The sequence below is a fragment of the Onychostoma macrolepis genome, chromosome 04, assembly GCF_012432095.1.
Source record: "Onychostoma macrolepis isolate SWU-2019 chromosome 04, ASM1243209v1, whole genome shotgun sequence".
Classification (NCBI taxonomy): Eukaryota; Metazoa; Chordata; class Actinopteri; order Cypriniformes; family Cyprinidae; genus Onychostoma; species Onychostoma macrolepis.
The window spans coordinates 4801763-4873851 of NC_081158.1; the positions used below are offsets into that span (position 1 = coordinate 4801763).

Consider the following 72089-nt stretch of genomic DNA (forward strand, 5'->3'; position numbering starts at 1 on the left):
AGAAATGCACAACTACATTGATTTGTTCCACAATATTTTTCAGATATGACTAAAACAGGCAAATCCTCTGCCTATTGGAATGACATCTGCCAGAGGAATGCCCAGGGCACCTTCCAGTTCAGTACAGGCAAAAGGCCTGGAAGCAGAAAATGGAAGGAGGTCCTGGAGCGGATTGATGCCTGTCCCTTGCAAAGGGGGAATAAGGTGGACCTGTCTGGCAGCCACATAGTGTGCACTTGTGGGATCCATAAGGTAGGTATATGATATTATATATCAAAAGCATGATAAGTCCCTGTATCATGTAATAGACTATTTTATGGACCATCCCCTGATCTATTCTCAGAGTGCACAGTTCTGCAGAATAATTGGTGAAATTATTTATCATGAATAGTATGACCTTCTTTTGTTCCTAAACTTAATTTTCTACCAGTCAAAAGATAAGGCCTTGATTGAGGCGGGGCCTAAGGTAGAGGCAGGCGGCAGCTCAGAGGATGCAGGGACATCACAGGGAGAACAGGGGGTGAAGTGTTCTCTGTGTAGTGTGGTTGTGGAAGCAGAGAAGTTCTCCAAGCACCTCTCTGATCACCACGCTGAAGAGAGGTGTGACAGCTGTGGGGCCAGGGTCCAGGGTGCTGTTGGACTCCTCCAACACAGTCCAGCCATTATGGGACCCTATTGGCTCCAAATGTCAGCCCATCAAAAAATCCCATTCCATCTCCATGGCTGGCGCCACCTCCGCAGCACTTGCCGTCTCCACTGCCAGCACCAGTGTCTCCATCCCTGTGGCCATCTCTGAATCTACTAAGCCCAGGCAGTGCACGTGGAGAAGGCAGAAAGCTGCCCAAGAGGATGAGGAGCGAGTGGCTAGGGGTGAACCACCATGGAAATGACTAGCATAGGATATATATCACTATATCTGCAAGCAGTGTGGGCTGGCAAAAAGGAAGACAACTGGCCACACTCAGCTGAAGGGCTGGTGGTATTGTCCAGCCTCAGGCGTCTCTGCTGCACAGTAGAGGGACAGTGTACAGGGAGGTCTTTGATTTTTTTAAATTGGTGTATATAGTAGTTATGTATATACTTAGGTTTTTATGCAGTTGTTTTTTTTTAATGGTTGTAAATAGGTCAGTTTTAAATTGTGTTTGCTGTGCTGTGTGTGTGTTGTGCAGTGAACATTTAGTTTTTAGTTGCTGTTTGCAATGCTTAATTTGCAGTGTTTGTAAAAAAAGAAAGACACAACTCTTGTGGTGTAATAGTAACATATCCATCCTTTGGGTGGAAGATTCCAGGTGTCCTGGCAAGAGTGTGTGGTGTGTTTGTCAGATCAGTATTTTATTTTTATTTTAAAGGGGTGGTTTACTGCGATTTCACTTTTTTTTATTTTAAATAGTGTGTAATGTTGCTGTTGGTGCATGAACAGTATCTGCAAAGTTGCTGCGCTGAAAGTTCAACGTAAGCGGAGATATCGCCTTTTAAAAATCAGGAAGTTTAATGCCTACAAAACGACTCATATGGGACTACAACGAGATACTTCCCGGGTTGCATACGAAATAAACCCATCAAACCCCTCCTCCGGAACATGCAGCTAGCTATTTTGTATACACATACGTTGCTAGCTAGCTATTTTGTATACACATACGTTGCTAGCTAGCTATTTTGTATACACATACGTTGCTAGCTAGCTATTTTGTATACACATACGTTGCTAGCTAGCTATTTTGTATACACATACGTTGCTAGCTAGCTATTTTGTATACACATACGTTGCTAGCTAGCTATTTTGTATACACATACGTTGCTAGCTAGCTATTTTGTATACACATACGTTGCTAGCTAGCTATTTTGTATACACATACGTTGCTAGCTAGCTATTTTGTATACACATACGTTGCTAGCTAGCTATTTTGTATACACATACGTTGCTAGCTAGCTATTTTGTATACACATACGTTGCTAGCTAGCTATTTTGTATACACATACGTTGCTAGCTAGCTATTTTGTATACACATACGTTGCTAGCTAGCTATTTTGTATACACATACGTTGCTAGCTAGCTATTTTGTATACACATACGTTGCTAGCTAGCTATTTTGTATACACATACGTTGCTAGCTAGCTATTTTGTATACACATACGTTGCTAGCTAGCTATTTTGTATACACATACGTTGCTAGCTAGCTATTTTGTATACACATACGTTGCTAGCTAGCTATTTTGTATACACATACGTTGCTAGCTAGCTATTTTGTATACACATACGTTGCTAGCTAGCTATTTTGTATACACATACGTTGCTAGCTAGCTATTTTGTATACACATACGTTGCTAGCTAGCTATTTTATGAGTTTAAAAACTGCATGTTGTCAAAATAGATGTTCAATCCCAAAAAAACTCCATTCTACTGATGCTTATATTAACACAGCCGAAAGCTACTGCCAAGAAATGCACAACTACATTGATTTGTTTCACAATATTTTTCAGATATGACTAAAACAGGCAAATCCTCTGCCTATTGGAATGACATCTGCCAGAGGAATGCCCAGGGCACCTTCCAGTTCAGTACAGGCAAAAGGCCTGGAAGCAGAAAATGGAAGGAGGTCCTGGAGCGGATTGATGCCTGTCCCTTGCAAAGAGGGAATAAGGTGGACCTGTTTGGCAGCCACATAGTGTGCACTTGTGGGATTCATAAGGTAGGTATATGATATTATATATCAAAAGCATGATAAGTCCCTATATCATATAATAGACTATTTTATGGACCATCCCCTGATCTATTCTCAGAGTGCACAGTTCTGCAGAATAATTGGTGAAATTATTTATCATGAATAGTATGACCTTCTTTTGTTCCTAAACTTAATTTTCTACCAGTCAAAAGATAAGGCCTTGATTGAGGCGGGGCCTAAGGTAGAGGCAGGCGGCAGCTCAGAGGATGCAGGGACATCACAGGGAGAACAGGGGGTGAAGTGTTCTCTGTGTAGTGTGGTTGTGGAAGCAGAGAAGTTCTCTGAGCACCTCTCTGAGCACCACGCTGAAGAGAGGTAAGAGAGGTGTGACAGCTGTGGGGCCAGGGTCCAGGGTGCTGTTGGACTCCTCCAACACAGTCCAGCCATTATGGGACCCTATTGGCTCCAAATGTCAGCCCATCAAAAAATCCCGTACCATCTCCATGGCTGGCGCCACATCCCCAGCACTTACCGTCTCCACTGCCAGCACCAGTGTCTCCATCCCTGTGGCCATCTCTGACTCTACTCAGCCCAGGCAGTGCACATGGAGAAGGCAGAAAGCTGCCCAAGAGGATGAGGAGCGAGTGGCTAGGGGTGAACCACCACGGAAATAACTAGCATAGGATATATATCACTATATCTGCAAGCAGTGTGGGCTGGCAAAAAGAAAGACAACTGGCCACACTCAGCTGAAGGGCCGGTGGTATTGTCCAGCCTCAGGCGTCTCTGCTGCACAGTAGAGGGAGAGTGTACAGGCAGCTCTTTGATTTTTTTTAAATTGGTGTATATAGCAGTTATGTATATACTTAGGTTTTTATGCAGTTGTTTTTTTAATGGTTGTAAATAGGTCAGTTTTAAATTGTGTTTGCTGTGCTGTGTGTGTGTTGTGCAGTGAACATTTAGTTTTTAGTTGCTGTTTGCAATGCTTAATTTGCAGTGTTTGTAAAAAGAAAGACACAACTCTTGTGGTGTAATAGTAACATATCCATCCTTTGGGTGGAAGATTCCAGGTGTCCTGGCAAGAGTGTGTGTGTGTTGTGCAGTTAAAATTTATGTTTGATTATGTTCCTGACAATTACAATCCTAATTTAGCTCTCTGTGCTGCGCATTTTACGGAAGACAGCTTCCAGAATCTACATGAGTTCAATGCAGAAACTATTACAAAACATGGAGCAGTTCCAGCTTTAAAACCAGAGGCAGCAGTTGTTGGGCCACAACCTGTGAGTAAGATTTAATCATTTTAAATGTATTTGCATGTATAATTTCAGACGTAATGTTTTAGTTTTATCAAGGACGTAAACACAAGCCAACGCTGTTTGGTTTTAGTAGCCGGTTAGTTCGATGCTATTTGTGTGTAACGTATAAGACAAACGTGTACAAACTTCAAAAAATGATATGTAATCACAACAGCAAACCTCCGTTCAGAAACATTTGAAAGAGCTGTGCTTGCGGCAGCTCTGCTTGACTCTGTTCATTACCGCTTTCTGGGTCTGATTCTGGCTCAAACTGATACGACAATATTGACACCATTATTTACATTTGACCGCAGAACATGTGACTGTCGGTCGTGAAGGTAATGGGCGTGAACGTTTCCGGACAACGAGCAGTACGCGGTTTAGCCAATCACAACACACCGATCACAAATAACCAATCTGAGCCCATCGCATGTTTCTGAGGGCGTGGTTTCACAGAATCAGGAAGTCAACCGGTCGTTCAAATGACAGGAGAAAGCGGCTTGCAATAAAGGTGAAATAAATGAAAAATAAGGCGTTTTTTAACAAACGAAACACGAAGACATGTTATATTGCACCCCATGAACACAATCAAGCAAAGAAAAAAAGCAGTAAACCACCCCTTTAAGTTTTTATTATAAATTGTATAGTCAAAAATCAATCAAACGCTTTACTTACAACCCGAATTCTGGAAATGTTGGGATGTTTTTTAAGTTTGTATAAAATGAAAACTAAAAGACTTTCAAATCACATGAGCCAATATTTTATTCACAATAGAACATGGATAACATAACAAATGCTTAAACTGAGAAATTTTACACTTTTATCCACTAAATGAGCTAATTTCAAATTTGATTTCTGCTACAGGTCTCAAAAAAGTTGGCAAGGGGGCAACAAAGGGAAAAATTTTGAAAAAGATTGAGGAATACTGTAAAAACAACATTCCTCAACGTCAAATTGCAAAGGCTTTGCAAATCTCATCATCTACAGTGCATAACATCATCAAAATATTCAGAGAAACTGGAGAAATCTCTGTGCGTAAGGGACAAGACCGAAGACCGTTGCTCTATCATGCAAAAAGGAAGCCATATGTGAACATGGTCCAGAAGCACCATCGTGTCCTGTGGGCCAAGGCTCATTTAAAATGGACTGTTTCAAAGTGGAAAAGTGTTCTACGGTCAGACGAGTTCAAATGTGACATTCTTGTTGGAAATCACAGACGCCGCTTTCCTCCGGGCTAAAGAGGAGGGAGCGTGTTATCAGCGTTCAGTTTAAAAGCCAGCATCTCTGATGATATGGGGTGCATAAGTGCATACGGTATGTTAGACGGTAGACGGCTGAAGCACAGCGGCGCTACATGATGTCTAACAACACCCCTCTGTGTTCTTGTTTTTAACCTCATTCACACTTTAATGGTCTTGTATAATTAATAATTACGTACTGTTATGCTCATTAAGACAGAATTTCAATTTTGTTGAGCAGACCCCAAATGTAATCCAATCTCAGCACAATTTGGTTTGTTTCCATTCTCATGAAGGGTAGTTAACTGAGAGCAGATTTCAAAAGTCCACAAATCAGGGCCACCCGAGTGTGTATGTATTTCTGTATCCCTGTGATGGATCTCTCTCCAGAGTTACAGTGTTTCTAGTAAACTGGTCACTGCATCTTGTGTTTAGACACTGAACACATTCACTAATAAGAGTAGATGAGGAGTAACAGTTGGATATTTTTGTCAATTAAAGAAAATCAATAAAGAATTTAATCAGATAACTATTTTCCTTTCGGCGGCGCAAAAAGTGAATTAAAATCACAATTGCTCATATAAAAGTGCATTACCACTGAAATCAATAAGATCAAAGATAGACCACACGTTCATTATAGAAGACAGGTTTGTTTGTTTTCTCGATGTGTCTGTAATTTTACTCCTGAGGGATATTATGAGGAGCAAAATTATGTGTGTAAATAATTTGATAATAAATTAAAACTTGTTTGTGAATCTGAGAGCTTAAAAGATATTTAGTCACATTTCAGTATAAATTCCATGCCATTTTTTATTAAAGATTATTTAATTAAGGGAAATGTAAACCAGATTTCATTACTATTTATGAGAATTTATGACCATTTTAATTTAAGTTTTCCACTTAGAGTCAAAATCAGTTGTTTTAAACCCACCATCAACGTAATCCTTTACAGTCCTTTAATAAAATGCACTTTAACAAAACAAAGTTTAAACTTTGTAATATGAAGAGAAAGATACCTGACTTTGTTCATGATTGAGAATCTCACAAATGCTCTGTAGTTGTTGTCGTAATTGCGATCACTTCACACTTGATTACATTTAGATATGAGCCTGATATTGATAACTTTCTGAATCTGTGGTTTATCCTTTGATTCAATCCTTTATCTTATTGTTTTAATGTGTTTTCTGTATGTGAATTTCTGTTTTGTGTGACCAGGACTTTTATTTTGGTGGGGCGGTGTGACGTCATAAGTCTGCGCCAAGCTCCTGCATCTTTGTTTCTGCTGAAGAAAGGTTTGTTTTTAATCTTTTAAAGTGTTTACATCAATTCAACTTTTTTTTTAATGTAATGCTACAATCTATCTAATAACAGTAATGCACACAGTTTTTTATAGTAAAGCACATCCACACATGAGTACCAGAACAGATGCATCTCATTTAGCTCCCTGTATAGTGTAGCAGGGCATCATAAACACACTGTTTGATCTCTGAGAAATAAATCAGTGTTTATATTGTGACATATCTCTCTATATAGTGAAGCAGTTCATCATAAACACACTGTAAGTAAGAGATTCATCCCATAATTGTTTGTCAAGAAAGTAGTCTGTGTATTATATGATCAGCTGTTTGCATCTGATTTAGAAGAAAATTAGATTTTTGACTGGAATATTTTATTTTGACCTGGAACTTTGAGCTTTGTGCAAGTTGGTGCATAGTTTTGAAATTGTGTTTATAGAAAATGATGAATTGTTTAATGAATTGTATGTTATCAATCAAGAAAAACTGTAATAACCAGAAAAGTTTAAAGAAAAATATATGCTGGCTTGTCTTGTTAAAAAAGATAAATAGTTTTGTCGGATAGGTCAGAATAGAGAGATGTTCGGAGTATCACACACCTCTGTTAACAGAAACACAAACATTGTTTGCAAAACTGATCCAGTCTCACTGCTTTGATATATTTCTTTCTAATGTTAAGAAATTCAAAAGCTTTGTTGCTCATAAACATGCACTAAAACATTATTTAAACCAACCAAGTAGCAATTTAATAGTAATAAAACTGCTCATCTTCTTTAGTGATACAAGCTCAGACATTTAGCATCTGTTGATGTCTTTCATGTTTTTTTTTTTTTTTTTTTTTTGTTTAAGTGTCTTGACTTGGTGCCATGGATATTGAAATGTTATTTATTTTTAATTTTAAACAGTATAGATTATTTTATGGTAATGCAATAGCCTATTTGTGAACACAACTGTGTATATCAGGCCATAAATTCCCCAAAACTATGCATGGGCTCTTGCTTTGGTGTTGCCACCCCTCGTAGACCTCATGCCACCCTATCAATAATGTTCTAGATCCGCCCCTGTGTGTAATGGCAGCCTCTACAAATAAACTGACTGTTTTCATGAAAGTGTAATCCAGGGGTGGCAAACTCCGGTCCCAGAGAGCAGAGTCCTGCAGAGTTCAGCTCCTAGCCTGATAAAATCTCACCTGCCTGCAGCTTCCTATTAACCATTCAGACATTAGGCTTGTTTGAGATCCGCCTCACCTGAAATGTAGGCAAGAGCAGGCGGCTGCAGTGAAGGGAGGATTGAAATAAGCGCAGTCAAGACGGACAGTTCTGACCTCTTGAAGTAGAACAGATACTACGAGATCAAAGGCGGATGTCGCGTTAATCTCACTCTCATGTGTTGTGCTGGTGATAAACATGATATAATTTCAGTTCCTTTGCTTTTATATGAATATAAATATGATGAACAAGACACTTACAGTGCTTGCTATTTAATTCCACACAAAATGCGTTATTTATCATCCGTTTCTACTTTAATACATACATGTATTTTAGATTTTTATATAAGTATGACAACAATCACATATCTCACACAGAGATCACACTGTCAAATTGTTTGAAAATATTCATGCATAATTTAAATACATAATCACATGAAATCAGATTAAAAAAAATAAAACATTTTAGAAGAGAATGCAACGGTTGTTTGAACCAATGAGCATTAAGCTGTGTCGTCAGCCAGTCATTTCCCATCATGCTTTTGATCAGCGCAGTCGGTAGGGCTGTGCAATTAATTGCATGCGACTGTCATGCGCATCTCGTCAGTAAAGCCGGTTCGGTGATTAGTAGTAAATCTTCATCACCTGCTTTCAGATGGAGACGATTCATCTGCGATAATGAACGCGATATTGCCTAGCTTGTCAGTGAACTACGGCTCAGTGTAGTAAATGCCGCTCCATGTGAAAGCACATTATGGAGATTTACTACTAATCACCAAACTGGCTTTACTGATGAGATGCGCATGACAATCGCATGCGATTAATTGCACAGCCCTAGCAGTTGGTGGAGAGCAACTGTGCCCCGACTGCTCAATCTGACACAGCCGCCTCGCCGTCGCGAGAGTTTTTTGGCACACGTCAGCATGACATCAGAGCAAGTCGGATGTAACTCGAACACTTTTCTAACCGGCATGCATCTCGCGGTGATCGGTTCTGCGCAGATATTGCTCATCTCAAACAAGCCTCTTGATTAGCCTGTTCAGGTGTGTATGATTAGAGTTAAACCATAACTCTGCAGGACTGTGGCTCTCCAGGACCGATGTTTGCCACCCCTGGTGTAATCTATTAATCATCATTTACAAATTTTAAATGCCTATATATATGAAGTGTCTGTACAATCTGTGTTCTTTTATTAAAGGGTTAGTTCACCCAAAAATGAAAATTAGCCTGTGTTTTACTCACCCTCAATGCATCCTAGGTGTATAATGGTGCTTTTCCACTGCGTGGTACGACTTGGTTCAGAACGGCACGGCTCGGTTCGGCTCAGTTTGCATTTCCACTGCAGTTTAGTACCTCTTTAGAGTGGGCGGGATTATTCACATGTCGTTATAGTTGCGCCGCCTCTACTGCCGTGACTCCTGAAAAACTTTCCTCTCCTCGGCTATCAACGAGAGGAATGTCTGTACTTCCTCAACATACAATGAAACAGTCATTTTTTGGTTGTTTAAAAAAAGGTGTGCTCATTCAAAACGATTGCGTTCGATCCTTCGCTGGCTGTGCTGATTTAAATCAGACACGAGTCTGTCGTGTCTCGTGTCATAAGTTCAAGAGTTTACACGTCAAGTTTTGGTAATGGTACGGTTCGCTTGGAACCTTAAAGGAACACTCCACTTTTTTTGGAAATAGGCTCATTCTCCAACTCCCCCAGAGTTAATAAGTTGAGTTTTACCGTTTTGGAATCCATTCAGCCGATCTCCGGGTCTGGCGATAGCACTTTTAGCATAGCTTAGCATAGATCATTGAATCCGATTAGACCAGTAGCATCGCGTTCAAAAATGACCAAAGAGTTTCGATAGTTTTCCTATTTAAAACTTGACTCTTCTGTAGTTATATCGTGTACTAGCCGATTTGGCTAGGAACTATACTCTCATTCCGGCGTAATAATCAAGGAACTTTGCTGCCGTACCATGGCGCAGCAGGCGCAGTGATATTACGCGGCGCTATATTATAACTAGTTTACCTAGCTGGGGACTACTTTCAGGCGCTGCGTAACATCACTGCGCCTGCTGCGGCCATGGTACGGCAGCAAAGTTCCTTGATTATTACGCCGGACTGGGAGTATAGTTCCTAATCATATCAGCCCAGAAAATCGAAACTTTTCATTTTCCGTCGGTCTTAGTACACGATATAACTACAGAAGAGTCAAGTTTTAAATAGGACAAATATTGAAACTATTTGGTCATTTTTGAACGCGATGCTACTGGTCTAATCAGATTCAATGATCTATGCTAAGCTATGCTAAAAGTGCTATCGCCAGACCCGGCTGAATGGATTCCAAAACGGTAAAACTCAACTTATTAACTCTGGGGGAGTTGGAGAATGAGCCTATTTCCAAAAAAAGTGGAGTGTTCCTTTAACCGAGGTGGTACTGAAAAAAGTACCAGGTACTGTACCCAATAGAAAACCCCCCAAACGTGAACTGTACCGAACCTACCGTGCCGTACCATGCAGTGGAAAAGCGCCATGCTTTCTTCTTTCAGATGAATCCAATCAGAGTTATATTAAAAATTGTCCTGGCTCTTCCAAGCCTTACAATGGCGTGAGTGGGCGTTTGTTGTCAACAGTCCACAAGACGTCAAATAAAGTGCGCGCATCCATAATAAAACATGCCTCACACGGGAGGTGAATAAAGGCCTCCTGTAGCGAATCCATGCGTTTTTGTAACATATACAGAATATTTCAAACGTAATAAACATTTTTCTCTCACTTCTGCTGACTGTCGTACGTGGAAGCCGTTCCGGCAGATGACGTAGGACGTTGGCGTTGCGTGATTAGTGACAAAACGCCGGTCACAAATTAGAAGCACAAAATGAGGATTTGTGAAGAGAAATGTTGTAGGATTTCGATATAAGCCAAGAGGAGACTGGTTTTCCTTCGCTAAAGTAAGGAAAATTTGCTTCATTTGCTCCTGTAAACAAACTCCGAGACTAGCATATCTCAGAGGTACGTGCTGCACATACATCCTACGTCATCCGTCTGGAACGCCTTCCACATATGACAGATACTGGAAGTACGAGAAAAGTATTATTACGTTTGAAATATGGATATTTTTCTCACAAAAACACATGGATTCGCTACAAGAGGCCTTTATTCACCCCCCGGAGCCGTGTGAGGCACGTTTTATTCCGGTGCTTTATTTGTCTTGTTTTGGACTGTTAAAGAGAAACACCCACCCACTGCAATGATAACGCTTGGAAGAGCCAGGACAATTATGAATAGGATTTGTCTGAAAGACAATGTCTAATCAGGTCATTTAAGTCTATTAACTCTCACTCTGACTGACTCCCTTATTGGTGCGCTGACTACTGAACTAGGGAGCTGATTGAGACGCACCCTGAGATTTAGTTTGAATTTATTTTTCAGTCTGTTAATTATTCTCATCTTAAACACACAGGAAAAACTTCTGCTGAAGCGACTGAGATCCACGTGACACTGTTATAAAGATGGCGCTTATTAAAGAGGAGAGTGAAGACATTCAGATTGTAGAAACATTCAGAGTCAAACATGAAGATACTGAGCAACAAGCAGAGATGGCGTTTATTATAGAGGAGAGTGACGACTTGAGGATTGAAGAAGCATTCAGAGTCAAACATGAAGATACTGAGCAAAAAACAGGTTGGTTTTCATTCTCAAAGTCTTTCTTCGGTCATTCTGCATCATGCATGTCTTTATCTCTGTTATTTGCCTCATGACAAAATGAAAGACATGTCCATTATAGGTAGTTGTATGTGCTCCAGTGTATCATAAACAATGGCGTCAATATTGCCTTACAAATTTGAGGCCGAATCAGACCTAGAGAATATTATTGAAGAGGATCGAGCAGAACCTATGCAAGCACAACTTTAACAGGACGTTTCAGAATGGGATGTTTTTTTGTTTGTTTGTTGCTGTCTCATACTTTTTAGATACGCTGTTATTTGTAAATGCTGCTGCTGTTTATGCTAACTTTTGATATACGGTTTTATCCTTATGAAAGCTTTAGTTGCCAGAATTATGAGCCCATTGCGAAGACAAACCATGGCTTTACTACAGTGGCCAAATCAAACACAGAACTATATTTAGCATGCTTGTAGCTAAATGAGCATGTGGGTAAACGCTACATAAAAGATCTAATCAAATAATATTTCACACTGATCACATAAATGCCAACAAACACCGATATTTGAAGTTCGCTGGTGAGATTAAACAGTCCTCCGTAAAATGTGCAGCACAGCGAGTTATATTGGGATTATAATTTTCAGGAACCAAGTTAAACATAAATTTTAATAGGGATGTAATGATTAACTGCGAGCCGGTTGAAAATCGATTCAAATATTTGACGATTCAAATCGGTTGAGATGCCAAACAAATCGCGATTCAATTAGGGGTAGGAGTTTATATGAATTTATGTCTGAGGGGAACTTACTGTCTTTGAAAAGTTTAGATGGTATTTATTCTTTTCATCTTGCCTCTGTATAATGCATATTAAAGTTCATAAGTGCAGCGCTGCTTTGTTTACAGCGGAAACTAAGGAAACGCTTTAAGCGCCACCTGCTGGCAGAGAGTGAATCTGCGTCTCATTCAGCTCGTCTGCTGTTTCGGTTTCATGCAGATATTTTTTATGTATAGCTTCACAAAACTGAAGTCAGACCATTCTGTTTTTGCTTCAAATTTTGAAATTATACTGTCTAATTTAGATTAAAAACTGCTCATGTTGCGTGTATGCAGCATCTTTGTTTGGATCATGATTAAAATGCAGTGGTTGCCTCTAATGTAAAATGGAAAGAGCACAGACAAAGCCTTATTTTGTTTATATAAAGAGTTTAGTTTATTCATTTATAAATCACATTTAAAAAACAACAGTTGCAACCAAAATGCTGTACAACAAATATAGAACAAAGTAAAAACATACCCAATCAAGACAAACAAGGGGAAAAATACAATTTTACACCCTCAAACAGAATTAAAATATACAGAATAAAAATGGGGTTTCAAAGAGGATTTAAACAAAGAAATGGAAGGGGACGATCTCATGTGGAGGGGAAGACTGTTCCAGAGCCTAGGAGCTGCCACAGCAAAAGCCTGGAAGAGATTTATTTTATTTGTGTTACTTATTTATTTGATTTGGGGTTTGTTTTAAAATTTAAATTTAGTTTAGTTATTTACGTTTACATTTATATTTACATTTTGATTTTTAGCAAACGCTTTTATCCAAAGTGACTGCCAAATGAGAACAATAGGAGCAGTCAAAACCAACAGAAGAGCAATAATATGCAAGTGCTATATTAGTATATTATTATAGTGTTATATTTCAGTTTCACAAAGAAACAAGCAGCATTTTGTCCAAGCAATAATAAAAGGACACATTTAATTTATAATTTGTCTTAAATCTCATTTTGTTAAATCGTGAATCCAATTGAATCGTGAGTTGAGTGAATCGTTACATCCCTACATTTTAACCATTGTTCCCTACGTCAAGCGTCCCTAGAAAAGCCGAACAATGAGGCCCTACAGTTGTGGTGAAAATAACAGAGTTCTGACAGCATGGCAACAACACTCTACTACAACAACTCTTACTATTCTAGAAAGCAGCCCAACATGGTCCCACCCCCTGTGTTGCATGCTCCCGGGGGCGGGGTTTAAGTAAATTTTAGGGTTAGTGATGTCACAAATATAGGAAGTACCTTGTTGTAGTCCCTACCAGCCGCATGTTGTAGGCCTTAAAAAGCAAATTCTGTAAAAGACAATATCTCCCTTTGCGTTGAACTTTATGCCGTGTAACTTTGTGCTCAAACAGCAACATTACACACTAAAGTTAAAAAAAAAAGTGAAATAATAATCAAGGACCCCTTTAGAAAGGAAAGTGAAGACATGAAGATTGAAGAAGCATTCAGCCAAAAATGAAGATACTGAGGAACAAACAGGTTGGTTTCATACTCAAAGTCTTTCTTCAGGCATTCTGCTTAATGAATCTCTTTATTTACTACACACAACGCGTGACAAAATGAATGACGCCACAAATTAAATTATGAAAAATGATAAATACATTGTCAAAACAAAATAATTACTGTGTAGTGTAATTCAATTCACATTTATTTGTATAGCGGTTTTCACGATACAAATCGTTGCAAAGCAGCTTCACGGAAAATTTTAGTTCCTACATTATATTTAGGAGTAGCTTATCAGTGGTGATTATGTCAAGGTGATGTTTTTATGGCAGAAATGTACAGTAAAAATCACATAATTAGTTAATGACGTGTTCAAACAGATGGTGAACACTATTATCAGCAATGATTATATGTTGCTAACAAACTAATAGCAACATTTGGTAGTTTTGTATGTTGGTCCGGGGTTGGCATCATCTCTTCTCAGGTGTTCGGTCATCTCAGGTCTTTGTAAGGGCTGGATCCAGGCTGAAGCTTGTGTAATTCCTAGTTACTTCTGGATGCCCATCCCATGGCAGAAACAGAGAAACAAACAGAGAAAAATTAGCGTAGCTGCTGTTACAACCAAGCAAAAAATGATAGTGTGCAATTGATCAGATATAACTGAATTACAAGGTTATAAAGAGATACATTATGTGAATGCTTGGCTAATGAGATGTCTTTAATTTAGATTTAAACAGATGAGAGTGTGTCTGAACCCCGAACGTTATCAGGAAGTAGGGCTGGGTGATATGGCCAAAAAATTATCACAATAATGTTTTTCATATCAGTCGATATCGATAATTATCACAATGAATGCCAAATCTTTATTTCTTTTACATTTAAAGCCAGATTTTTGCTCCAAAGTAAAAGTTGTAGAAATCAGACCATTAATTTTCCTTAACAAAACAAATATCTTAATAGAAACATTTATTTCTTAGTTTCTGCATGTGATATTGTTTAAAATCAAGAAACAGAATTGTGTTGCCTGATAATATTAATAATAATATTACTTTTTTGTCTCTTAGAAATGGACATTTGATAGTAGTAGTAGCTTGAGTTAGGATGAAGATGTAAATTTTTATTCATTATCAAAATCAGTAGGCTAACATCTGTAAAAATTGTAGCAACCTCATTTTTATATGGTGAAATGTAATTATTTAAAAGTTTTTTAAAATTATTTTTATTATTATTATTAGGCTAATCAGTGGTCTTCTATAGCTGCATACATTTAAATCATGATAACCACATTTAAACCCACACATATAGCACACCTCAATACCATATTAAAAATATAACGATATGGTTTTTAGGTATTTATATGAAAAAAAGTAGTCTAAAATTATAGTATAGACTAAATGCACACTTGCTATAGCTTAATCACAAAATACTGTAATTGTATTTCATTACTCCTTTAATACTTTTAATTAATTTCTACAATAATAATATAATTCGATACAAATACCCACATTTCTGACACAATACTACGATGCAGTTAGTGTTACTACAGTATATCCATGGTAAATGATGGCGATTTGTAGATTGAAATGCCTTCTGACTAAACCTTTTGGGGCCTTATAAGTAGTAATATTTTGTAACTGATGCGGAACTTAATAGGTAGCATTGCAGAGACTGTAAAATTTGGGTAATATGATCATATTTTCTTGACCTGGTAAGGACTCTAGCTGCTGCATTTTGGACTATCTGTAGCTTGTTTATTGAAGATGCAGGACAACCAGCTAGCAGTGCATTACAATAGTCCAGTCTAGAGGTCATGAATGCATGAACTAGCTTTTCAGCATCAGAAACAGGTAGCATGTTTCAAGCTTGGCAATGTTTCTAAGATGGAAGAATGCTCTTTTTGTAACATGTGAAATATGATTTTTAAAAGACAAGTTGCTGTCTAATATAACACCCAGATTTTTGACTGTAGAGGAAATAACAGTACATCCATCAAGATGAAAAGTGTAATGATTTTGTGTACTGTTTTCGGTCCAATAAGTAATATCTCTCTCATCTGAATTAAATAGGAGAAAATTATTGGTCATCCAATCTTTTACATTTTTAACACACTCTGTTAGCTTAGATAATTTAGGGTGCTTTCACACTTCGATCGATTGCCTGGTCTGAACCTGAGTTCGATTGCTCCCCCCCCCAGCAGCTGTTTACCCCGTTGCCCCGTTGCTTGTGTGTTCTACAAACAGTACCCCATAATGACAATGTGAAATAATGGCACGTGCAAGCCATTATTTAGTCGTTTGAAATGCACTTTGCAAAGGGAGCGATCTAATTTCCTCATAATCTTCAGCTGTGATGTTCGTCAGTAGATGTCGCTGTTTTAATGTCATATGTCTTTTTATTGTTGTTAGCACAATTGTTGCAAATGAATATACATTTTATATTTTAAAAAGTTTTTTAAATGAAGAGTAAATAATATTGAGAAGCGGTTCTTCTGCTTCAGTAAGTTAATGGGTACAGGATCTAATAAGCATGTTGTTGGTTTAGAGCAGGGTTCCTCAAATCTTTCCCTGGAGGGCCGATCTGCTGCAGAGTTTAGCTCCAACCCTGATCAAACTCACCTTCCTGTGATTTTCTAATGATCTTGACGACTCTGATTAGCATGCTCAGGTGTGTTTGATTAGGGTTACAGCTAAACTCTGCAGGAAAGTGGATCTTGTGGGCCAGATTTGAGGATCCCTGGTTTAGATCATGGGTGGTGAACATCAGTCCTGGAGAGTCACAGCCCTGCAGAGTTTTGGTTTAACCCTAATCAAACACACCTGAACAAGCTAATCAAGGTCTGAAGGGTTACTAGGAAGCTGCAGGCAGGTGAGTTTTTATTAGGCTTGGAGCTGAACTCTGCAGGATTGCGGCTCTCCAGGACCAGAGTTCGCCACCCCTGGTTTAGATGCAGTGACACGTTTATTTAGTTCTTCCTGTCCTACAGAAAGCACTGCAGTTTTTCTTTGGGTGCGGTGAATAAAGCTGAATTACAAGACGCTGTAGATTCTACATTTGTTATTGTATTTCTGATGTTATCTATTTTATCAGTGAAGAAATTCATGAAGTCATTACTACTAAACTGTGAGGGAATCTTTAGTTCGGGTGACGTTTGATTAATTGTTAATCTAGCCACTGTGCTAAATAGAAACCTTGGATTGTTTTGGTTATTTTCTGAGTTTGTGGATATGCTCGGTCCTGGGAGCTTTAAGAGCCTGTCTATAGCTGGACATACTGTTTTTCCATGCAATTCAAAACATTTCCATGTTAGTTTTTCTCCATTTGCACTCAAGATTACGAGTTTCTTTCTTGAGAGAATGGGTATTATTGTTGTACCATGGCACAGTACGTTTTTCTCTAAATGTTTTTCATTTGAGTGGGGCAACAACTTCTAATGTATTAGAGAGGATCGTGCCCATATTGCTATTCATTTAGTCTAGTTGATGTGCATTTATGGGTACACAGAGCAGTTGAGACCAATCAGGCAGGTTATTTGTGAATCTATCTTTAGTGGTTGGAACAATAGTTCTACCCGGGCGATAACGTGGAGCCATATAATTAATGTGTTCACATAGTTCACTGACAAGCTAGGCAAGCTAGCGATAATGAACGTGATATTGCCTAGCTTGTCAGTGAACTACGGCTCTGTGTAGTAAATGCTGGTCCATGTGAAAGCAGGTGATGGAAATTTACTACTAATCACCAAACCGGCTTTACTGACGAGAAGCGCATGACAATTGCATGTGATTAATTGCACAGCCCTACTGCAAACTACCCTGGTGGTCTATACACGGTAGCCAAGAGCAAGAGATAGGGGAGATTTTTTTTCTGCATATCTGACAGGATACAGGTTTAACTCATTCGAAATACTTCTACTTAATGTTACACTGTTTCCTAAGTAACATTAAGAATATTCCTGTATAATGTTGCAACACCACCGCCACGACCAGTCTGACGGGGCTCATGCTTATAACAGTAGCTTGGTGGAGTAGACTCATTTAGACCAATGTAGTCATTTGGTTTGAGCCAGGTTTCAGTCAAGCAGAGTATATCAAAACTATTATCTGTGATCATTTCATTTACAATAACTGCTTTGGGTGTGAGTGATGTAATATTTGGAAGACCAAGCTTTAAAATTAGGTCCCCCCCCATTTATTTTACATTTTTCTGGTTTAATCAGTTTTGTTCTAGATTCTGCATTGTTTGTATTTTGACCTCACTATTTGGGGAACAGACACTGTCTTTATAGATTGGATAGCACAAATACTTCTTTCATTTAAGTGGGTAGAACAAAAGCTGTCAAAACAGTTATTTGAGAATTGGCTTACTAGTCATATGGAGCGTAGCATCCTGGAGATGTTGTCGGACAGGAGTTTCGCTCCAACTCTGCTGGGATGAAGGCCATCAGCACGAAAAAGCCTGGATGATCCCAGAAAAGATTCCAGTTATTAACAAAGAACAGTTTCTGTTCTTTACACCATGACAATAACCATTCGTTTAAAGCAAAAAGTCTACTGAACCTTTTGTGTCCTTGTCAAGATGTGGGAAGCGGTCCTGACGTGATAATCCTCGTTGCGGGTGATGTGCTGCGTACCGTCTCGATCATGCTCCTGAAGTCCCTCTTCAGTGTCTCTGTCTGCCACAGCTTGATGTCATTAACCCTCGCATGGAGCACGACAGCTCTGGTGCTCTTGTCACCCTTTAGGGTTGCGGGTATCTGTACAGAAACATCGAGAACACGAGCACCAGGAAAACAGTGAGTGTGCACTTTATCTTCAGCTAATGAAGCACGGATGTACCAGACGATGGAGTCTCCGGCGATCACAGCATCGTGTTCCGTCTCACGGAGGAGAGTGAAGCGGTTCTGGGTGGAGATCTCAAAGACCAGAGGTCAGCGGTGGGGGAGAGGTCCTCGCCTGGGTCCTGGCTTGTGTCTTCTGCTGCTGGTGCACCCAGGGTCTGTGGTGTCACAGCACCGGAGTGAAGGAGATCTGGGAAGATCGTGTCCTGGGTGCACAGGGCCTGTGCAGAGAAACACACTGAGTAGAGGTGGTGGGAGTGTGAAACATCACGCTGTAAACTTACCGCAGACTTGTGAGCGTCAGTCCGGGATGTTTCCAGCGCAGCTCTCCGCTCTCACAGCTGGGCCTGCTTCTCCAACAGGTCTTGGATTTGCTTCTGCACCTAGTGCAGCTCGAACGTGTCCTCCCCTGCACTCAAAGGTAGACACATCTGCCATTAAAGCAAATGACACTGAGTAAAACAATGGTAATGTGTGTGAATGGAGTGTGAGCAAGATTAGCTGCAACCGTGTTGGCGATGCTAAGGGATATAAGCTAGGAATCAAAATAACACTAGTGATAACAAGGTGCTTTGATTTTGTTTTTGTTTTTAGAAAGCGACGGAGCACCAAACTCAAAACACTCAGCAGCAATTAGAAGCATTCATTTCTATCACTTGGTTTTGCAAAAGTATCTAACAATCATGTTTATTTAGCAAAATGCAAACCATGAAATGTGATCAACTTTACATTTTTGTCAATAATTAAATTTTGTCACCCTAAAATTACCCAAAATTTAAATGATTAAAACAAATTTACTTCCCAAACTAATAACTAAATAAACAAGACTTAAAAACACTTTCTCCTTTTGAGAAAGAAAAGTAACAAATGCTGTTTCTTGTTTTTGTCACCTTTTTCTTTGATGCACATTGAAGTTTAACAATATTCAGATTAAAACATTTTCATAAACTGTTCTGCAAAACTAAACATAGTTGAGAGGACAGTATTTGTCTAATATGTTATAGGTGAATGGCAGCTTTGAGATCAGTCTGTAATTAATCAGTTCTCCTGGGTCAGACTATGGGTTATAGTCCTGCCCGGGACTGTTTTCTTAATCCCGCTCGTACTGAATTTCTCACTATTGCAGCAAATACCAGGAATGACTCATGTGTGATTGCACTTTTGCCTGCTCTGGTAACATTGCTACAGCTTGTAGAGATAGTGAAGAATTTACACACATGTTAGGGCTAAAGCAGGAGAGCCCAATCCTGATCCTGGAGATCTCCCTTCCTGCAGAGCTCAGTGTCAGTCCTGCTCAACACAACTGCCTGTAATAGTGCTGTCACAGTACCAAAATTTCAGTATTCGGTACCGATACCAGTGAAAATCCACGGTTCTCGGTACCAATTTCGGTACCACATGCTAATTAAAAAACACACTATTTTTAATAATAAAGTCAAACAAAAATAAAATGTACAAAAATCAATGCCATTCTTTATACTTATTTAAATTGTGTTTCAAGTTTTTCCGCAAGTAATAAAAGTATGAAAAACAGTAAACAAGTTTCACCCAAATTTAATTTGTCTTTTAATTAATGAAATTTAAACACATTTTATTTTTTTGGTAAATAAAGGGGATTTACTAAAATATGGAAGAAATATTGTGCGATTATTTCTTTAAAAATAAATATTTATAATTTTTTTTCAACAGTAATAGTATCACATACATTCTACAAAATAATAGTAATATATTTCTGGCACAATGTCTTTAAGATAAACTTTTATTTTGAAGGGTTGCCGTGAATACCTTTAAATTTCTGTGTGTAGCTATATGATATGACGCTGGTTTTACTCAAATGAAATGGTAAAATGCTCGTGAAGTGACTCTCAGAGCAGTTCTGGAGACGTTGTTTATGTATTTATGTCCTCATTGAGACGGCAGATGCTGAAATCACCGCGAGCGTCAGGCGCGCTTCAGTGTATGTAGTAAAAAAAATGCGTGTCTCTGCCATTCATTCATTCATTCACACAGAGACTCGCAGAACACGCGGGATTCATATCTGAATCGACTTTTGCGGATTAATATTAATACTTAATATTTAACTTAAGAACCGGGTTGACCTAGTGCTCGGTACCACCGGTACTTAAAAAAAACCTGGTACCGTGACGTTTTAATTTTTTTTTGTACCGACTTGGTACCGAAGTACCGGGTCTTTTGACAACACTAGCCTGTAATTATCAAGTGTTCTTGAACCAGTGCTGCCTTAATGCTGTTGGATTTGAGTGCTCCCTTTGATAGCCGAGATCATGTCAACTTAATAAAACATCTCAGAGATCGGTTCTCTACCAACAGTTCGGTTCAGTCAGTGCTGGCTTTATGCATGCTCGTATCTCCAGCTCATCACTTCTCAATATTGAATGTGTCCGAAAGAAACAGTTCTCCATTTAGTGTTCTGGTGATTCGAAAACTACTGCAACCAGTTCTTGAATCGAGATCCGCTGTAGCAGTATGTGCAAGCCTGCTGAGCTGAGAACTGCTGCAACTTGAATATAGAGTCAACAAAACTAAAAAGTTGATGTATCTCTCCAGTATGTTTTATACGTTTCTACTGATTAACACAAACATTTACCTTGCACCCATAAAACCTTGGCAATCGTTTACGTCAAGATTTATATCAAATTTAGAAATAAAATAAACTGTTTCTGAAAATATCATGCATTATTGATGAAAAAAATAAATGTTTAGTTTGACAGTTTTGCAATCTTTTCCTTGGGCCTCATTCATGAAACATTAGTAAATATAGGAGTAAATTCTGAGTAATTTGCACGTAAAACTGACCTTCCCGAAGACTCTCCTTCAGATTCACAAACGCTTCGTAAACATCCAATTTGATAGTTAAACATGCGTATGTTAATGAATTCCAATCATTCGCAAATAGGGTGCTCACTGCTCATGCACGCTCCTACACAATTAGCATAATCCCCGCCTATGAATTACAGCTACGCAAACTGTGTGTCCAGGAACGCGGTGGAATATTCTGGTCTCTTTTTTCAGGTTTGGCTCCATTATATTGCATAAATGCAAAAAAAGACTAATAGGCCATATGGCTAACAATAAATATTCAATAACATGTCTCCACCAAAGCGTTTTTAGCCACCTGAAAAATGTCAGGAACTCTTCTGAAAACAACCAGCTGGTGGCGCTTGAAAACACTTTGTTTGGTGGTACAGCGTTTTTTTCCAGCTGAGACGCTTTGATTGCTATGATTAGGAATATTCACGGCAGTAACGTATTACTAGTATCTCATTTTGAAGAATATTACTGAATATAAAAATGCAGTAACCAGTAATATTAACTTCTCTGTTGTTCAGTTGTTGTACAAGTAGGATGATTTGTCCCGCCCCTCCTCCATTGATTGGACGGCTGAGTAAAAAGTGACAGTGACAAGCACTTCGTTCTACCCAAATCTAAACAGTTTATCAACTCTCAGCTCCAAAAAAAAAACAGGCCAACAAACTTGTAAAATATTGTAATGGCAGTGCATCCAAAGTCATCAGTTTGCCAAAAAGAACACAGCGTTTTATGCACCATTTACACGTGGTAGGGAGCAGGTGTAAATTTATTTCGTACCAACTAACGTTTTAAAAATACGAACATTTTCATGAATTCAAAAGTTTGTCAGAACGGCTTTATGAATGATTTAGACAAAAATTTGGGTCCCACTTTATATTAGGTGGCCTTAACTACTATGTACTTACATTTGAATTAATCATTTGATACAATGCACTTATTGTGTACATACATGTTTTTATATTGTACTTATATTTTTAAAAATACATATATGTAATTACATCTGTAAAATTTCTGCAATTAAATTTATAATTACACTGTTGACCCATCCCTTACACATAAACCCACTCTTAAACCTACCCATACCACCAAACCTGTCCCTAACCTTACCCATATCCCACCTCAATAGCAGAAAAAGTGTTTTGCAATACAATATGACCACAATAAGTACATTGTACTTATTTTTTGATGTCAGTGCATAGTAGTTAAGGCCACCTAATATAAAGTGACCAAAATTTGTTCTGCTCGTGTTTCATGAATGAGGCCCATTGTTTCCTATCTTTAAAAAAAGCTGTTAAAATGTTTCCAACATGTTTTATTTTGTTACACTTTCTGATGTTCAAAAAACACTTAAGAAAAATGCTTTTCATCCCTCTGAGAAAATTACAGGCATGCTCAGTATCATCAGCTCATCGGTTCTCAGTATGGAACGTGTCCGAAAGAAACCGTTCTCGCTTCAGTTTACTGGTGATTTGAGTAAATAACTTTAGAAAACTGTGCTGACTTAAAACGTGAACTGTTTTGAACGATTCGGTTCGACCGGTTCACTAAAAACAACAGGTTCAAAAACTAATTTGACCACAAAACACACTCACTATTGTTGACTGCATTCTTCTTCCTAAATCCCGGTAACTGCTGTGTATTTTTGATCCCCCACTCCCATCTGGAGCAAATGTAAAACCGCCTGATCCTGATTTGTGTTGGGACCCGCGGGATCCCAATCCAGTGCTCTACTGTGGGTTTTTATATGGGCTTTGATAACTGCCAGCTTGAAAGTATTTGGGACATGTCCTAAAGAAAGCAAATAATTAACAATATTGACAAGAGTTTCTGAGATTACATTTTAGTGGTTTAGTGGGTATAGAATCTAGTGGTTAAATTTGATATTTTACTGTCTAAAAGCTTTCATGTCTTGGTGCTGTTAAACTGGTGTTCACTTGTTTTTGTTTCTTTTCACCCTAGACCTGATGCTGCTGAAAGAGGAGAGTCAAGACTTTAATGAAATGGAAGAGAAAAATCAGTTTGAGAAATGTCATGATTTCATGGCCGGGGAAAAAATCTTTTACATAATTGCCGACTCAAAAAGCAGAAGCTAGATACCTTGAATTCCAAATTAGAGTTCACACTGGAGAGAAGCCTTATGCCTGCCAAAAGTGTGGAAAGACATTCATTCGAAAAGACAACCTTAAACCTTTCACTTGCAAAAAGTGTGGGAAGAGTTTCTCACTAAAAGGAAATCTTAACATTCACATGAGAATCCATGCTGGAGAGAAGCTATTCATATACTCACAGTGTGGAACATTTTTTTTAAAAAGAAAATGTACATTAATGCCCACATGACAATTCAAACTGGAGAGAAGCCGTTTGTTTGTGATCAGTGTGGAAAGAGTTTCAGGTGTAAAGGACACCTTGATCTTCATATGAGGAGTCACTCAGAAGAGAACTGTTTTATAGGTCATCATTGTTGAATGAGTTTCTCAGACAGAGGAGACTTTGAGAATCACATGAGAGTTCACACTGGAGAGAAGCCTTACAAGTGTCTCCAGTGTGACGTGAGTTTCACATATCACACAGACCTGAAACGGCACTGTCATTCTGGAAAGAAAATTTCAAACCTTGTCACACTGAGGAAAATGGCAATTTCAACAATCATCTGCGCATTCACTCTGAAGAAAGACAATTAAATTGATCAGTCTAATTAAAACATCACATTAACACATTCATATGACAAATCATTGTTGGATTCAGTTTATCATGGAGCACTAAGGTTCATCACAAATTCAAAAGACCTTACTCATCATTGTTTACTGTACTCTCGGGTTGGAAGGCCCACGTTGTCATCCTGTAGACTTAAGCATTGGTACTTATTTATATATAAAATCATTTTAGATTTACTTCCATCATATTTACAACAGAATATCATTTAAAAAGGTGTAAAGAATTATGGGCTTCGCTCACAAGACTATTATCTTCTAAGCATCCCTAAAGTTCGTACTAATATGGGCCAATGGGCATTTAATTATGCTGCTCCATTTGATTGGAATCAATTACAAGATAAGTTATGCTTAAAAGAGTTGGTAACACTAAATGATTTTAAATGTATTTTAAAGGATCTAGTTGTAGAGTCACCTGATTGTAAATGTTTTGATTGATTTGTGTTTGTTTCTGCGTATGTAAACTAATGTATTTTGTTTTATGTGTACATAAATGTGCTGCCTTTCTTGGCCAGGACCCTGTAAATGAGATTTTAGATCTCAAGAGTTTTTTAATTCCTGGTTAAATAAAGGTTTAATAATAATCATCATAATAGTCACTGAGGTTTTGGTAATTCAGACAGTATCTGTGAGGGTTTTCAGTCAGGATTTAGACTGTATCATAGTACTGAGACTGCTTTCATCAGAGCTACAAATGACCTGCTCTTATCATCCGATCATGGTTGAATTTCTCTATTAGTGCTACTGGATCTTAGCGCTGCATTTGACACTATCGACCACAACATTCTTTTTAGTAGACTACATAATTATGTTGGCATTAGTGGAATTGCATTGACATGGTTCAAATCTTATGTATCTGGCTGTCATCACTTTCTAGCAGTGAATGACATGGTATCATATTGATTACAAGTATGTGAAAACATCCATTAGCAAATGGTTGTACCAAACACAGATTGGCAGTTAATCTATCATAGCTCTGCACAATCCTTCCACCTAACTTTTTCTACTTTTAAACTGCCAACTACTGATGAAAATGTCTCTATTGTACGAAAATCCAAATCTGCAACTTGTCAATTAGATCATATTCTGCCTTACTTGGTTTAAAGGTTGTTCACCATTTTTTTTCTTCTTTAATCACTGATATTATGCGTGCCTCACTTCTTTCTGGTACTGCTCCTTCTGCTTTCAAAACTGCTGTAATAACACCTATTCTTAAGAAACCAGGGGCAGACTCAAATAATCTAGAATTTCCGTCCTATTTGTAATTTACCCTTTTTGTCAAAAATGTTTTGAAAGCATTGTTGCATCCCAGCTCCAGGTTCATCTCTCGTTTAATAGTTTACATGAGCAGTTTCAATCAGTTTTTCATCCGTGAAGATTTGACTTTCACTTGTGAAGATTCTTTAGTTGCTGTAGACTCGGGTCTTTTATCAATACTTGTTCTTCTAGACTTAACTGCAGCATTCGATACCATCTCACACCCCATACTGTTAAATAGATTGGAGTCCATTGGAATCGTAGGTACAGCTCTTTGTTGGTTTTGTTCCTATTTTACGGGCCGTACTCAATTTGTACAACTTAAACAGTTTAAATCAAATCCTTCACCTGTTACTACTGGTGTCCCACAGGGCTCTGTTCTGGGACCTCTTTTGTTTATTATTTATCTTTCACCAATTGGTTTTATTTTTAGGAAATATGGGGTTCAGTTTCATTGTTATGCTGATGACACCCAACTTTATCTGTCTTCCAAACCTACTACTATTTTTCCTCCATGTTCTCTTGTTCAGTGCTTAGATAAAATAAAAACTTGGTTTTCCTGTAATTTTCTCAAACTTAACATTGATAAAACAGAAAAACTTCTTTTTTTTTAAATTTTATTTCCTTTACCAGCATTTTAGCCTACATTATTTCTGAATGTAATAATAAAATGCGACGTGAGCATATACGCGACTTATGGTTTTTTTTAAACAATGCAGCAAACATTTTTAATGTCTTTAAAGCATTAATAGATTTTTTCTTTTGTTTAGTAGACTACATTTGGCCAAAATCTAGAAAATATTATGCTGTAGGTATTGGCTGTGACTAAGCACAGTGGGTAAAGATACCAGATCTCTTCCAGTTTTTTTTTGTTTGTTTTTTTTGTTTTTGATTATTAGCTATTAGCTATTATTATTATTATTATTATTATTATTATTATTGGCAAAGAAGTTTTTTTTTTTTAAATAACATTATTAACCGGTATTTTTTCTACTCTAACCGGTTTCGGAACACAGGAACAGAAACATTAAAATATCGATTCTGCTCGAAGGGAACGGATTAATTTTTTTTTTTTTTCAAGCCCTGCCAGGAAGTATGAACATATTAGCCCGATTCTGTCAACTCTGCACTAGCTCCCTATTGAACATTGAATACATTTTAAAGGGGTCATGAACTGCCTTTGTTTTTTATTTTGTACTGTTCTCTGAGGTCTACTATAATATTATCAAGATTTTTACATCAAAAAACATCAATTTAGAAGTAACAGGCTAATTTCTGTCCTGTTTTTAACCCCCCTCATCAGAACGCTCTGTTTGAAGAGGTGTGGTGGATTGTAGACTCGGATATAAATGCCCACTGCTATGATTGGCCAATAGTTGTGTATGTTTGTGTATACACGTTGCTTACGTGTAGATGGATGCTGCCGTGATATAGGTCAAAAATTTATAAATAACTCAATGCATATCAAATGATCTGTAATAAGAGACAAAGCAATAGTGACCACAAAATGAAAACAGTTACTCACACTTACTGTCGGATCCAATATAGTCACACAGCATTGTCTTTTATTTTCAATATTTCTGGAAATTCTGCATCGAATTGTGCCTTGTTTGTAAACGAATCCACTGTAAAATGAAGTGAACATAAGACCAAGTTCTCAAGTCTGAATCTTCATTAAAATATAAAGTTCATCCACTCTTTCTTAATGTTGGGATCAGAAGGAAGCCCATGCAAAGACTGTTTCCACAGCTTTGCACTACACAGCGTCATCTTGTTTTCAGAGCATCTTTATCGTTTGGTTTCTGCATAGACCTGCGTTCGCCCCTCTCGTTATTTACACTACATGCGTGAATCGGTAGGCAGGGCTAAACAGGCAGCATTGAAGAAGCAGGGGTTGATCTTCTTTTGTGGAGGAGGGGTTTACCCGCTATTTTACATCATAGAGTAGTACATTCCAAAACCTGACATTTGGCAGACTGGCTTCAATATAAGCTGTTTTTAGACTAACAAGAAAATGTTGAGTTCTGAAACTTGACAGGATGTTTTTATAGTACAATGATCTATTGTGTCAAAAGATCAAGGTAGTTTTGGTTTCTCATTTCATGACCCCTTTAAAATCTAGCTAATTACTTATAAAGCCCTGAATGGTTTATAATGGTTATAATGGGACCGCTGCCTATCCGACTAAAACATCCAACAAAGCATCTGAATAATCAAAAACTGGAAAAATGTTGTCATTTGTATGTTGCTTTATGTCCAGTAGCTTGTCTCTGCTAAAACTGATCGTAAAAGAATGACTAAACACAGAACAAACAAAAACAGCAAAAGAATGGGAGAGCTCCACACCATGGCAGCCATATGTGACGCCATCTTGATTGAGCTGTCATAACTGACAATAACTTAATTTGACATTTCTTAAAATATGTCAGTGTCATTCTTTTGTTTACACGGTTTACACATCTGTTAGGCTACATTTACACTAGTGCGTGTTCGTTTTAAAACGCATAGCTCAGACAGAATCATAATTTCTATTCATTTATTCTAGGTTGTTAAAGACATCAAGAAATTTAAAATCTTTATCCACTTTCACAAGTGGGTGTTTTATTTTCTTTCACCATATGTTTTATTGTTATTAAATTCTGCTGTAGTATGTCTAATTATTTTAATGCATAAAAACTTATTTTATTCAAATTTATTCTTAAAATAGCCTTATGAAATGTTTTATTTTTCCTCAGAAATTTTGTGTTCTTGTTTTCAAATGAAGGCATAAAACATTAATTTCATTTATCTGTAAATTATTGAAAATCAAAGTTTATTTATTTATTTTGGCAAACAAAGGGGGTTTACTATTACAATTAACACATGGAAGAAATGTTGTGTGATCATTACTTAAAAAAATAAAGTTTTAATAATTTTAATAGTAGCCTAGTAGTAACAGTTTGTACATCAGGCATCCTCAAATCTGGCCCACTCCTGCAGAGTTTAGCTGTAACCCTTATCTAACACACCTGAGCATGCTAATCAGAGTCTTCAAGATCATTAGAAAATCACAGGTAGTGAGTTTGATCAGGGTTGGAGCTAAACTCTGCAGCAGATTGGCCCTCCAGGGAAAGATTTGAGGAACCAGGTTGTACATTCTGCTGAACAATAGTAATGTATTTCTGCCGCAGTGTGTTCCAAGTTAAACCAAACTTTTATTTTGACGGGTTGCCGTGAATACCTTTACAGTTCAGTCAGTGTGTATATGATATGACGCTAGTTTTACTCAAATCAAATGGTAAAATGCTCATGAAGTGACTCTCAGAGCAGTTCTGGAGATGTTGTTCATGTGTTTATGTCCTCATTTAGTGAGACGGCGAGCGTCACGCACACTTCAGTCTGTGTGTAGCGGGTGTGTCTCACCCGTCCTTAAAAGTGAAGCTGCGGGCTCTTTGATCGCCCCCTGGGGGCTGGCTGCAGTACAGGTCATAAACCCCGCCTTCTCCATGTAAACGAATGGGACTTCAGTCAAAATAAAAAAATTAATTAAACTTCCAATACAAATTTCCAAAATATGGTTTTGGTCATTTAAGGTAGTTGTTATCATGCTAATATATGTTCAATTGTTCATTTTTGTGATACGTTTGATTTTAGCTAGTAATTTGATGCTAATAAATAAACAGTGCACATAAATATATTATGTATATAAAAACTTATTTTGGATGTGATTAATTGCAATTAATTGAAAAGCATAGAGCTAAATGGAAATGTAATGAAGTATGTGAGGTTACCATTTTAAGGCTGATTTGTTGCAGTGCCTTTACTGCATATGGAGTGATGTAACTGAGAATAATACAGCACTGCTGCACAAAGTGGTGGAGTTTTTAAAAAACCAAAGGAGTAGAATTGGTACCGAGTGTTTGGATACAGAATGGAGTATGCTGTTGGCCATATCTTAAGCTCGAGAGACACACTGCACGATTTTAGCAGTCCTATAAGATCATTGCACGTCACACTGTGCGACACTTGTGTACGACATGTGTGTAGACTGTACGATGATGACACCTATTGACGTTACAACGCACTTTACTATAAAAGAATAAAACGTCATCAGTATGCGCTAGTGGTAAACAAAAAGAGCATGATAAATCACACTTTAGCAGCTGTGGTTTTAACGTGTACTTAAAAAAGTGGAAGCGGCGGAAGAGGAAGGGAAAAGAGGTTGAGGCAAGCAGTTTTATGTTTTAGCACCATGTCGCATTGATTTCATGTGGCATTTTTATTGGTTGGTCAGTAAGTGTGGATTGTACCAGCAAACACACTGTGCGATGATCATGATGGCTATCTTTGATCGCAAGACTGTGACACGGCCATCTTTGAACCTCTCTCACTGTACGACACAGAACCACCGATTAGGAGTCACGATCACAGAAATCACCACGATTATTTCACGATGCCAATCTTCCTTCTGGGACAGCCTAAAATCCTGCAGTGTGTCTCGGGCTTTAAGGGAATCTCACTACACTAAGCAATCAAACAGCAGGTGACACCAAGTCAGGACTGGGTGTCCTGGGAAATTAGAGAGCTGGTATAATGGATATCTCTTATTCATGTAGTCTTAGGAATGTTTATAGCAACTTAAGATTTAATTATTTTTTATTTTATTTTTAATTAACAGACAACTATGGGGAAGGAAGGAGGAAGGTTCGAGAAGTTGAGGTTCGATCTGACCTTCAGTCAGATGCAGAGGAACCAAGCCGAAAAAAAGTCAGACGTAAAAAGTAGGTGTAATGTTTTTGGTAACATTTGTTTTGTGTTGTTGCATAGTCAAGTTTAACTTTTTTTAAAAAACCTTTTAAAGGCCACGCACTCGACTTTTGACCTCTTTTTTGGTGGACTCTGAGGAAGATGATGCTTTACAGCAGGATAGCACGGGTCTTCCTGCTGCTTCACCGGTCCAACAGTTCAATCGACCCACAAAGGAGGTAACTTCGCAGACTATATCCTTTACAGAAATGCTGACCAGCAACCACGCCATCTGGCAACCTGAGGATTTTGCATATGAATGTGAGTGTTTACAGTACAGGTTTCTATATGTGTGTTTTGTTTTGTTCAGATCTCTGGTGTATGCCACAAATTAAATAAATAAATAAAAATAAATCTGTAACTGTTTTTTAAATTATTATTATTATTTAATCTCACCAGCTCCACAAGAGCCTACAAGATCTTTGTTTCCAGAGAATGGTGTTTCTTGGAACAGAGCTCAGCAGCCACCTGAAGTCAGCGCTAGTAAGTTGGTGTAGGCCAAAATTGTATTATATATTTATGAATGAATGGTTAACTTTTAACCCCTTGATTTTGTAGAAAATAATAAATATAACTAACAGTTATAATACTTTATTTTCCTTAAGGTCTAAACCCGGCACAGTCTCAACAGTCTCAGTTGCCCAAACACCAGAGGACTCAACAGTCTCCTACTCCTGAACTTATTGTCTGTAAGTACAGCATGTTATTAGTGTCGTTCATGAACGAACAAATCTTTAATATGAGATATAATGTCTCAGCAAGGGTTTTGTTCATTTTGTGTTGATCACGCATGTGCACCAACCTATTGGTTCTTTACGGGATGAACAGAAATGATTAGTTCACCTCGAGCCTTTGGGTCCGAGTTATTCGTCTTCTGACAGCAGTATTGGATACAGAAGTTAGTTAATAATAATTCCCAACCTTCCTTACAAACACGCTTACAGTTTTTTTTAATCTCTACAGTTACATGATGCATTTCTGGTCTCAAATTGTAGCTTTTTATTTCTTACGGTTTATACATTTGTGTCATATGGTTCTTTTCCATAAATGGGGAAAAATCACTTTGATAAAGCAAAGATCCCTACAACATAAAGTTAACAATATGCAATTCTGTTTTTGACTGAGCCGGGAAGCGGCATGTGACAAAAGAACGAACTCAAACCCAAAGACTCGAGAGGTGAACTAATCAATTCTGTTTTCAGGACACACTGCATAGCTTCAGCTTATGGGGATGTGATGTGACAAAAGAACAAACGACTTTGTTTCTCATAATCTGGCCTTGTGTTGGGGAATTTGGCTATTACATTTGAACTGTATTCTGAAGAGAATTAAATGAACGACTTGGAAAAAAGATGTTCATTTTGGTTAACGAGATTCAAAGAGTCTGTAAAATGATCCGATCTTCCCATCACTAGTATGTTTTTATTTATCAGCAGGATAAATTGAGCATTAAAAGGCTAGTTCAGTATTAAAGACAATAGTAAATAAGATATAGACAAGGTAGCTGAAAATTTTACATTTATTGTACACTGATGAGCCAAAACATTATGTCCAGTCAAAGGTAAAACAAATATCTTTGATCATCTTCAAACAAGTCCACATGTTAAGGTCTGGGTAGATTGGACGATAAGCAAACAATCAGTTCTCATGACGTGATGGATGCATGGGCAGGAAAAAAGATCTGAGTGACTTTGACAAGGGTCAAATTGTTATGGCAAGGCGACTGGGTCAGAGTATCTCTGAAACCGTAGTCCGAGGAGGGACAAACTGGCGCCAGGGCGTTGGGCACCCAAGACTCACGTGAGCGATGCCTCCATGCCTCAGCAGGTCTGCACTCTTTAGATAGCATGCAGAGGACCAACAGAATATTAAGGAAGTGGTCGTAATGTTTTGGCTCATTTGTGTACATTATATTCATATAATACACCATGAAATGCAAGGAACTATTTACAAGCAAAAAATGTTAATTGATTAAAATACAAATAGTACACTAGATTTGTAAATGTTTGCATAAAACTGTAAATTGTATTTAATAATTCTGTAAATATATATATATTTTTATTTAACTGTAATAAAATTATTGTGCCAATACTAGTAAAATCTATATATTGAATATGTGCTAAATAGTTCTTAGTCATTTCTTCCTGTGGCAGGCCCAGACAGAAGGTACAAGAGTTTCTGTTGAATTAAATGACATGCTGTTGCCCTTCTAATTTTTTTTAACCATTGTTCATGTTATATTATCTTAAAATTACCATTCCAGCACTAATCCGTGAAATGCTGACAAAGCAAGAAATGATTCTTGATCAGCAACAGTCCATTCTGCGCATCCTCAATGCGAAGCAACCCCAGGACACCGATTATGTGATTGAACATGGACTTCTGCCAGTGAAAGACTTCCAGGGCCTTATTACGCTGGAGCAGAAGTTACAAGCAGTTGATTTCAAAGAAAAACTGGTCAGTTGAGACAGGGGGAAAAAATCTTGTGAAAAATGTTACATTAGTTTCAGTCTGTGTAGTTTATACTGTGTACTTGCTGCAATTAGTACATATCACCCGAAGAAATTAAAATCCACACAAAAATTCTAATTTTCATAATTTACTTTTACAGCATGTTGTTCCAAGCTTGCATGACTTTTATTCATCTTCAGAACACAAATTAAGATAAAGTGCTTTTAAAAAGTACTTTGCCCCATCATGATTCATTGTGGGTTTTTTGTATATTTCGTACTAAATTGTTTAAAATCAATACAACATTAAAAACAGGCAATCTGAGTAAGAATAACATTTAAAAAAACTTAAATGGCTTGCTGATAATTTACTCATCCACAGGTCATCCAAGATGTACTGTTTATGAGTTTCTTTCTTCATCAAAACAAAAAAGATATTTAAAAGAACCTCTGAATATAATGAGTGCAGGTGCACAGGTTTGAGGCTGTGAGTGTATAAACGGCAGATAACAGCTGCATAAAAATGATCAAATAAGGATTGTTTTGATAAAGCCTTCCTCTGCTGTTTAGACACTCAAAGCCATGGTACCTGTGCACCTGCACTATTATCAGCACATTTTCATTTTTGGCTTAAGTATTTCTTTAAATGTCATCATATAAAATGATTTATGTTGCTTCAGTACAATGCTGATATGTTTCAAACTGCAAACTAAATTTCAAACTTTGTTCTTTTTGGAGCGTTAAAGTGATGGTTGTTATTCACCTTCTTGTCTTCTGGACACAAACTGCTGAAAACATTTGTCAATTATCTTCATTTGTGTTCTGAAGATGAACAAATCATTCATGAGTCGAACAACATGAGGGTGGGTAAATGATGACAGAAATTGAATTTCTCTTTTTATCTGAAGTGTTATCAGTTGATATATCACATGGAGATAACTTACAAGATGTGTTTCTCTTAGATTAATCATCTAGGCCTGGTTGGAGGGTGCGATACAAAGGACACTGTGTGGCGAACAATGCACCGAACTATTTCAAATGACTTGGCCAAAAGCATCAACTGGAGAGGGGTGAATGGAAAAATATCCCTGGCGGCCCTGCAATTAAAGGATGTTGTTATTGGTAAGGAAATCATATAAATTTCAAATTTAATTTACAAATATTAGAAAATGTCTTTAAGAATCTGTTGTATGCATAGAGAATATCAGAAAGCCTTAAAGGGGTCATATGATGTGATTTCAAGTTTTCCTTTATCTTTGGAGTGTTACAAGCTGATTGTGAATAGATAATATCCCTGAAGTTGCAAAGACTAAAGTCTCAAAACCAAAGAGATGTTCTTTATAAAAGTTAAGACTCAACCACGCCCTCCTAAAACGGCTCATTCAAACACTCCCCACATGTCTATGTCACGGTGTGGGAAGATTTGCATAACACTGCCCAAATGTTTACGCAAAGAAAGAAGGCGGGACTTTTATTCTCGCTGTAGTATTGTTGCTGCTGCCGGCGCCATGTCGTGGAGACGCTGTGTTTCATTGCGAAAGTGAAAGTACTTTGTTTGGGCTTCCAAAAGAGGACACAACTAGAAATCAGTGGTTAAGTTGTATTTACAACACTGTTCCAGAACAGTTCAACCCAAATATTAGAGTGTGTGCAGCGCATTTTACAGAGGACTATTTCCTAAACCTGGGAGAGTAGCCTACAATGCCAGCTGCACAAAGACTGTTTCTATAAAGTGGAGCAATTCCAACTTTGCAAGGACAGTCTGGCGCTTCTGACTCACAGCCTGTGAGTACGTTTTCTTATTTAAAGAATTTGCCACTGACGGTTCAAACACGAGTTTTGCGCAGTGTAGAGTAGCGCTTGTTGTTTGTCGTTTCTCCGATCACAAATGCAGACATGGTAAAGTTTACGTGGCGCGATGCAACGTGATGCATAAAAAGACAGTATAAATCATTATAATCAGTAATTATGTCCCCACTGGATGCAACAAATGCCTCGTTTATAATGGGTTTTATTGTTTTTGTGTCGTCGCCCCGGGACACGGCATCACAATACAGTAAGGGGCGCAACATTTCTGTCTCACGCTTGAGGTATTCGGCCAATCACAATGCACCGGATAGCTGGCCAATCAGAGCACGCCTCGCTTCTCAGAACGATGAGCTTTGTAAAAATCGATGCGTTTCAGAAAGGCGGGGCATAGAGGAGCAACAATAATGTACAGTATGTGGAAAATAATGTGTTTTTTGAACCTTAAACCTCATAAACGCATTGCATTAAACCAAATACACAAAATGATGTTCTTTTTAGCAACATCATATGACCCCTTAAACACTGTTTCTTCAGAATTAAATCATGCCATCATTAAAGTGTTATAAGGTTTAAAGAGATAGTTCAACCAAAAATTTAAATTATATCATTAATTACTCACCCTCATGTTGTTCCAAACACGTAAGTCCTCCATTCATCATTGCAACACAAATTAAGATATTTGTGATGCATTCTGAGAGCTCTCTGACCCTCCCATAGACAACAAGTATCCTTACATGATCAAGGTTCAGAAACGTAGTAAGGACATTGATAAAATAATCCATGTGACGTCAGTGGTTCAACTGTAATTTTATGAAGCTATGAGATTACTTTTTGTGCGCAAAGAAAACACAAACAACAACTTTATTCAACAATTCGGTAACACTTTAGAATACTGTTCCATCGTTAATGAATAACTACACAGGAACAAATGGCTAATGCACTATTAACATTGTAGTAACTACTATTAACTAACAAGAAACTCTGATTAACGATTTATTAAGTAATGGCGCTAAATTGAAATTGGTAGTTCACTATTAGCTAACCAATAACTAATTTTTTTTTTCATATATCCTAAGAACTACTTTATACAGGTTCATAATTAATGTGAATTATGCATAATGAATAATTAATTCTAAAATGAAGATCATGGTAACCCACTAGTAATGACTCAAGTATTATCAAATCCTTCTAAATGAACTACTAATTACTTGGATCAGTATTCTAAAGTGAAGATCACGGTAACCCACTAGTAATGATTTAAGTGTTACCAAATCTAGCTAAATGAATTAATAACCAGGACCCAACAAAAATCTCAAAAGTTTACAATGATTTCAGTCATTACTAGATAATTATCACAATCTTCACTTTAGAATACTGATCCAAATAATGACTAATTCCTTTAGAAGGATGTAGTACCACTTGAATAATTACTATTCAATACTTTACAAAAACCTCAAAAGCTTACAATGACTTCAGTAATTAGGGAGTTATCATGATCTTCACTTTAGAATACTGATCCAAATAATTAGTAATTCCTTCTGAAGAATTTGGTAATACTTGAGTCATTACTAGTGGGTTACCATGACCTTTACTTTAGAATGAATTATACATTATGTATTATTCATATTAGTTATCAACCTGTATACAGTAGTTCTTGGGGAGATATGAAAATAATAAAAATATAATAATAGTTACTGATTGGCTAATAGTGAACTACCACATTCGACTAAGCACTATTACTTACTAATTCATTAATCAGAGTTGCTTGTTAGTTACTAGTAATTACTAGAGTGCAAATATTGCATTACTCATGTATTCTTGTGTAGTTATTCATTAATGATGGAACAGTATTCTAAAGTGTTACCAACAATTCTTCTCCTCCCTAGAGCGCCATTTTGGAAAGTATCACATCTGTAAACAATGCATGCCGTTCTGTGTCAGCTGCACCACATATACTGTAGGGGTGTCAAATTAATCGTTGCATCGATGCATTGCGATGCAGACGTGGACGATTCTGCATTGATGCAGTAACAGACCATAATCGATTATAGCCTATGATGTCATTCGCATATGCGCTTGTCACAAGAGTATTAAAAATGCACTCTCTATTTTAAAATCTGAGCTTGGCTTTTTCCCGCCTATGGCACGTGTGTGCGCTAGAGACAAACACGGCGGGCTTCATTGCACAGAATATGCGCTGTGAGACAAGGTGCTGAAGCCAGTTGTAATTGTTGTTTCTCTTTTTTCAGTTCTTGTTTCTCTAGTTAATGTCTCTAATTTTTATACTTCATTAGATGCTGTCCGAAAGAATGTCTTTTCATCGACGGCAACAGACAATGAAATTGAAAACGTGATGAAAAGGTGGCTGCACCTGGCCTCAGACCGGGAGGGAGGAAGGAAGAGGCGCCAAAAGGACTAGTCTACATGCTAAGTTGAGCTGTTAGGTTATGTTGTAAAGATCAGCCAAGTAGGTTGGGTGACAAGATTTAAAATGGGGTCAGATTTTACTTTGTGAGATTTGTAGTAGAGATGCACAGATTGCAATTTCTTGGCCGACTCCGATTTTTTAGAAGTGTGGCCTGCCAATACCGATTTTTGCCGATTCCGATTTTTTTTCTAAGAACTATAATTGACAGCATATACAAACAAAAATCTATGCAAATTTTAATGCAAAATTATTAAACATTACAATTCCCCGATCTGGACTAAGTTACAGATCTTCTCTCACTTAAACTTTAACTCTCAAAATAAAGTGCTCTGTGACTGGAAAGAGGAAGAAATAGTCAACTTAAAATGAGTTGCTGTATGTAACAAAACAGATGTCATTTCCCACTGTTTATAAATGGTCATTTTTTTCCCCTAACCTTATTAAATGTCATTTTTCACATCAAATTCTGACTTTGTTTCAATTAATTCAGTTAAGCATAATAAGAAACTGTAGAGTTGTTACCATTAAAATTAAATTAGTATTAACAAACTATCTTTCCACTGCTGAGGAAACAGAAGCTGCATCTGAAGTGGCATTAGATGCATTTACACACTGTTTGATGAAGCTGAGGTGCCATAAATGCATTTACACTTTAAAATTTCAAATGGATAAATAATTTTGTAAATAATGTTTTACATATTTTTTTAAACATACAAATAAATGTTGAAAAAATGCAATGATACTTTTAAATATGACTAAACCACCAGTAGGTGGCGCCAAGTGTCTGTTTTAATGAGTGAGTCATTTATTCATTAATTCAACCGATTCATTCAAACGGCTGATTCATTCAGAAACGAGGCAAGTGACTGTCCTTATGAATGGGCCACTGAATCACTGACTCACTTGATTCGTTCAAAAACGTGGATTCATTGAGTAACGAAACACCACTGTGTTGCTCGGAGAAACAAAACACTTCTGCTATGGCTTTGATCGGAACTATTTTCGTCAGCGAAATTGAGCAAAAACAGTCAATATTTGGTCACTTAATTTTAACTTCTTGTTTATTGAAATACTATTGTATAAAATCAGTGTCACATTGCAATCGTGTTGATATTGATATGTGGGGTAACCTTATGGCCATATAATGTTGTAATGTTGCTTATCTAAATCATATTTTGTAAATATCTTTTTTTTCTACCGCAGTATGCATCTATACATTTCTGTGAGTTACTTTGTGTGCTGTATCTCTCACATGCTCACTCAGGCTGTGCAAGCCTCATCTGGCACAACTTAAATACATTATCAGTCTCCGTTTACACTGAATGTAGTTAAAATTATAATCATTCTCACGCAAAACGACGTGTTTACACGCGACTGTGAGTGTGAGCATGGCTGTGACGTCATTGCCTGCGCCGCTAGCAATGAAAGGACCGGCTCGGAATCGGCAAGAAGTGAAACTGACCAGCCGGTCACCGATCCGGGCCGGTAATGCGAAAAATCAACTGATTCCGATCACTGGCCGGTCAATCGGTGCATCTCTAATTTGTAGGTGTTAAAAGAATGTCAGACAATATGAGAATGTCTCATATTCACACGAGACTTTAAAACAACACAATAAAGGCCATTAAAAGCATACAGTCCATTGCTCCATACCATAAAACTGTCCAAGAGTCCTAGTGTGCTGAAATATCCCAATGTGAGTGTTCACCAGTGTATATACAGTCCAAGAGAAGTGATAATTCAATTGGTTGCAAAGGTGAGACTGGAGAGGTAAGTCCACAGGATGGAAACTCCACAATCCAGCAAATTCTACTGTAGTGACTGTCCATTTGTTTGGCATGCTGCTCTCTTTATACAGTTCCTGCTTCCATGCATAGGAATCACTACTCTAAGGTACTAATATTTACCTGTTAGGGGTAAAAAAGGTACAATTTTGGCCCCTTTTTATAACCTATACACCCACAACAAAATTCTGAAACCACAGACAACCCTATTATTTGTGTGGCCATAAAAAGATCTAAATCCTTAGTCTGGGGCCGTGGAAAATAATTATAGGTTGTCTCTTGAACTGCACCTTCACTTCCCTTTTCCTTTTCTTCTTTTTCCCCAATATCTCTGTCTCTCCCTTTCTTTCTTGTACCTGTCACCTCTTCACCAGCAGGTCTACTGTTATGAAAAGAACTGTGTTGTAAAACATTGCAATTTGTTAGCACAGAATGTTATTTATCTTAAAATGACTAAATACCCTAGATTTAACAAACCTATATTTCATACAAATATTTTAAAACACATTTTCTAAAGTGCCTAAATGTCAAAATTAGTACAATATCTTTATTGAAAAATCCTAATACTGAACACACTATGCATTAGGCTGTGACTATTCTTATGTTGCTGTCTGCTCTAGCTCCCTCCCTTCCTATGCAATAAATCCATGTGAATATCTGTCTGTTAAATTTATTAATGTAATTTTACAATCGATAATGATGTCCTTTAGCACAGTATTCTGACTGATGATTATAATGGGGTGACACTGATAGCCTAACAGCATGCTAGCAGTTTAATACTCAATTAGGTTAATAAAGACAAAACTACAGTAGCGTATTTACAGATGAAACTGACCTGCACCTGAAGCCCTGAACAGGTCAGTAATTTCACTGCTTCCTCTCCTTCGAGTCCCGCGCATCGATTGCTCTGTTCAAAACAATTAGATGGAAGTGTGGAACAGACGTGAGCCGATTCGTATATCGCTACCAGTCAAGACTGACCGATTTATAATTTATGATCGAATGACAAAATCTGAAATTATGACTTTGGTACATTGGGAAGGCAAAAATATACAATATTAACAATAATAATAAAAAACAAATTAAAAAAAAAAAACAGGGCAGCGGGTCAAATCAGCCGCCTGGCCACCGGGAAAGGGGAGCGCCCTTTGCTCGGTTTCTCTACAAAATCCATTCGCAATTTGAAAAGAAGTGTTGTTAGTCTAAGAGGACCAATCGTCTACGTATACTGTTTCAGGAATGACAAACATGAGTGTAAAATTTGCGCGAGTGAATCCGTTAAATCATGCGGGAAGTCATTATTATGATTGACAGTGGCTACAGAACGAAATGTCTGATGAGCCGATGTCAATAGAGCTGTGCATTAATGCAGAGTAAATTCAGAGTAACAAAACTACAGCAGTAACCAGTCTGTGTTGGCTGAATATATTTAGCAGCTTACAGTTAGAGATAAAACTTAAATGTAGTTATTAAATTAGATCTAAAAATTTAATGCATTGTTTAATTGTTATACCATTAATATTTAACTTATTTAATTTGTATTTAACTTAAATAGCCTAATTCACAATTATAGGCTGTTTATTTTTTAAATGACAAGTGACTTTGTGACTTCCTGCACTGCTTCCCTACTTTATACATCAGTGCGGTAAAGTACTAAAATTTGTTATAATATTAATTTTATAATAAATCCAAAAGCAAGACGTGAAAAAACTAGGGAGTTGAAATGGCAGCTGCAGCCAATGAGTGATCCTCTGCTGCCATCTCCTGGTTATAATGGTAATTTCATGTCATTTTCATCTTAAAAAGTCTTTATTTTTCTGCCAAGAGACACATTTTTGGCACATTTATTCATGTCGTCTTCATGAATGAAAAGCGAACCTTTAAAGTGAATTTTGCCCAGCTGTAGAGTTGAGAAATAATAAAGGCTTTAAAATCTTATAAGATTTTAAAAATGTGTTCATTGCTATAAAGGTAAGATATAGATTATCAAAAATACCATTATGATGTCGTTTAAGAGATTGGCCTGACCGTTAGTCTAAACAGTTACGATAGTGTTTATTTGTCAGCATCTAAATGTACAGTTACATGTCTGTACTCTTGGGATTACCAGGCTCGGCATATACAATTATATGTTGTTAAATAACATGAAACAGTATGTTAATGCCGCTATCATTATTTATGGTGTTGCAATTATTTTGTTTCTCAATTTCTGATAAGAATGAGGCAGGAGATGTTTCTGTGAGAGTATAAAATAGCTTATAAAATGAGCTTCAGTGGAAGTTTACGAGCTGCTAATCTTTATCCGGAAGTTCTAAAGAAAGCTCCGTGCATATGGTCAGTATGGTCCCGGTGCTCCCGATGGCCAGTCCGGGCCTGTTCTCCGGTTTTAAAACAATGTTTTTAAGAGAAAATACTTCAGTGCGAAGCTGTTCACAATCACACTGGTGTGGAATCTGTTCATCATTAAAATTAGCAGGTGTTTTAAAAGGAGCAGCATTTTCAAAATGAGTCATCATACTTTGACACTTTCTCAACACAGCTTTTAAAGTCTTAAATGTTCCCCGTATGGGCCACCATATGTAACTATCAGCCAAGTAGGTTGGGTTACAAGATTTAATATTGGGCCTGAGTTTTCCTGGTTTTATTGGGCCTCATTTACGAAACGAACGTACGACAGACAATTGGGCGCACGGTTGTTTCAACGCAAAACATGGAATTTATCAATATGGACGTGAGCGGAGGCTACGCTGAAATCTCAGGTCTCGTCTCAGCTCCTGTACGCAAGGTTTTTATAATTTTAAGTTATATGTTTTTTCTTCGCACATATAACATTAGTTCTAGCATTGCTTGATATTTCAGCTATTCATCATCAAACTAAAATGCAGTCAACCAAATATAAAAGATACACTGTTTATATTAAAAGGTCCGCTGTGAAATCAGCGTGCAGCGCCCAAACAAACATTTTTACGCGTGTGAAGGATTTTACGCGAATAGCCTAGCCTATTGGAACATGAGTGAAGTATAAAGCCATGTTTAGGCTACATAATAAATAATAGTTTAACAACCAAATAATACAAATATGGCAAAAATGGAAACATTTGGATTCTTGTCGAATGAGAGAGGCTCGTGAGCGCGATGCCGTTTCAGCTTTGCTTGACGTTTGTGTGCTGTTTATAGCTAATAAATGCCACTAGCTTATAGCGTGATTTTTTTATATTATGTAAGGGATAATCAACGGCTAGCTCCATGTCGTGCATTCAAATCGTTTAATGCACAGCTAGCCGTTGATTATCCCGTTTATGCCATGGTCATTTGCCAGCATTCACATATTAATGATGTTAATAATATTCGCGCTGCAATATTTGACTGGAACGATAAAAATGACGGTTATTTTCGTCTGTATTACTATTCAACCGTAACTGTATGTTACTATGGTTACCAATGTTTATAGCAAGCGCATTAATATAGAACGTGATTAAACTGACCTGGAACTACCTGTGCGGTTCAACGAATTTAATCAACACCTGCCAGCCAATCAGAATTGAGTATTCAGACAGACCATGGCATAAAGTTTAACATATATTTTTATAGCTGCTTATTTTGTCATTCTTGTTCTGTAATATCGTTAAATGTAAAGGATTTGTTGTGGACTGAAAGGAACTAAGGCTAAATAATGTTTATGTTTGTAAAGGTTTCCTTATACAGTGGGTACGGAAAGTATTCAGACCCCCTTAAATTTTTCACTCTTTGTTATATTGCAGCCATTTGCTAAAATCATTTAAGTTCTTTTTTTTTTTCCCTCATTAATGTAAACACAGCACCCCATATTGACAGAAAAACACAGAATTGTTGACATTTTTGCAGATTTATTAAAAAAGAAAAACTGAAATATCACATGGTCCTAAGTATTCAGACCCTTTGCTCAGTATTTAGTAGAAGCACCCTTTTGATCTAATACAGCCATGAGTTTTTTTGGGAAAGATGCAACAAGTTTTTCACACCTGGATTTGGGGATCCTCTGCCATTCCTCCTTGCAGATCCTCTCCAGTTCTGTCAGGTTGGATGGTAAACGTTGGTGGACAGCCATTTTTAGGTCTCTCCAGAGATGCTCAATTGGGTTTAAGTCAGGGCTCTGGCTGGGCCATTCAAGAACAGTCACGGAGTTGTTGTGAAGCCACTCCTTCGTTAGCCGTAGCTGTGTGCTTAGGGTCATTGTCTTGTTGGAAGGTAAACCTTCGGCCCAGTCTGAGGTCCTGAGCACTCTGGAGAAGGTTTTCGTCCAGGATATCCCTGTACTTGGCCGCATTCATCTTTCCCTCGATTGCAACCAGTCGTCCTGTCCCTGCAGCTGAAAAACACCCCCACAGCATGATGCTGCCACCACCATGCTTCACTGTTGGGACTGTATTGGACAGGTGATGAGCAGTGCCTGGTTTTCTCCACACATACCGCTTAGAATTAAGGCCAAAAAGTTCTATCTTGGTCTCATCAGACCAGAGAATCTTATTTCTCATCATCTTGGAGTCCTCCATGCGGGCTTTCATGTGTCTTGCACTGAGGAGAGGCTTCCGTCGGGCCACTCTGCCATAAAGCCCCGACTGGTGGAGGGCTGCAGTGATGGTTGACTTTCTACAACTTTCTCCCATCTCCCGACTGCATCTCTGGAGCTCAGCCACAGTGATCTTTGGGTTCTTCTTTACCTCTCTCACCAAGGCTCTTCTCCCCCGATAGCTCAGTTTGGCCGGACGGCCAGCTCTAGGAAGGGTTCTGGTCGTCCCAAACATCTTCCATTTAAGGATTATGGAGGCCACTGTGCTCTTAGGAACCTTAAGTGCAGCAGAAATGTTTTTGTAACCTTGGCCAGATCTGTGCCTTGCCACAATTCTGTCTCTGAGCTCTTCAGGCAGTTCCTTTGACCTCATGATTCTCATTTGCTCTGACATGCACTGTGAGCTGTAAGGTCTTATATAGACAGGTGTGTGGCTTTCCTAATCAAGTTCAATCAGTATAATCAAACACAGCTGGACTCAAATAAAGGTGTAGAACCATCTCAAGGATGATCAGAAGAAATGGACAGCACCTGAGTTAAATATATGAGTGTCACAGCAAAGGGTCTGAATACTTAGGACCATGTGATATTTCAGTTTTTCTTTTTTAATAAATCTGCAAAAAATGTCAACAATTATGTGTTTTTCTGTCAACATGGAGTGCTGTGTGTACATTAATGAGGAAAAAAAGAACTTAAATGATTTTAGCAAATGGTTGCAATATAACAGAGTGAAAAATTTAAGGGGGTCTGAATACTTTCCGTACCCACTGTATTTACTAGTATTTAATATATTAATGTAATTGTTTGCATTTACAAGGTTAACAGGTGTTTTTTCAGTAAGATCAATTTCTCTTTCATGAGATTACTTCCTCTTTTTGTTCGGGTTTGGTTTCTCCATGTCATAAACTCTAGGGGCAAGGCTTCTAAACCGGGGTGTTTTAGGGGCGTGATATTCAAATGAAGATTGTTTTCAGCTGCCACATTTATCAACCATACGATCATTCGTACGATGAGATTGGCGGCAAACGAATGTTTCACGAATCACACGTGAGCTCTGTCATAAGTTGATTTGTGCGTACAGTTCTGTGCTCGTTTCTACGTTAGATTGATAAATGAGGCCCATTGTGTTGTTTTAAAGTCTCATGTGAATATTGTAAATACATTATTCTTATTTTTAAATATTTTTCTTTTATGTCATTCTTTTAACACCTACAAATCTCACACAGTAAAATCTGACCCCGTTTTAAATCTTGTAAATCTTGTAACCCAACCTACTTGGCTGATCGTTACAATCTTGTGATGCATTCTTTAAAAGTTCATTTCCAGTGCAGTTGTAACATTTCCTGTTGATAGTTCAACTTGAAATTAAAATAATTAAACCGTTAGTCTTTGTATTAAAAATGTGAAAAAATAAAAAATCATTCATTTAAACTGCTTTATAATTCAACTTTTAGTCTTTGTATTAAAAAGATGTGGAAAAAATAAAAAATTTTCATTTAAACTGCTTTATTGTCTTTTCATTTGAGTATGATAGCATGTATATGCCATCAGCTGTGGCATGATGCCACACACACCAGTTTCTCAAAATTTACTCAAAGTGTGCCACAGCCATTTATTTAATAATAATCTCTGGGCCAAATCTGGGCCACACTCATCTTTCCTACTTACTTGCAGTAGAGCATGGGCCAGATTTGGCCCACAACTATTACTTCTACTCAGTTTATGGTATATGGGCCAGACCAAATTATGCTGTCTGGTTTGAGGTAAGCAGTTTTATGTTTTAGCGGCATGTCACGTTGATTTCATGTTGCATTTTTATTGGCCTGTCAGTAGATGTGGGTCGTAGCAGCAAACAAACTATGCGATGATCATGCTGAATTTCTGACACACTCAGAAAATTATCGTAGGCTATCTTTGGCCGCAAGAATGCGACAACAGCCGTCTTTGAACCTCTCTCACTGCATGACATAGGAGCCACAATCCCAGAAATCACCATGATTGCTTCACGATACCAATCTTTCATTTGGGACAGCCAAAAACCGTGCAGTGTCTCTCGGGCTTTACTGAAACCTGGCTAAATTAAATGATTATTTCAGTCTTAATGAGTCTACTCCACCACACTACTGTTATTAGCATGAAGCCCTTCTGATTGGGTTTCGTGATATTGCCAAGTAAACAGAGCACAGGTTTAATTCTGTCACATTGTTTTGGGTTATGTTTCATGTTTACATTTTCATGTTTTTTATTTTATTTTGTATTTCTCATTGTGATGCTTGTTTTTCATGTGCTTCCCTTGCTCCTCTTGTTATTCTGCCATTTCGTCCACTTGTGAGTGGTTCATATCCTGATTGGTTGTTCTAGTCGTGTTCTATGTTCTCATTGGTTATTTGTCTGATTGTTCACAGCTGTTCCTTGTTTGTTATTAGTCTGTTAGTATATATAGCCCTCATGTTCCCGCTGTTTCTTGTCTTAGCTGTGTTTCCTGAGTTCTATGTTTCTGTATATGTTTAGTTCAAGTTCATAATTATCAAGCCAAGTCTTTGTTTAGTTTATATTTCATTCATGTTACTGCTAATAAAACTCCACATGGGTTCACACTAGTGGTGCAAAGTCCAATTCATTTCCGCGAACCAGTTTTCGGACAGATCGGCTCATTCATCAGTTCCTGACGTCATCAAACAATAACGTCTCTACGCGTTTCTTTTCTAACAACTCAGTGCCATGTTGTGTCAATGAGAAATTCAAATAAGTCATTTGTGTCAACACATATTGAAACATTCAAAAAATAAAGTTATTTGTGTGAAAGCATATTGCTGATTATTGCCATATAATTCACTAAAGTTAATGGTGTTTGTGGTCAGTTTCTTTCTTGTGTCCTTTTTGACCAGTATTGACTAGCCGACAACTTGGATGAGATTCCTAAAAGTTTCACACCTACAAGCACACATTACAGACATTGATGCACAAATGCAGATTTGTTCTACATGTCAACAGTATAAAGAATGAATAAACTTCTTTTAAAGTCTAATAAACTCCTTTTTGCTTAAGCAACTTTAAATATAATATGCATGCACAATAAACTATTGTAAAATGTATTTATCACTCAACAAAAAGGTTTTTGCAGGTTTTAATAAAATGTAAATTAATAACAGTCATAAGTATATTTCCAGTACGCGCCTCACAGGCGTACACAGTATTGTCAACTCAATCATCAGAATCTTCGGTAATCCTCGGCAAACTTCGACAGTTGGTTGAACCGGCTCATTTGGTTCTTTTTGAGTTGGACGTGCCACAACTAAAGGTCGATTCAGTTCGATTTGTGAAGCGGCTCGACCAGTTACTTCCTGAGAACCGAACATCACTAGTTCACACTGCAACTCACCTCTAGGAGATGTTTGCTACAGAAAGCTAGACCGTTAAAAATGAACTCAGCAGTTCAGCTCTTGCGGCTCTCTCAGAGAGATCGATCCCTGGAGAGTTATGAGGAGGAGTTTTGCAGACTTTGCTGTCAGGTGGACTTTAATGACGTGGTCCTCAAGGGCATTTTTTGCAATGGATTTACCAACCATTGGAATTATCTAATGCCTAAAAGCACTGTGCCATGGACTCTGGCCCAGTATATGGACTTTGTCCTCTTACTATGCAGACAAGGAGCCCCGCAATCCTGCAGTACCCACCGTGCCAGATCCTGTTCACATCATGCCTGCCGCGCCAGAGCTTCTTCACAACATGGCTGCAACACCAGAGTCTTTAGCCAACAAGGCCACCAAGCCAGAGCCTATTCACGTAATTGCAGCTATGCCAGAGACTCCCCGAGAATATTTTGGGGGATATCATGCTTCCAGCCATGGAGGCCGGTTCCAAGCCGACCGAGGCCCATGTGCCAGCAGTGGCAAGTCCAGCGGTCTCAGCACTCCCTGCCTCGGGAGCCCTGGATATCCTACCACATTTCTGCTGCTCTCTCGGTTATTGGGGCTGCCATCTGGTGTGTTTGGGCTGCACACACTTCTCCAGCAGGGATGTCCGCAGCAGGTCAGTGAGGTTGTTGCTAGTCCCCTCTTCACGGCCAGGAGCAGTGTACATGCACTGTTCTTACTCCACCATGGCCTTGTCCAGTGCTCCATGGCCCAGTTTCTACGAGTTTGTGGATTTTCTCTCAGACCTATTAGTCAATGTCAATAAAGCACCGATTCTCAGAGATTTGAATATTGACATATACAGTATTGTTCAAAATAATAGCAGTACAATGTGACTAACCAGAATAATCAAGGTTTTTAGTATATTTTTTATTGCTACGTGGCAAACAAGTTACCAGTAGGTGCAGTAGATTCTCAGAAAACACCCTCTTAAGGCTGTGCAATTGGGCAATTAGTTGAAAGGGGTGTGTTCAAAAAAATAGCAGTGTCTGCCTTTGACTGTACAAACTCAAAACTATTTTGTACAAACGTTTTTGTTTCTAGGATTTAGCAATCCTGTGAATCACTAAACTAATATTTAGTTGTATGACCACAGTTTTTTAAAACTGCTTCACATCTGTGTGGCATGGAGTCAACCAACTTGTGGCACCTCTCAGCTGTTATTCCACTTCATGATTCTTTAACAACATTCCACAATTCATTCACATTTCTTGGTTTTGCTTCAGAAACAGCATTTTTTATATCACCCCACAAGTTCTCGATTGGATTAAGGTCCGGAGATTGGGCTGGCCACTCCATAACATTAATTTTGTTGGTTTGGAACCAAGACTTTGCTCGTTTACTAGTGTGTTTGGGGTCATTGTCTTGTTGAAACAACCATTTCAAGGGCATGTCCTCTTCAGCATAGGGCAACATGACCTCTTCAAGTATTTTAACATATGCAAACTGATCCATGATCCCTGGTATGCGATAAATAGGCCCAACACCATAGTAGGAGAAACATGCCCATATCATGATGCTTGCACCACCATGCTTCACTGTCTTCACTGTGTACTGTGGCTTGAATTCAGAGTTTGGGGGTCGTCTCACAAACTGCCTGTGGCCCTTGGACCCAAAAAGAACAATTTTACTCTCATCAGTCCACAAAATGTTCCTCCATTTCTCTTTAGGCCAGTTGATGTGTTCTTTGGCAAATTGTAACCTCTTCTGCACATGCCTTTTTTTTAACAGAGGGACTTTGCGGGGGATTCTTGAAAATAGATTAGCTTCACACAGACGTCTTCTAACGATGTTTCTTCACAAAATTGATGACCTCAGTGATTGAATGCCACACTGCTATTTTTTTTAACACACCCCTTTCAACTAATTCAACTAATTGCCCAATTGCACAGCCTTAAGAGGGTCCATATCATGAATGCTGGGTCTTGTTTGTTTTCTGAGAATCTACTGCACCTACTGGTAACTTGTTTGCCATGTAGCAATAAAAAATATACTAAAAACCTTGATTATTCTGGTTAGTCACATTGTACTGCTATTATTTTGAACAATACTGTATATATATATATATATATATATATATATATATATATATAATACAAATGATCTGTTAGCAGTTGTATTTACAGATTAACTAAACTTCTTTGGGGTCAAGCAAAGTCACCAGACCCACTCATCATTTCCATCATACAGTAGATTTAATTATATTGCTTAACACCAGTCTTACTGATAGATATTGTATTGCAAAGTAATGATGTCACTGATCAGGTAATGTGCATTCTGCTAATATTCAAGATACAATTGTAAATGAACAACCTTTCACAGCGTTTAATGATTCAGCCTCAATTATCTTTGATTTACAACTATCGGACAGGAAGAGCTAAATTAGCTTATCAATGCATCTCAAACAACATGTTTTTTAGATCCGATAACCACTAAATTACTGAAAGAGTTGTTACCTGTAGCAGAACAGCCTCTTATCAGGTCATGTCCCAACAGCTGGCAGTTATTAAACCTCTCATTCAGAAACCACAATTAAACCATCATGATTACATTTATTTCTACCTATTTCAGTTTTGTTTCCATGAATCTTAGTTTGTATTTCTTAAGTAACCTGTTTCCTTTGTGCTTCGGTTCCCATCAGTCGTTTGTTACCATGGACCAAGAAAAGATATGGAAATTGCCTCCGATATCTTTGCCCAAATGAGGTATTTTCACAGGCCCTTAGGAGCAGTGATTTTTATTTTTCTAAGAGGAAGAGAGCTGGAAGAGCACATGGAGGAGTTAATCGGCATCACCTACCTTGCCACGGTAGAATTGTAAACAGAAAACGTGCCAACAGAGCTCATTTAAAAAAAAAAAAAGCAAAACAAACAAACATCTGATGAAGTTCCGGTAGGAGGGAAGAAATCAAAATAAGAAAATAAAAGAATAGATTTACATTTAATCAGCTGTGTAAATGAGCACTTTATTAAGAGCACTCATTGAGAAAGTTTATGTTAGGGAAACGAACAAGTCACGTCTAAAATTAATAAAGTGGATGCAAAGAAAAGGATTACTCCATGGTAAAATAAATGCAGGCGATGCAAGAAACGCATGAAAATGGTGACGTCGTCTTGTAAAGATGGTTACATCTGGTAAGCATCTGATTGATTGATTGATTGATTTATTAGACATGTTATATATATGTATAGATATTAGTACATACAAATTGAGAGACATCATTACAGAATGTTTAATAAGATGACAATTTCAGAAAATGCAAGATAATGCTTCTGGTTCATTTATACAGAATTCACATTCATTGGTCATTTTTTATATAATCTTTACAAAATTATTTAAATAATTTATCCTGGTAATCTCTTTAATCTTATTGTTGTTGTTTTTGTTAAATTGTTGTGTCCATGTGCAATAAATCATGCAGTGTAACCAATTCACTAACAAATGAGTCCTCTGAGCTTTTTTTTTTTTAAACAATCATACAGTACATGACAAGGTATATTGACTTACTTGCCACCCACTTCAAGTACTAAGACAGTCTAGGTTGATTTTTTTTTTTTTTTTTTTTTTAAGATATGCCAGCAGGAATGTACTTTACATGATGAATGCTATACTCATTTGCAGGCAGTGCAAGAAGTCATGTGGACGAAACAGGAAAAGCATAAGGACCATGTCCATTTTTTCCCATTCCCATGCAAGCCTTTTTAGTTGGATGAAGTATATTCACAGGTAAGTTTATATTGTTTGTGATCTCTAGTACCATTTCCTCCATAACTGTATATACATTAAATTTTTAGTTCCTTTTACTGCAATATTGCATTGTGTTTAGATTTTCACAGGGTCTCCATATGCGACAGGTGGATATGATGCTAGATGACATCTCAAATAGCAGTGCGACCCTGACCAAGATGTCCATGAAATTGCGAAGTGTGTGTGTGAGAAGTATGCGGAGGCTCAGGAAAAAAAGAGGACAAAAAGTTGGTGGGCTCAACATACGTGTACATATTGACGAAAGCAAGTTTCGCCACAGACGAAAAGTAAGCCATGATCTCTGAAAATTTATCTATTCTCTTCAAATGTGAATGTGTACACTGTAAAATAATCACAACTTTACGAAAGATAGCTGTGATTTTTTTTTTCAGTTAGTTTTCTTTTATTTTTTACTGTAGTCAAAACTCTAAAATTATCTCTCAATTGACTACTTGGCTGCTGATTTAGGCATTATGAAATAAATGACAAATTACAGTAATTTACATTTTTTATACATTAAAGTACTTTTTTATATACTGTACTTTTTCAGTTTTCTTAAATTATATACAAATGTATGTAAAATTACTAAAATAATCTAATTAATACAATAAAAAAAGTTAAATGATAAAACGGTCAATTAATGTAAAATATCCTTATTTAACTAAGCTGAAAACACCTTCACTGTAAAAGAAATTAAAAATATGTGACCGGGGATTTTGATTTACCACCAGGAACACATTTAGCGGGTTCACCTACTTTGTAGTTTATTCATTTAATATTTTCAAAAAGAATGATTTGTTCTGAAAAGTTTTCCAAGAATGTACAAGAACAGTTCCGGCTCACAGCTTTCACAAAATAGTAAAAGTAAGAAACAAAAAAGAACGGAGAAGAATACACAGAGCTGGGGATGCAATTTAAATCTCACAGCTCTATATTTTTCAGTGTATAATTATCCCTGAAGTACTACACGCTTTAGTTTCGCTGTCCGGTTGCGTGTATGCAAAAACAAAACTCTTAACCATCAAAACAAGACACTACAAAAATACAGCCGTCAAACAAAAACACAAAAAGAAAATACTTCAACACCAAAATGTTGTGATACACTAAAAAGAAACTACCCCAGAAAAATGCATGCTGAACTACATGGTACTATACAGCAAAATATGACAATACGGCAGTGGGAATACTATACAAAAGAAACAAAACATCATAAGTACATGGAAATATTACCCACTTACATTTCACTTGTGAAAAATAGAAGGAAATAACACTCACTCAACGATGAGCTCCTATTTCACACCTCACATTCACTTTATGAGGGCTGAAATCCTCAACATAATGCTGTACCACTGTGTAAATAATCAGATAAAGTATCAATCACATGAAAACACATGAAACATTTGCAAAATGTAAAAGTGTAATACATTTTGTAAAACCACAGTTGAACAGGCCTACACCGCATGGTGTGACGTCATACTATCGTGCCTCGTGCACGATATAACTTTATAAATATGACATCTCTTAGAAACGGCACAACAAAATATATCCAAGAATGATATTTAACAGAAAGATTAGCAGGAAATACTATATTTACCATTTGATGGTCTTAAATCTGTCACCGATTACAGAGAGTGCGTTTCTCCCTCGCACTGCTCGCTGCGCATCACTCAAAATGTCTGAGGAAGACAGCGCATGCACATTTCTCATGCGTAATGCACACACCACCACCTACTGACGACTCCAGGAAAATGCAGGTATTCACGGTTTCTTTTTTTTTTTACTTACTAATTTACAGAAAACAGCAAATACAAATAAAATACGTTTAATGATGCAAAAGGAGAAACAAACTTTTATACTTTTTACCACTCTGTTACATTCTCCCCTGCAATAAGTCAGCGTCCTCGATGACTCACTCAGATATAAATTCAGCATTCATGGCACCTCGTAACGCCTTCTCAAACAACGCAGTGCCAATACTGGTCAGCACTTGAGACACCATATCTGTGCTGACGCTTACTGCATTACAAGCAGACCTGGGTGCATGGAAAGGATTTGTGTGAACACCCGCAGTTGCGCGCTTACTTTTACGCACAGCTGGAACTGGTACTTCTCTCTGAATTCTGTCACACATTTCACCCGTTTCCAACTCCTGAGACTGGACGGTCTCATCTGCAGTCTCTGCACTCCGGACCTCACCCTCAGATGCTGCAGAGTCTCCAACAGTGTCAGCTGATGTTGGTACCTGGTTACCTTCAGAGTTGTCACCTCCCAACTCCAAGGTACCTGGTGCCTCTGAGTCAGGTGAAGTGTCTGTGGCCCCTCTTAAAGAGGGTTGCACCACCTCCTCTACTACCACAAAATCTGGCTCAAAGTGTCATTCCCGTCCATGGTGACATGCTGTGTAACTGGCTGAGATTTGTCCTTACTCCTAGGCCTAGGAGTGGGCACAGCACCTGGACGCAACTCCGATCGGTGAACCCTTTTTGAAGGCCCTCCCTCTAAAGGTTCCACAGTGTAAGTCGTGCCTATTATTTCCACTACTATGTACACGATCGGGCTCCAGGCATCTTGAATCTTGTTCCTGCCTGGAAACCGCTGACGCAAATACACCAACTCGCCCACACAGACCTGGGGACAAAATGCCTTCTCATTCAACCTAGTCACTCTCTCTAGAGCTTTTTCCTCGGAGTACTCCCTAGCTTTCTCATGGGCTTACCTCAGCCTCTCTTGATGAAGAGATAACCAGTCTTGTTTCCCCTCTGAGACTTCTTCAACACCCAACAATGCATCAATGGGCAGATGCGGCTGCACCCCAAAAAGAAGATAATAAGGGGAAAAACCGGTAGTAGCATGCGGAGTCACATTATACGCGTGGACTAACTCTGGCAAGTACTCAGGCCAACGCCGTTTTCGTTCTGGGGGTAGTGTACGTAACAGATTGTGAAGCGTTCGATTGTATCGTTCACATTGGGCATTTCCTTGCGGCCTGTAAGGGGTTGTACGGGTCTTTTTCACCCCATAGAGTCTGCACAGCTCGGCTATGACTTCACTCTCGAAGTTTCGCCCTTGATCGGAGTGCAACCTCTCTGGGACGCCATACTTCATAAACCACTCCTTCAACAAGATCTTTGCTGTGGTATCGGCCTTTTGATCTTTGGTGGGAAATGCCTGTGTAAACTTTGTGAAAACGTCTGTAACAACCAGAACATTTTCACGCCCATCAGAAGCAGGCTCTAGGACAGTAAAGTCCACCGCAATCACTTCAAGGGGCCTGGAAGCCAAAAATGCTCTCACAGGGGCACGGACTTTGGGCTGCGGCATCTTTGTGAGGATGCACCGTTGACACTTCTTTACCCATTCCTCTACATCTTCATGCATACCAGACCAAAAACATCTCTGCTTCAACAACCCCACAGTCCGCTCAATGCCCTGGTGCCCCATATCGTCGTGCACACTCTGAAGCACTCGTTCTTTCAAACACACCGGCAACAACAGTTGCCAACAGCCCTCCTCAGAAGAATGATCTACTACTCGATACAGCAACCCATTACGTTCTCTAATAAAACTCCACTGCTTCAGAAGACACTTCACTGACTTGGACAGAGACTTTCTTTCTGAGTGTACTGGTCTCTTTTTCTTGTCCCAGAACCTTCTAAATTCTCTCAGAACAGGGTCGCTTTTCTGAAACTCAACCAGCTGTTCCCTAGTGTAGCCGGGAAGTGTATGAGTGTTGCCTTGGAGACTAGTGACAACTTTTTCTCCAACCTCAAACGCACGGATCTGCCTCAACCTGGCGCACTCAACACCCTTCAATGCGAGTGCAGGTCCCAAGGCTGTACCCCGACTAATCACACTGCAAATCGCTACACACTCATTCTAGTCAGCGCCAGGATCAGATTTAGGCTCCCCTGCAAACTCCTGCCTAGACAGAGCATCGGCTGCAGCGTTACTCTTGCCCGGTCTGTACTTCACCTCAAAGTTAAAGACAGAAAGCTGTGCTACTCACCTCTGCTCGATCGCTCCTAGCTTGGCGGTTTGCAAATGGCAGAGCGGATTATTATCCGTGATCACCTCAAACCAGGACCCAAGTAAGTAGCCACGAAACTTCTCGACTACTGCCCACTTAAGGGCCAGTAGCTCGAGCTTCATGCTACTGTAATTGCGATCATTTTTCTCTGCGTTACGCAACCTTCTGCTGGCGTACGCAATAACCCTCTTTTCATCACCTTGTTTCTGATACAGGATGGCGCCTAAACCATTCTGGCTTGCGTCAGTTTCGAGGATGAAAGGACAACTGAAATCTGCAAAACCAAGTACAGGGGCTGTTGTCAGTGTCTCCTTTAACTGATTGAATGCACGATCACATTCATCAGACCACAGAGTACTAAAGTGACGACCACTCTTTGCACACCTGCCTTCTCTCAGACACACATTCACCAGGTCATGTAAGGGTCCAGCTATCTTTGAAAATCCCTCGATAAACTTCCTATAATAGCTGCAAAACCCTAGAAATGACCTCAACTCCTTGACAGTTTCCGGGATCTTCCAATTACTAACTGCAGCAACCTTGCCAGGGTCAGAAGAAATCCCCTGCACTGAGACCTGATGACCAAGGAAACGCACAGAATCTTGGAGGAAACAACATTTCCCCAGCTTCACCTTTAAACCGGTCTCTGCCAACCGCTTCAGCACCATCTCTAATCTTTCCAGATGTTCTTCAAATGTTTGCGAAAACAACAAAATGTCATCCAAGTACACTATCAACACCTGGAAGATCAGATCACTCATGACAGCCTGCATAAGCCGCTGAAAGGTTGACGGTCCATTGCAGACTCCAAACGGCATCCTCCGGTACTCAAATAAACCAAAGGGTGTCGTAAACGCTGTCTTGGCTCTATCCCTGTCATTCACTGCAATCTGATGATAACCAGAGGCCAAGTCCACAGTTGAGAAAAACTTTGCTCCCCCGAGGGCATCAAAGCTCTCGTCAATTCTAGGTAGCGGAAATGCATCACGCCTCGTCTTAGCGTTGAGCTTTCTATAATCTACGCACAAACGTAGTGACCCATCTGTTTTACGCACCAATACCACCGGCGAGGCATAAGCACTCACACTCTCCTGAATGACACCCTTCTTCAGCAACTTTGTGATATGCTCTCTGACCTCTTGGTACTGATTGGGTGGAATGCGTCGGTAAGGCTGATTCACCGGTATATCATCAGTCAAGTGTATCTCGTGTTGAACCTTATCTGTATAACCCAGATCATCATCGTCCAAAGCAAATACCCCTAAATATTTCTCAAGCACCGCTTTTAGCTGTACCTGTCTTTTTAGGCGTGCCTCCCATGTCAATGTGATCCAAGACTGATTGGACAGGGGGTTCAGAACTCTGACCGACACCAACAGTGACCCGTTCTGTGTCTGCGGAGATTCGCTGAAACTTCACTTCACAGGATGAACCCGCATTGCTACCATCTAACAAGGACAACATACCCAACCGGGCTCTGGGCTGAAGCCAAAGGTCTTCCTGAGACAGGTTGAGTACTCTCACTGGACACACAGGTAACTCTGACGTGACCAAGGTAGGTACTACAACTAAACCTCCTGGTAAGGGTGTGTTTACTGGTTCTACCAACCACGCAGAACCATCCCTTTTTTTTCCAGATTCCATTCCCTTGATCAAGACAGTAGCTGCCGACCAAGCAGGCACATGGGCAGGAGTCTTACCTGCTACCCGAGCGAATGAAACTCGTTCCTCTAACTCAACCGATTGGGCCTGCTGGAAGGCTACCCTCCAGTTGGAGTCAAGCCTCCCACCTAGTGTGGTATCAAATTCAGCGTGAACAATCTGTCGGCACTTGCTGATGATGTTCATTCCGATTAGCACAGCCGTACACGATGGACTAGGAGTTTCTTTAACAATCAAGAAGCCACACTCAGGGAAAGTCATCCCCATAACCTCTACGTCCAGCTCCATGTAACCTAAATAGGGAATGTCTAAACCGTTGGCCGCTGTGATCTTCAGCCAACCTGAAGTAGACAAGACATCACTCTCATTCCCAAATAGATGCTCTCGGAAGAACCCCTCTGTAATAGTACTGACCTGACTACCAGTGTCAAGCAGACATGACACTAGCACACCCTTGATTTTCAAGTCCACCATAGGGCACGTTCCAACTGCCCGTTCAAGAAACCTGTCTCGACTCGTTCCCTCAGGTAGTGAACCAGACACTACCCCTTGTGTTGCCTGACTCAGCGCCATGGAAGGACCTTGGTTCTCTTGCCTTTCATCGGTCCTAGCAGCACTCTTGGGTCTCCCACCCCATCTCATAGTGCAGCGCCTAGCGATATGTCCAGCCTCATTGCATCTGAAACAGATAGGTTCTCCCTCCTCTGTGAACCTGGGAGGAGACTTTGACAAGGGCACAAAATTCTGCGGAATGGACACTGACCGTTGTGCAGTCAACTCCTTGACCGCCTTAGTGAGCTCTGAAATAGTTTGTTCTTGCTCACTTATTCGCTTGTCCTGCCGGGTAATCACTTGTAAAATATCATTTAACACAGTGGATGTTTGAGTTTCAGACCCGGCAGCATTATCCTTAGTTTCACTAAGTACTTCTGAATGGAGAGGTCGACTATTTGCAACTCTAGTCGGCCTGCTCTCTTCCATTGACCAAAGAATGGCTTCATTACGAATCTCAAGCAGGGTCAAGTGGGGCTTTTCTCTGATTGTTTTACGCAGCTCTCGCCTTAATGCAGCGACTCGCACCCCCTCCACAAACTGATCACGTAAAATACCCTGTTCATTAGCCAGACCACCTGGGGACTGTTTTGTGACAGAGCTTAATAGGCGAGAGAGAGCATGAGAGTAATTTCGAAGGTCTTCCCCCTCCAATTGTTTGCGGTTGTAAAACATCTGCAACAATTGAGTGCCGCTACGCCGTTCCCCAAACGTTTCCCGAAAGAAAGTAAACAAATCACTGGCCTGTCTGGACTGGTTTCCCACACATAAACGCACCTCTTCCAGTGCGGGCCCCCTCAGAAGTGAAATAATAAAGTCCAACTGTTCTTCCCGGGTCTGGTCTCTGGCCAGTAGAACCCTTTCCACCTCCTCGATAAACTCTTCTACAGACCTCCCATCTTTGTTGTATTCCCCACAAAAGGGTTGAATCTGACATTCACGAGGAACATAAATGTAAGAGCGAGTTGAATTACCCCCACCAACCGCCCTATTGGCCAGAGCATCGTCCCTCCGATCTCTTAACTCTTGAATTTGACCCCTCAGTTGCTCTATAGCATCATGACCCACAGCCCCGTCAACAGGGACGTCTACCCCCACTGCAGGCAGTTCATCAGAGTCCGACATATCTTAAACAATTAGGCCAAAATGAAAATAACTCCGGATGAACCATTCAGTCCAATATAAATGTCCTTGGTGCAAACTCGTCCAAACGTCCCAGTCCTTTTCAGTACCTCAGACACCCTTGTGCTGATACACAGTTCTAGGACGCCTCTGTGAAATCCTGGGAGCTACGCTGTACGTTGACAGAAGGGATCACGTCAACCTGGACCAGTCTTCTGAACCGCCGTCACGCCTGGCACACCGTAAACCCGATCAGTCCCACGTCGACCACCACATCCGCAATCACGATCCTCCACGTCCTGGACGTCCACCGCCTCTGCAAAATATTCACCACTGCCGTATTTCTCAATCAACCACGCCGCTCGTCACAAACAAATCAGACCGAATAAACTACCCCACTCCTGGTACCAAAAATGTGTGACAGGGGATTTTGATTTACCACCAGGAACACATTTAGCGGGTTCACCTACTTTGTAGTTTATTCATTTAATATTTTCAAAAAGAATGATTTGTTCTGAAAAGTTTTCCAAGAATGTACAAGAACAGTTCCGGCTCACAGCTTTCACAAAATAGTAAAAGTAAGAAACAAAACAGAACGGAGAAGAATACACAGAGCTGGGGATGCAATTTAAATCTCACAGCTCTATATTTTTCAGTGTATAATTATCCCTGAAGTACTACACGCTTTAGTTTCGCAGTCCGGTTGCGTGTATGCAAAAACAAAACTCTTAACCATCAAAACACGACACTACAAAAATACAGCCGTCAAACAAAAACACAAAAAGAAAATACTTCAACACCAAAATGTTGTGATACACTAAAAAGAAACTACCCCAGAAAAATGCATGCTGAACTACATGGTACTATACAGCAAAATATGACAATACGGCAGTGGGAATACTATACAAAAGAAACAAAACATCATAAGTACATGGAAATATTACCCACTTACATTTCACTTGTGAAAAATAGAAGGAAATAACACTCACTCAACGATGAGCTCCTATTTCACACCTCACATTCACTTTATGAGGGCTGAAATCCTCAACATAATGCTGTACCACTGTGTAAATAATCAGATAAAGTATCAATCACATGAAAACACATGAAACATTTGCAAAATGTAAAAGTGTAATACATTTTGTAAAACCACAGTTGAACAGGCCTACACCGCATGGTGTGACATCATACTATCGTGCCTCGTGCACGATATAACTTTATAAATATGACATCTCTTAGAAACGGCACAACAAAATATATCCAAGAATAATATTTAACCGAAAGATTAGCAGGAAATACTATATTTACCATTTGATGGTCTTAAATCTGTCACCGATTACAGAGAGTGCGTTTCTCCCTCGCACTGCTCGCTGCGCATCACTCAAAATGTCTGAGGAAGACAGCGCATGCGCATTTCTCATGCGTAATGCACACACCACCACCTACTGACGACTCCAGGAAAATGCAGGTATTCACGGTTTCTTTTTTTTTTTCTTACTAATTTACAGAAAACAGCAAATACAAATAAAATACATTTAATGATGCAAAAGGAGAAACAAACTTTTATACTTTTTACCACTCTGTTACAAATAAATAAACACAAAAACGTCACATGACTGGCAGCAACAGCACATTAAACCCTAACAGATCTCTCTAGATCTCAGCATCTTCACTCATAACAATCCAGTATGACTTTATTTCTTTCATACAAAACTTCGTATTAAGAATTAACAGAGGTTTCGTTTACTGGTTTAGTTAGGTTTAGTTTGACTCTTGCCCCTTGACTTTTTAACATCAGTTTTTCTCTGGCTGCTGTAACTGTTTCTAAAACACATTTGTTATAACAAAAATTGAGAGAGAAAATCTCAGATGAAGTTGGTTATTTATTGATGATGATTCAATCATCATATAGTGGCCTGATTCACTGATCTCATCCAGAGTCGTGCATTATTTACAGTAGTCTTGTGATGTTATGACAGTCAGGAATTCAGATTTTTTTTCATTCATATAAATTGAATTGAGCTGTCATTTTGATGGTCACAAACATCAAGAATCAGGGCATGAATCTCATTAAGTTAAACAGATCAACTCTGAACATCACAACAAGCTAAAGTCACAAAAAAAGCTTTTTGTTGACTTGTCACCATTGTTGAGGTTTATATGCAGACTCTTGATGTCTGTGTGAGTCTACATGATCATGTCCAAATAACTTAACACTTAAAAACTTTCAAAATCATCAGTAAATAACCAACTTCACCTAATCAGATTTTTTCTCTCAATTTCTGTTATAACAAATGTGTTGTAGAAACACAGTTACATCAGTCAGAGAAGATCTAGTATTAAAAAGCAAAGAGTCAGCAGCCCAACTAAAGCAAATTATTTTCTTTTTCAAACGGTGACTTCAAACTTTATTATATTCAATAAACATCAACATCTAAACCTCTGTTAATTCTCAATAAGAAGTTTTGTATGAAAGCAGTAAAGTCAGACTGGTTTGTAATAAGTGAAGAGGCTGAGATCTAGAGAGATCTGTTAGTGTTCAATGTTCTTTTGGGAGTTAAATGGTTTCTGTTGTCTGAGTTTTGTGGGTCACCATTGTGCTGAAGAGTAGAGTCTGTGCTTCAGTCCAGGAGAAGACCAAGAAACATTGATGTTATGCTGCATGCTGCTTTATTTAAAGGCTGTAACGGTGTAGTTGTTGATGCAGTGATTAGTTTACTGACATTAGTTCACACATGTGTGCTGTTACTAGCTGTTAACTGCAAAAGATTTACAATTTACAGAGAATGTTTCACAATAATAATCCAAGAAATATCTATAAAGTAACAAAGTTTTTGTAAAACATATAAGAAAAATTAGGATATTTTAGTTTAATTTTATAGTTTTTGTTGGGCAGCAGCTTCTACCAGTCATTGACCGTGTATTTATTTATTAATTGTTTTATATATACAATCTTTAACCATGATTTCCATTAATGGCAGATGTTTGGCACTCTTTTTTGAAAGGTTTTTTTTTATTTATTTTTTTATACAGTGTAGACAAGACACAATATTGTTACATTGTTCTAATAAAAGAAATGGAGATTTCTGTAAATCCTTTTTGTAAGACTAATAACATTTGGATTATTAGTAGGCCTGTCAGTTGACTTTAAAATTGTTATTTTGAGGCTGGTGCTTTTGATTTTTAGAATATATGAATGTGTGAAATAAATTTCATTTATTCTTTTTTCAGTATGCCAGAGGGCGTTGTGGAGGTGCATGGAGAAGGAAAAGCTGGGTATTCGGCATGGTCGAGATTTTGCCCTCCCGGAAACCAGTATTGCGGTTGGTGGACAAAAGGGACAAGACAACTCTTTTACCAATCATTGAAAAACATATAAAAAGAGGCAGCATCATTCATCGTGATGAGTGGCGTGCATACTCAGCTCTTTCAGAGAGAGGATACCAACACCACACAGTGAACCATAGCATTAATTTTGTTAATCCATCGACAGGGGTACATACACAAAACACTGAAAGGGCATGGGCAAACTTCAAAAGCAAAATGTGGAGGTTGCGTGCAAACTGGTCAGAGAAGGCTCTCAAAAACCGTCTAATATACAGGTGCATCTCAATAAATTAGAATGTCGTGGAAAAGTTCATTTATTTCAGTAATTGAACTCAAATTGTGAAACTCGTGTATTAAATAAATCCAATGCACACAGACTGAAGTAGTTTAAGTCTTTGGTTCTTTTAATTCTGATGATTTTGGCTCACATTTAACAAAAACCCACCATCTCAACAAATTAGAATATGGTGACATGCCAATCAGCTAATCAACTCAAAACACCTGCAAAGGTTTCCTGAGCCTTCAAAATGGTCTCTCAGTTTGGTTCACTAGGCTACACAATCATGGGGAAGACTGCTGATCTGACAGTTGTCCAGAAGACAATCATTGACACCCTTCACAAGGAAGGTAAGCCAGAAACATTCATTGCCAAAGAAGCTGGCTGTTCACAGAGTGCTGTATCCAAGCATGTTAACAGAAAGTTGAGTGGAAGGAAAAAGTGCGGAAGAAAAAGATGCCAAACCAACCGAGAGAACCGCAGCCTTATGAGGATTGTCAAGCAAAATCCATTCAAGAATTTGGGTGAACTTCACAAGGAATGGACTGAGGCTGGGGTCAAGGCATCAAGAGCCACCACACACAGACGTGTCGAGGAATTTGGCTACAGTCGTCGTATTCCTCTTGTTAAGCCACTCCTGAACCACAGACAACGTCAGAGGCGTCTTACCTGGGCTAAGGAGAAGAAGAACTGGACTGTTGCTCAGTGGTCCAAAGTCCTCTTTTCAGATGAGAGCAAGTTTTGTATTTCATTTGGAAACTGTAGAATTAATCTCTAATTCATCTGATATGCGATTCCCTGATCAATCCTCTAACAGGAACGTGAAGAAGAGGTCAGATAAAATAGAAGTTGATTTTGATGATTTTTTAGTTCAAGGGATACAAAGAGACTGGAGTAGGGAGGTCAAGAAACAGGAGAAGAAGGAACGTCGCAAACGGGCCCAAGAGAGAGCGAGAGGACCAGAAGATCATCTTCAAAATGAAGGCAATGTTAAGATTGAGAAAACAGGAAACGACAAATAAGAGAATAATGAAATTGATAATGAACTGCAAAAGTTAACAAATAATTTAGAGACAGTGAAACTCTAGACTCCTGTTATAAAAATATGAGTGTTGAGAGCTATGTATAAATATATTCTATGTTGAAACCATAGATGATGATAACTTTGTAAGTCTAACGGCTATATAGTTGCTGTGCTTATTTTTGTAACATAACGGTTAAAAGCAAGAAGATGCATTTTGCAATGATATGCAAGATGGAATTTCTTGCTAACCATGGCATAAGATGCTCATAACACCTGTTAGAGGTGTTATATTGTGGTTTAGACATATAGGCTTATGTGTTGCTTATGTTTTAAAAAGGTGTCATAATTTTTCCTATAGTTTAAAATAGAACTAGACACGTTCGCTATCTAGAGATGTTGTAATATTTCCTTTTGAACTTTTGACATTACTTTGTGCAGACTCTGACTTAAAAGGTCATGCTTCCTGCTTGAGATGGAGGAGGCAGTTACAAGCAGTGACAGAGAAATGGTTATGGGAGGTTGTAATGAGATCAATCCAAATGATATGCAAGAACTATATAAATGCTTGTTAGACTATTTGTCCGGGCCGACTTTTCGTGGTGAAGACTACTCGCTGTTATTTTTTATTTGCTTATGAGTTACTTGTTTTTCTTTTTAATAAAACGAAACCAATGCTTTGGTGATTCGTTAACTTTCTTAAACAAGTCTCTGAGTGATTAATTAATAATAATAACTTGTTATCTGAACCTGAATACAACTTAACCGAGCTCCAAGAGGTAAGGACTTGACTGAGCCAGGACGGTCACCAGCTGGAAAGCACCCGGAATCATTAACGACATCCATCCAGATAAGAGGTAATTATGCCTTCGCTATGGATGATGAAGATGTGAATTATGAAGTTTTAGGGTCTTTTAACCGGTATATAAGCACAACAAAACCAAGGTCCTAGAGTCTGGAGGAAGGGTGGAGAAGCTCATAGCCCAAGTTGCTTGAAGTCCAGTGTTAAGTTTCCACAGTCTGTGATGATTTGGGGTGCAATGTCATCTGCTGGTGTTGCTCCATTGTGTTTTTTGAAAACCAAAGTCACTGCATCCATTTACCAAGAAATTCTGGAGCACTTCATGCTTCCTTCTGCTGACCAGCTTTTTAAAGATGCTGATTTCATTTTCCAGCAGGATTTGGCACCTGCCCACACTGTCAAAAGCACCAAAAGTCGGTTAAATGACCATGGTGTTGGTGTGCTTGACTGGCCAGCAAACTCACCAGACCTGAACATTGTCAAGAAGAAAATGAGAAACAAGCGTCTAACCACCAGCCTTCAACACTTATAGATTTGGGAACAAAATGTGTGATCTGAAAACACATCTGAAACCTTCTACAATTTTAAAGATGGAGCTTTAAGTTTCAAGGATTCTATATCACTAGCTAAGGTTTGTAACTCAAGATTAAAATTACTGTAATCAACCATCTCTCTTAATAGTTTCATTATTTTCTTATTCAATGATTCTTGTTTCCGCATCAGCTTTATTATGTTTCTCATCTTAACATTTAGACTCTTCTGATGGTCCAGGTCTCTTCTTGCTCCGGTGGCACCACTCCAGTTTCTCTTGTTTTTTCATTTTCCGGCTCTCTTCAATCTGAAATCCTTTAATGATCAAATCGTCAAAATCAATATTTACTTTACTTGAATCATTATTACTGTTTCCAATAGAGAATTGCTCAGGAAATAGTGTATTTATAGGCCCATTCCTATTTACACTACAGATTATATTACATGTCTTCATTGTGCAATTATTTGCTTCAAATGTTTAATTTCTATCAGCACTGTGTTATGGTGATTTCTCCATTGACACATGATTCAGTTCAATAAGTTTTGAAAGGAGGGACTGGCCACTCCAAAACAAGTTGTAAAACTGTATACTGTCCTCCCTTCATGTTTAACCTTTCTGAAGTTTTTACAGCAAGTTAAACTCCATCCATTATAAAGTCGAGAAGTGCCAGTTTCAAGCAGTGGCATAGCCCGAATTTTAATTTTAGGGGGACCCATCTTAAAATGAGGGAGCCGCTCTATATTACATGTAGGCTATAATGTCAATATTAAATGTGCACATTTTCAAGTGTTTGTGTGGCGTGTGGAAGCTGATGGGAGCGCGCTTATACTGCATGACAGTTCAAGCCTGGTTTATACTCTCGTCCACACGAGCGCGCGGCTCAAGTTACTGCCAGAGGAATACTCGGACTGATTTAATTTTATTTTTAATATTATTTTGTTTATTTTTTTCATAATATTAATTGTGATTAACCTCCCGTTCTTGTTCACAGTATAATGACATTCAGTCGTTGCACGCAATCACTTTAAGTCAGTGCATGAAAAAAGTTTGCCATAAACAGGCAGGCGCACTCATTTTTTTCTATGGAAGGCCAAAAGGGCCAAATACACGTAAATTTTAACGCATCAACAACGCGTAAACAACACGTATTTCACGCGTTAAATATGTGTTGTTTACGTGTCAAAAATCAGTGCGTTAAATACGCGTATTTAACGTGTTAAATACACGTCAAATACGTGTTAAATACGTTTGAACGGGTCAGTGTCATTGGCTGCTGAGAACTTGGCTCAAACCATTTATGTGAGCTTAGGGGGGTGTACCATTCATAGACTACGCTACTAATATGCCTAATTATTACGTCTTTTTTTCTTTTCTTTTGTATAGCCTATAGAAATAATATATTTAAATCGCAGTTTTATGAAAAATTTGATAAAAATAAAATTGCCTCCTTTTTCTTCACTCATGCCTTTTTGTAAATAAACACATTAGTGGACGTTCTAGCTTTAACAGTGATCAAACTTAAGTTAGCATCAGAGCATTAACATTTGTGTGGGGAAATCAGTTACAGTGGAGGTAAGCAATCAATGCAGGTTTAAGATACAGACCATTGCGATCAATATCCGTCTTTGGAAAGCAATCAATATCTTTGTAATCAACAGCTTTTATTGTGCTTACATTTACAGATTTACAGCGATCGCCAGCAGGTGGCGCTTATTGAATCCTTTTTGTTCAGAGATTATGCACTCATCAGACAAACAGTAATTAGGTACACAGGTGATGTTATCCATTTAAATGAATTTAAAGACTTGAAGTATTTAAATATTGTATTTAAGACTTTCAGGATTCGAATGAGAGCTATCCTCGGGCCAGGACAGCAGAAGTATTTCTTCTTATTTCTTTTTTTTCCATTGAAGAATGATGGTAACCAAACCAATTAAGTATTTTTTTTTTCCATACTATGGAAGTCAATGGGGACCAACAACTGTTTGGTTACTAACATTCTTCAAAATATTGTCTTTTATGTTCTACACAAGAAATAAACTCATAGAAGTTCAGAACAACATGAGGATGAAAAAAATGGCAGAATTTTCATTTTTGGGTGAACTATCCCTTTCAGTCCTGTTATGATCTGACAAGTTCAGTGTTTTAAATGGGTTCCAAACTGAAATCACACTCTTACTAAAGACACAAGATATTACTCTGACTTAAGTTGTTTCTGTAATACAGCCACAGGAAACCATTCTTAGACTCAGGAAACCATTCCAGGTCATAATTCCAACTCTTCCCTCAGTGTCCGGGCAATTTGTACTTACAGTGGGTACGGAAAGTATTCAGACCTCCTTAAATTTTTCACTCTTTGTTATATTGCAGCCATTTGCTAAAATCATTTAAGTTCATTTTTTTTCCTCATTAATGTACACACAGCTCCCCATATTGACAGAAAAACACAGAATTGTTGACATTTTTGCAGATTTATTAAAAAAGAAAAACTGAAATATCACATGGTCCTAAGTATTCAGACCCTTTGCTCAGTATTTAGTAGAATCACCCTTTTGATCTAATACAGCCATGAGTCTTTTTGGGAAAGATGCAACAAGTTTTTCACACCTGGATTTGGGGATCCTCTGCCATTCCTCCTTGCAGATCCTCTCCAGTTCTGTCAGGTTGGATGGTAAACGTTGGTGGACAGCCATTTTTAGGTCTCTCCAGAGATGCTCAATTGGGTTTAAGTCAGGGCTCTGGCTGGGCCATTCAAGAACAGTCACGGAGTTGTTGTGAAGCCACCCTTCGTTATTTTAGCTGTGTGCTTAGGGTCATTGTCTTGTTGGAAGGTAAACCTTCGGCCCAGTCTGAGGTCCTGAGCACTCTGGAGAAGGTTTTCGTCCAGGATATCCCTGTACTTGGCCGCATTCATCTTTCCCTCGATTGCAACCAGTCGTCCTGTCCCTGCAGCTGAAAAACACCCCCACAGCATGATGCTGCCACCACCATGCTTCACTGTTGGGACTGTATTGGACAGGTGATGAGCAGTGCCTGGTTTTCTCCACACATACCGCTTAGAATTAAGGCCAAAAAGTTCTATCTTGGTCTCATCAGACCAGAGAATCTTATTTCTCACCATCTCGGAGTCCTCTATGCGGGCTTTCATGTGTCTTGCACTGAGGAGAGGCTTCTGCAGTGATGGTTGACTTTCTACAACTTTCTCCCATCTCCCGACTGCATCTATGGAGCTCAGCCACAGTGATCTTTGGGTTCTTCTTTACCTCTCTCACCAAGGCTCTTCTCAGTTTGGCCGGACGGCCAGCTCTAGGAAGGGTTCTGGTCGTCCCAAATGTCTTCCATTTAAGGATTATGGAGGCCACTGTGCTCTTAGGAACCTTAAGTGCAGCAGAAATTTTTTTGTAACCTTGGCCAGATCTGTGCCTTGCCACAATTCTGTCTCTGAGCTCTTCAGGCAGTTCCTTTGACCTCATGATTCTCATTTGCTCTGACATGCACTGTGAGCTGTAAGGTCTTATATAGACAGGTGTGTGGCTTTCCTAATCAAGTTCAATCAGTATAATCAAACACAGCTGGACTCAAATGAAGGTGTAGAACCATCTCAAGGATGATCAGAAGAAATGGACAGCACCTGAGTTAAATATATGAGTGTCACAGCAAAGGGTCTGAATACTTAGGACCATGTGATATTTCAGTTTTTCTTTTTTAATAAATCTGCAAAAATGTCAACAATTCTGTGTTTTTCTGTCAATATGGGGTGCTGTGTGTACATTAATGAGGAAAAAAAATGAACTTAAATGATTTTAGCAAATGGCTGCAATATAACAAAGAGTGAAAAATTTAAGGGGGTCTGAATACTTTCCGTACCCACTGTACCTCAGACTTGTTATGATAACATGACCCAATTTGGGATGAATAAATTATATCCATTAATTCAATTCAATTCAATTCAAGTTTATTTGTATAGCGCTTTTTATGATACAAATCGTTGCAAAGCAGCTTTACAGGGAATTAAGTTTCTACAATATATTTATATATTGTAGAAACTTAATATATTTAACTTATGGCAAAATTTGGTAATTCTGTATATTGTCTGAGGGTTGGCATCCTTTGAGGACCTCTGAGACTTATGAGGTCCTATAGCTGAGACTTCAGAGCTGATGAAGAAAAGTGACGTCACTGGATTTGTGACTGGATTTACATCTGAATCGTCATCATGTTCAATGATAATAAAGAATGTTGATTTAAAAAACAATGAAAGTCAAAATGAAATTATTATTCACTAAAGTATTTAAAGTAAGTATTATTCTTTCTCTAACCTTCAATAATAATAAAAAAATAAATGCTTATTGATGCTTTTTGTGCATCATATAGTGTCCGTTTATGTAAATAAAACAAAATAAATATCTGCTTTCTTTACCAGTCGACTGAATAAAAGAAGACTCACTGATGTCACTTCTGAGACAATGTCATATTTCCTCAAATGATTAAAAGAAATTTGTCTTATTGATGGGTTTATTAGAATTATTAACCAATTATTCCAGGCATTTCTGTTTACTGTATGTCTGAAATAAAGAAATAACATGACATGAGTACTGAGTGAGTGAAGAATCAAAGAAATTTGGTGTTTTGTCAAGTCAAGTCAAGTCACCTTTATTTATATAGCGCTTTTAACAATACAGATTGTGTCAAAGCACTTAACAGTATCAAATTGGAGGATAGAGTGTCAGTAATGTATAATGATAAGATTAAACACTCAATTTTCAGAAATTAAGTGTCCCCAACTGAGCAAGCCAGAGGCGACAGCGGCAAGGAACCAAAACTCCCTCTGTGACAGAATGGAGAAAAAAACCTTGGGAGAAACCAGGCTCAGTCGGGGGTCAGTTCTCCTCTGACCAGACGAAACCTGCAGTTCAGTTCCAACCGCAGCCATGTCCGATTGTGTAAAGGGCTTCTCTGATTCCCGTGGTCTTGTCCCGATGGAGCATTTTAATCTATAATTTAATGTATTTGTTATATTTGTGTTTTATTCATTATTTGAAGTTTTTCATTTATTTGATTTGTTCATTTGCTATAATTGTAATGTATAGTTTAATGCATTTATTGTTTCTCGGTCTATTTTTATAATATATATATTTGTTTATTATAATTTAAATTTATAGTTTAATTCATTTAATATATTTCTGTTGTGTGTGTGTATATTATACCATTTATTATTTTAGAATGTATTTATTCATTTTTCATATTTGTATATTATTATGTATTTTTTATTTTAAATGTATAAATGTATTATATTTCTATATTATCTCATTTATATTCCACAAATGTGATATCTTACCAGGTTTCAAATATAAATACTGCCTATAATGGTCTATAAAAATAAATACTGTGTTATAAGGCTTGTTATCTGTATGCTTAAGTCTTCATTAAAAAAAAAAAAAATTACCTAAAAATGAGCACCAAATTAAATCTGTCAACAATACATTAACAAGAGATATATAGTTTTATTTTCAAATTACATTGTCATTTAGCAGACGCTTTTATGCAAAGCGACAAGAAAAACTAGCAGTTAAAGAATAAATATGCAATTGATAGAGGGTCAAGTGTGTGTGTGTGGTTTTTTTTTTTCAAATAAAAAGACATATAAAATAGAATTAGAATAGAGAGTGCTAGAGTTAGAGGGTCAAAAAGATGGAAGATATGTGTTTTTAGCTGTTTCTTGAAGATGGCTAAGGAAAAATTTAAAAATTACAATAAAACCAATCGACAGGAAGCTACTGTTGCAGAATATTAATTACAGTTTGCAGTGCATCGATAGCTGGACTTCCAACAGGTCCACATTCTGCAGTTGTTGCATCTGTACCTGGGTTGGACTGAATTGGTTTGCAGGAACTGTGACAACTTCCTGCCAATTCACAACAGGAATCGCACCATCTTGAGCAGGGCTGGGTCCAAAAATCTCTGCCATGGCACTGAGTGATGATGTTTGCCTCTGAAGACATCCTCTGACAAACATCTGATTTGGTGTGTGGTGACCAGCAGTGCGCAAGCCATGATTGTTCCACTGTTCCCTGAAAACCTCCAAGTTCCGGTTAATCCGTGGAAGGTACACATAATGCAGTGCCCACATGTGTAGCTCGTTGGTACAGTCAATGACTCGATCGCTCTCAAGCAAGGAGAAAAGCTGGTGGTTAGTGATATTAGTCATACCCCGCCACAGATCTCCCCAAAGTCTCTCGATCCTCTGGTTGTGGACACTTCTACCACGGATGGCACTTCCTCTTTCAGATCCACGATAAATGTTCATAAACAAACAAACGGTATTGTTTTCTCCTCCGTGGTCACATCTAACTCTAGAACCCCATACCTAGCTGTGGCTTGTACAAACTAGTCAAACACTGTGCCACCCCTGTTGTTGTCGGAAGCTCGCAAAAATACAACAAGTCTGCTGTAGCCATGGATCACTATTCTCCACCTAAAGATGAAACAAAAAGTTGTTATTTGTCTTCTATGTTAGGATTTAATAAATTAGTTCAGGCTTCTATGCTTACACATGGCAGAAATGTAGGGTGACAGTAAAATAATATTTTTTTACATAATGTAACACCACTGAACCAATACTATTAATAATACTAAGCCAACAGAAACATCTCAATTATAAGTGCCATTAATTTACACCTTAATTTACAAAAGCTATTTACAGTTCTGGGGCAAAGCACGTCAGAAATGTTTTTTTACTTGTGTTGTGTCTATGCAGGATCTGTGCTTGGTTATTCTGATCTTACCATGGTTCATCAGATTCACCAGTCACTCACACTGGTGAAAGTTTTCACATTTGCACTCACAAATGTGAGTGATACACTTGCACTGTAGAGCCCTGAAAATTATGCATGTAAGTTATGTAATCCATTTATCATCCACATCTACCTAATCAGCTTGTGGTTCCCATCAATGTGCCAGAGAGAGTTCTCCGGTGCGGTCGCTGAGATAGTGCTCTGTGTGCAGCTCCAGCTGGACTCTCTCTCACTCTCCTCCTCTGCACTCGAACACCCATAGCAACTAGTCTGGCCCGAACAGCATTAGATCCAATCTGTTCATTTTCTCCAACCAACTGCCGAACCACTTCATCAAGTTCTGTGTCCGAAAGGTGTGCATACCTCATGATATCGGACACCTAGAAGAGAGCTTAATGTCAGTGTATTTGCATTTCACTGAACTAGGGATGCACGGTATACCGGTATTTACAATGGATCAACACACATACATAAAATGTGATACAGTAAGAACGAAAGCTCAAATACCAGTGAAGTTTTGGTCATGTAATATATGCACTTGCATTTCAAACAATCGAATATTAATTGAATTTGAATTAAGCAAGAGTTTTGCTATATTAATTTTAGTATCAATAATATGAAGGGAATGTTTCTGCCATGCTGCCAACCGCTAATATGAAGCAAGCGAGAGAGTGAGATTTAGAACTTTTTCTTTGCTATCTGAGTCTGAAAACATTCTGAGAGAGAGAGAAATAATGTGATTTTGAATATTACTTTGAATGTTAGAATATCACTTTACAATAAAGCCACATTTGTTGCATTAATTGCGTTACATCAGTTTTATTTATTTATTTATTTATTTATTTATTTATTTATTTATTTATTTATTTATTTATTTACTTCAAACTCAGTAATCTATGTTCCCGGTAGGTTTTTTTGTTACATTGAGACATTTTGTTTGCACTGAAAAGATAACAGGGTTTCTGCAAGATTTTTAAGCTCAAATTTAAGACTTTTTAAAACCTTTTTTAAGACCTGCACAAATAAAATTAATACCATATGAGCAGGGTAGGGCAATGTCTATACTATCATATTAAACTGTAAAATTACTGTAAAAAGCATAATTTACAATTCAGATACAAGTTTTCACTTTTATAAAATGATACATTTTACATTTCAGCCTTTAAACCATTTTTAAGAAAATGGATAAGTCAAAAGTATTAATTATTATATTGATTTAAACAATTATTATCAATAAAATTATTATTTAAATTAAATAACATGAATTAGGGGTGTGCAATATTGACAAAAAATGATATCTTGATTTTTTCGATAATGAGATGATATTTTGCTGAGTGTGTTATTGTGCTGGTATCTTAAAGATTACCGCGGACAGCTGACTCCTGAATTTTTTTTTAATATTCTTCATATTCTGTGTGATCAGTTCACAGCAGTGATAGAAATGAATCTTTTCCAATAAGTTTCATGGGTATTTTTTACCTTTAAGACATTTTTTCTAAAAGTGTGCATCATCTTTTGAGTCAAATTCTTGCATTTAGGCTGTTACCAAGCAAATGAAATCAGTATCAACAAAATGTATCTTTGCAATGCATCTGAAGTGGCATTTAGATGTATTTACACACTGTTTAATGCAGCTCAGAGGGACATAGAATGCTACCCAGCTAACAGGGAACGTTCCCAGAACATTCACTAACGTTCTTTAAAAGTTGTGTTAATGTTAGTACAAAACGTTATTAAAATAAT

At 38.2% G+C, this 72089-nt stretch overlaps 1 protein-coding gene across 1 annotated transcript; it reads left to right on the plus strand.

Annotated features, from left to right (window-relative positions):
• Positions 1-6413: 6413 nt before the first annotated feature.
• LOC131538382 (uncharacterized) lies at positions 6414-41734 on the plus strand. Its single transcript, XM_058772246.1, has 9 exons — positions 6414-6488; positions 11153-11373; positions 29920-30022; positions 30103-30308; positions 30447-30530; positions 30653-30736; positions 32311-32504; positions 33460-33619; positions 36601-41734. Exons 2-9 carry the CDS (start codon positions 11202-11204, stop codon positions 36723-36725), a joined length of 1128 nt encoding a protein of 375 aa, XP_058628229.1. The 5' UTR covers positions 6414-6488; positions 11153-11201; the 3' UTR covers positions 36726-41734.
• Positions 41735-72089: the final 30355 nt, after the last annotated feature.

Coding starts and splice junctions, on each gene's coding strand:
- LOC131538382 (XM_058772246.1), top strand. CDS start 11,202: ATGGCGCTTATTAAAGAGGAGAGTGAAGACATTCAGATTGTAGAAACA. Junction 11,374..29,919: donor AGATACTGAGCAAAAAACAG/GTTGGTTTTCAT, acceptor TTTAATTAACAG/ACAACTATGGGGAAGGAAGG. Junction 30,531..30,652: donor GCCACCTGAAGTCAGCGCTA/GTAAGTTGGTGT, acceptor ATTTTCCTTAAG/GTCTAAACCCGGCACAGTCT.